At 34.8% G+C, this 72,089-nt stretch overlaps 1 pseudogene; it reads right to left on the bottom strand.

Moving 5' to 3' along the window:
• Positions 1-17,892: 17,892 nt before the first annotated feature.
• Positions 17,893-51,084, bottom strand: LOC116881038 (annotated as a pseudogene).
• Between the last annotated feature and the right edge of the window lie 21,005 nt (positions 51,085-72,089).

The raw sequence follows: 72,089 nt of genomic DNA, 5'->3' as shown, positions 1-72,089 counted from the left end.
CTCTCAGCTGGTTCCTGTATTTCTCAAAAAGACCGTTGGCCCCATGTATTATTGACCCTATGAGTCCCTGAGGGGAAAGTTTCTGGAGCTTCCTACTCCACCATTTTGTTGATGTCATATCTTTTGTCTTTTAATTAAAATATTTGGTCCACTTGCATTTTACTCGTTTATTTAAATTTAACGTTACTATTTTATATTTTTTTCCTATTGGTCTCAACTATTCTACATTCCATTCTCTCTTCTTTCTTGTCCCATTTTTGTTTATTCAAGTTTTCTTCAACATTCCTGATAATTCACAAAGTTTTGATGTTATAACTCAATCTTGTAAAGAAACATAGAATCATTTGTTCTGTTTACTTCCTTTCTACAAGTTTAAGTTTCACTGAAAGATAAGTGTTTCCATGGCAATTATTATTAAAACCTACCTTAAAACTGCAAGATCTCTGACTACATTTTTGCATGTATTTGTATAACTTAATAATTAAGTTTCTAAAATATTACTATTTATATTTGACATTTGTGCTTTTCTGTTTCTGCCCCTCTAATTCATTGTCCTGCTTTTGTTCATTTTGTTATTCATGTTGTATGCATTAAATAATAAACAATGGTATAAATAGTCTGTCAGTTTTAAAGTGTACCTCTTCCCTCAATGCTTCTTGCCTCTTTTCCTCCTTCGTGGGTACTTATCTTCCATATTTTTGTACTCTCAAGTTTTTCAAGAACATTTTCAATTAATCCCTTGGTTATCGAAAAAATATTTTTTAACTAATTGATTTTATTTTATAAAAATGTAGAGTAGCATGCAATTGCAAAAAATAATACAGAGAGATTCTTTGTAACCTTTCCCTAATTTCCCTCAATGGTAACATCTTGCAGACTTGTAGTACCATAGCACAACCAGAATATTGACATTGATATGATCTTCTGTTCTTATTTAGATTTTTCAGTTTTACTTTCAATTCTTTGTGTATGTGTATGTGTATTTAATTTTATGCAATTCTATCATGTGTTGGTTTCTGTATCCATTACTAAAGTCAAGATACAGAACAGGTCTACCACCTCAAGGATCCTTCATTGCCCCGTTAAAACCATACTCACCTCCTTTCTTTCCAACCACCCGTCTCTGGTAACCACTACTCTGCTCTTCATCTATAATTTTATCATTCCAAGTATCTTATATAAATGATTCAAACAGTATATAGTCCTTTGGGATTGTTGTTCTTCACTTAGCATAATTCCTGTGAGAGTCATCCAAGGTTTTGAGGCTATCAATAATTTGTTCCTTTTTATTGCTGAATAAAGCCCATGGTATGGCCATATCACTGTTTGTTTACCATTCACTTGTTGAAGGGTATCTAAATTGCCTCTAGTTTGGAAATACTATGAATAAATATGCAATGAACATTCATTTACAGGTTTCTATTTGAGTCCTAAGTTTTTGTTTCTCTGGGATAAATACCCAAGAATGCAATTGTTGGACTATGTTGTAATTGTGGTTTTTTTTCTTCTTATTATTATTACATTATGTTAGTCAGCATTCAGTACATTATTAGTTTTTGATGCAGGGTTCCAAGTAATTGCATGTTTTTTAAAAGAAATTGCTGTTTTCTTGAGAGGCTGTGCCATTTTTCATTCCCACCAACAATATATGAGTGATGAGTTTGATTTTGTTTTAAAACTTCTAACATTCACTATCATCCAGTATTTTAATAACTAATTTGGTGTTACTTTTTACATTTTATTACCAGGATACCCAATGAAGCTTTTTTTCATTTTTATCTTCAAATTTGTATTTTCATAAAATTTTTTATAAGAAACTGTTTAGGTATTTTTAAAATAGTTTTAAGTGATAAGAAAATAAATTTATCATGTCTAGTTTTGTAATTGGGTTTCAAATACACAAAGGAAAATAGCAACCATTTACTTAAGGAAAAAAATAATTAAGAATATGTCTTTATTCTATAATAAATAAGAGTGTAGTGCATTTGAAAACCTAAAGGAAGGAAAAAAAATATGTTACTGTACTTAAGTAAATCTTTCCCAAAGTGGAATTCTAAATTTCTAAGATGATGACTAATTTGAGTAAAATAAAAAAGATATTTAAACACTATTACTAAATAAAAATGACCTCAAACTTACCATTTTTTTAAAAAAATGGAGCAGCATTACTTTTATTTATAAATAAATGCTTAGTAAAAGAGCAAAAGATACAGAAAGGTATAAAAAAAGAAAATAAAATTATCCATAATACTATTTATAGAAAATTCATTTTCATATGCTCACTACTTAAAGATTTTTGTGACTAGAATGAGTTATTTTAGAATAAGAGAAAAGTGGTTAATTTTAGGATATGGGATTTAAGGGGAAGAAATATGTTTCATTTCAAAATTTTTATTGATGGAATATAAAGGTCTCAAATTCAAAACATGAAAAGTTATCATAGTGCTACCCTAGCAGTTAAATTATAACCCCAGATTCCTGGTTATAATCTCTTTTTTCAGAACTTCAAGCCAGCAAAGTTATTAACTCTTTTATTAAATGCCAATTATTTAGTTTCTTGAAGTGATCAATGTCGTGCCTGACTCAGCACCTCCTAAACTTGACTATCCTGAATTGAGTTTACAAGAATAGGGCTGGAATGTGAAGCTGAAAGAAATGTGTATACCTCTTAATTTAATACAGAAAGCGCAGGTATTCTCCACAACTAATCCTGGAAACATTGAAAAAGGAGCAATATAAGAATGAGTTCACTCCAGCAAGTGCCAGATTCAATCACCCAGCTATTGTGTAACGTCAGTTTGAGGATCATCTATTGCTTATTATTTTACATAGGAGCAAAAGAATATATATAAAAAAAAGCTTTTTGCCCAATTGTCTGCCAGAGATTATAGTTTAAAGTAAATCAACACTTTATTGTAAAATATTTCCCCACTTGTTCCTTCATTAAACAAAGTCCTTGAGGAATCAGTCATGTATTTCAAGTGTAAGCAAAACTTAGGAGACAAGCTGAGCTACATAACTCTTAGCATTTTATTTTTTCACAAGGAAATCTTGACTTAAATTAGCTACATTCTGCCTCAGCTTCACTTGATTATCTAGATTTACACGGAGGTTGGAGAAGCAATTTATGCAATTCAAAGAAGCCAACTTGTCAAAGAGTAAATCAAGGTGATTTTCATAAAGCCATTTTACATAAGGGGTCTTGTACTTTTACAAGAAATATTATGCTGTTTCCTCTTATTCCTTTGTAGAGGTATAGAAATATTGTGATAAATTATTACACATTCCTATTGTTATTTCTCTTTGAGTATAGGTACCTATATTGATTCAAATGATTCAAAAATTTCCAGTTAATCCTGTCAACTTTATCAAAGTTCCAGAGGCACTAATACACAAGAAGTTGAAAGTAGAGGGTAAATTTCCTTTTATTTTGCATATTTAAGAAAGGAAATGAAAGCTATCTTGCTCTGTATAATTTTTTCCTTGATTAGTTTTATTCTTAAAAGAAAATGTAATTTTTACCTAATCTTTGGGAATTTCAGCCATAGACACACATTGTCTGCTCTTACTACCTCACTCAGGTGATGATCCTACAATCACTGCATTTTGATGTTGTATGGGAACTCCAAAAATTCTTTAGTTCAAGGTTTGTATTTATCTTTATTTCTTAAGTGAGATACTTAATGTGCTAAGCAACCAGTCCAGTTTAAGCAGCTAAAAGTGGCAGAGATAAGGCTAAAAATCAAACTACCTTAGTACTTGTAGTACTTAGTGCTTAGCTCTTATTACCCTGCACCAATAGTGCTGCCTGTAAAGGGTTTGGGAAAACACATTTCATCCTTCCTGTAGTAGACAGAACCTAGGGTGACCCTGATGGCCATTTCCCATCTCTCTGCATCCCTTATGTTCATGCTTTGTATGATCAGTTCTCTACCCTTTGAGTGAAGATGTGTGACTTGTTTTTGAACAATACAATACAGCAAAGGTGAAGGGTATTGTAGATATGTAATGTCAGTTCTAACTCTATTGGTTTTGAGTTAATCAAAAGGCCTCCTGAGAGGCCTGACTTAATCTGACAAAAACCCTCAAAAGAGGAACTAGAACTCCAAACAGGGGAGATTTTCTTGGTTGGCTTGATAAAGTAAACAGCCAGCCTAAGGACGCGCAATTGGCAAGACACTGTAGGTGCCCCAGGAAACTAGGGATGGTCTCTAGCATCTGTGCTTGGTCTCCAGCCTACAACCAGCAGCAAATAGCAGGGGCCCTCAGTCACATACACATGCAAAGAATTCTGACCACAGTCACAATGAAATTGAAAGTAAATTCTCCCCGAGGCCACCTACAGTTGAACACAGAGCCCAAACAATGCTTTAATTGCAACCTTGTAAGATCTTGAAGAGAAAACCCAACTAAGACAAACCTCAACTTGTGACTCATGGAAACTGTGAGATAATACTGTGTGTTGTTTTGAGGCTGCTAAATGTGTGGCAATGTGTTACTCTGCCACTTACAGATAGACAAACAAAACACTATTGTGCTTGGAGTCTCGTTTCTATTGAAAGAAAAATGTTTTTAACTTGTTTTTGTATAACACATAGAAATGGTCCACTTCTTTGTAGTCTTGTTCCCTGTATCACATTTATTTCTCAACACTGCTGCACCTTTATCTCAGAGATGGCCAGGCTAAAATCATGATTATGTCCTCAGGCATTGGTTTCCGGACATCTGATTTCACAAACCAAAATAATTTTAAAACATATATGGTGAGTGCTGTGAATTGTGTAAGACAGATGAATCACAGACATGTACCCCTGAAACAAATAATATATTACATGTTAATAAAAAATATGTTTTGGGGATAGACATAGTGGTATCAATCCTTGATTTTATAACATAATGACATTTCAAAACCATCAACTAGTATCTAATGATTTTAACATTAAAAAATACAAAATATAACACCAAAAGGTATAGTGTAGGCATGATCTCAGAACAAAGAAGACTCTTTCCCAAGAAAGAGGAGTTTGAAACTTCCATGTGCACCCATGCACATACACACACACACACACACACACACACACACAACTCTTTAATTTTCCCATTTGCTTTCAACTAGAACAGACAAAACATTGTCCCAGACTCATACCAAACTATACACTGTCCTTTGAAAGCAACTCTTGTAGGGAGAAGTTTTAAAAATCATTGTATAGAACATTAGCATTCTTTGCTGTCTCTTTCAAGCTCCTTATTACCTTTCTGGATTAAGGTGGTTTTTTTCAAGGAGTGAACTGGAAACATGTTGTCTTTTTATTCCCTATTAATCAAAATCTTAGAAAAAATACCCAAAACCCTTCATTTACAAGATAACACCAATTACCTAGACACAGTTCTACATACTCAGTATGTATTATATCACTGAACCTTCATTATGGTCCTATGATTTGTGTTAATATGATTATCTCCATTTTACAAATGAAGGATCTTAGGCAATGAGGGCTTACATAACTTTCCAAAGTGATCTTAAGTTACTGAGCCCACACTTTTAAACACTATGTTATTAACTCAAAATGGATGATAGATCTGAAGGTAGAACACAAAACTATAAAACTCTTAGAAGATAACATAGGGGAAAATCTAGATGACCACTTTTTCAATATAACACCAAAGGTATGAACCAAGAAAAAAAAATAATCAATGAGCTGGACTTTATCAAAATTATAAGCTTATCCCCTGCTAAGGACAAGATCAAGAGAATTAGAAGGTAAACCACAAACTGGGAGAAAATATTTGCAAAAGACACACATGTGATAAAGGAATTTATCCCAAAATATAAAAATAAATCTTAAAATTATTTAAAAATGGTCAAAACCCTTAACAAATACCTTATCAAAGAAGATATACAGATGACAAATGAGCACAATGAAGAAATGTTCTATATGACATGTTAACAAGGAAATGTGAATTGAAACAACAGTGAGATAGCATTATACACCTATTAGAATGGTCCAAATCTGGAGCACTTGACAATACCAAATGCTGTGAGGATGTGGAACAATAGGAATTTTCCTTCATTGTTGGTGGGAATGCAAAATGATACAGCTACTTTCGAAAGGTTTGTCAGTTTCCTACAAAACTACACACTCTTACCATATGATGATCCAGCAATTGTGTTCCTTGGTATTTCTCCAAAGGAGTTTAAAATATATGTCCACACAAATATTATGTGGATGTTTATAGCATCTTTATTTGTAATTGCAACAACTTAGAAGCAACCAAGATATCCTTCAGTAGGTGAGTGAATACATAAACTATGGTACATCTAGATAATGAAGTATTATTTAACACCGAAAATAAATTATCATGAAGCTGTGAAAAGACTCAGACAAACTTCAGATACATGTTACTAGGTAAAAAAAAGTCAATCTGAGATAGTTGTTTAGTTCATGATTCCAACTATATGACTCCTGGAAAAGATAAAAGCATAGAGATAACACAAAAATCAGTGATTGCCAGAGTGGACATGCAGGAAATGAACAGGAGATCACGGAGGATTTTAGGGCAGTGAAATGCTCTATACGATACTGTCATGATGGATATGTCATTATACATTTGTCCAAACCTGTAGAGTGTATAACACCAAAAGTAAACCCAAAGGTAAACTATGGACTTACAGACTTTGGGTCATTATGATGTGTCAGTGTGTCAGTGTAAATCTATCTATATGAATATATATATATATATATATATATACACATACAAACACACACACATATGATTATAATGTGTCATTATGATGTGTCACTGTGGCTTTATTTATATGAATACACACACACACACATATTATTTTTGATTCAGATTCAAGAAAGATTTATTTACTTCCCATTTAGTGCCAAAGACTGTGCAAGACAACAGTCACAAACATAGATCCTTCAGTCAGATGTTTTGAATAATATCTCTGAGACTGTATGTATATGACAATATGTTTTTTTTTTTTAATGAAATGCACTGTGATTTTTAATTTTATGTGCCACCTTGACTTGACTACAATGTCTAGGTGTTTGGTCAAACACCAGTCTTGATGTTATTGGAAAAGTATTTCTTTTTAAAGATTTTATTTATTTAATATAGAGAGATACAGTGAGAGAAGGAACACAAGCAGGGGGAGTGGGAGAGGGAGAAGCAGGCTTCCTGCTGAGCAGGAAGCCAGAGGCCAGGCTTGATCCCAGGACCCTGGGATCATGACCTGAGCTGAAGGCAGATGCTTAATGACTGAACCACCCAGGTGTCCCTGGAAAAGTATTTTTTAAAGAAGATTAACATTTACCACTAGTTTACTTTAATTAAGTAAAGCAGTTTGTCCTCCATAATATGGATGGGCCTCATCCAATTAGTTGAAGGCCTTAAAAGCAAAAACAGGAATCTCCCAAAGAGGGAATTCTGCTTCCAGATTGTAACATAGAAATTCTGCCTGACTTTACAGTTTTCAGGCTCAAGATTCACAACAGCAACTTTTACCTGAATCTCCAGGCTGCTGATGTGCCAGCTCGCACAAATGTGTGTCAATTCCTTAAAATAAATCTTCCCCTCTCATGTTCCACTTCTTCAAAATCCATTAAGAAAAGCTCATTGGTCATTTTGGGCATGATAGCCCATATTTAACATATACTTTACTGAATATAATAGTAGGTACCCTGGCTGTGTAATCTTAGTATCATCAATTCCTCACTTGTGAAATGAGGACTGATTATGGTACTGCCTTCCAGAGAAGTTGTGAGAATTAAGTGAGATAATCTATGATGTCTAACACAGTGCCTGATACACCTAAGACCTCCCTACATATGAGCTATTTTATACTTTTAAAATCATCCTGGAAATACACATTGTTTACAAATAAGGAAACCCGAAGCTGAGAGAGGTTAAGTAACTCTTAACACATTAACATAATTCCTTTGATTGTGAAATGATGACTACATTTCCTAACACCGCTTCTTTTTCCTGGGTTTTATTGTTCTTTCAGTATTATAAACCTGCTGATAGCTGAAATACTAAATTTACATAAAGAATAACTGAAAAGAGAGGAAGATTAGGACAAAATATAAGAAGAGTAAAGAATAATTTGTAAACATGGTCATTAACACTGAAAACGCTTCAGGATTGATTCACATAAAAGGAAATTTTGGTGGAATGCTCACTTTCAACATGTAGCAATTCCTTAGATTGATAAAAGAGTTCTTGTAGAAGTCCACAAAGTGATCATAAATTGAGGTTTATTTGGTTCTTTCTATTTGTCCCTATGTTTTATGTACACCTGGTAGAATTAGTGTTGACTGAAATATAGATCGATATGAGTTGATGACATGGAGACATGAATGATTATAATTATTTAATCTGGCTAACATTTTATTTAATATTTATATTAAATTAAATATCATAGCAAAAATAATCAATTTCAGGTCAAATTTAGAGTGAATTTTGAGGAGTTAATAGTGAAATTTAGTTTAGGGCAATTTGGGGTTAAAATATTATATTGTACAATTACATACCCTCTCAGAGATATTGATGATATAGAACAAAGTTTGTCTTGTTAAGGAAAAAATATTATGGGTGCATATTTCTCCATGATTTCTAAAAATAGAGTGGGACTGAATCCAAATGACTGACATGTTATTATCTCGAATAAACTTGATGGTCTTAATTTGCTGATACAGTAATTCTTTACCATTTCTGACTTTAGTGATTTCATGATTGAGCAAACTGAGTATAAAAAGTGGTTGGATGCTCTTGATGAAAGCATATACACATGCATGTACACGAGTCTATTATCCTTTATGTGTAATATAGGGGTTTAAAAACTGGTTTAAAGAGCCAGTTTTCTGGGACTAGTAGAGGACAGTGTCACACCAAGATTTGTGAATATATGTGCATATCGATGCTCAACTTTTCAGAAGCACTGGTTGGAGAGCTATGTGAAACATCACTTTATTGGACTAACCACATGTGCATGGTCACAGTTACAGATATAGATATGACTACACATATATGATAAAGCTGAAGAAAATGGAAAAATCCTTAGAAAAGAGAGAGGAAATGACCCATGCTTAACCTGAGTTAATTTTTGTGTTCTCATTGTATACCCCCACCCTCCTTCCCTCAGCTCTGTCTCCTTTACTCTCTCTCAAGCTTGAGTGAACTATGGTGCAAACTGTGGAGGATGTGTCCATCTGGCTTTAATCTAGAGAGAATTTACTAAGAACAGAGAAAAATTTATGTTTTTCTTTCTATGAAAAATATACTGGATTTCTTCTCAGATATATTCACGGATTTGAAGTTTTCATTGACCTATGAGATTTTCAAGATTTCCATGTAAAATCTGAGTCTTTAAAATGAAACTCATTGGCTCTAGAACACAAAAAAAGAAACCACAATACCAAAATGAAAAAATGTTTAATTAAATGTCCGCATAACATCATGTCACTTCATTAATTATTAAATTTAGTATTAATAAAAGATTTATTATATTTGAAAACAGTTTAGTGGATACATTTTTCCACTTTTCAAGAATTTCTAAGTCCACAAAATGTCAAGAAATATTCCCAATCATAAATTATATTAATAACACATAGCCAAATAATTTCAAAGGCAAATTCATGACATTTCTTTCCCCAAATTTTCTAGTAAATACTTAGTGTTAAATGTGGGTGTGCTTTCATATGTTTTTGACTATGCATGCTGTGCCTTCCAAAAGGGCTGACCAAGTTCTTAAGGCAGCTCTGCTTTTAATTCATCCATTGTTGTTCTATGATACAAAAGAAACACATATTTTGTTCATGCTTCCCTGCTTTAAAACCTTTAAAACTAGTGAGGATCTTAGACTATATTCTCTAGGAGCAGTCTCTGGGCAGAGTCCTGTGCAAAAGGATTATTGTGCATTATTCTCAGGAGATACACCTAGGAGGAAGAGTGGAAGGCAAACTGGGCAGAGGGAGAAGCTGTCTGCTCTGTGATTGTAAGAGAGGGATCAGCTGATCCTACAGTGAGCTCTGGAGCGAAGATGGCTCTTCAGAGCTGCCCCAAATTGGGTCAGGGAGCAAGGCTTTCAAATCCCTCCAATTAGCCAGTTATTGGTCAAATCTTCCCTGGGGAGGAGACATAACCTTTGGCAAGCAGCTCTAGACATCTGAGGGAAACATATTAGTGACAAAATCTGGAGATGGAACATCACAGTATGTATACCCTCTAGGGAGTATCAAATTACCTCACACCAAAATTCAGTCTGTATGTTGCAGTTATAGACAAAGGTACACTGGGGGAAGGTGAGATTTCATCCAGTTCATTAGTTTATTAGATTAATACAATGGTAATAATGTATTCCTGGAGTAAGCGTGTCCTTAGTCTTGACTGAAGTTTAATATTAAAGTATAATCAGTATGCTAGATCAATCTAGCAATTCAATATTAAATGATCAAAGACTTCCTGAACACTCTGAATTCTGAACTAGTAGTATATTGTGTAAAATAAATATGCACAATTCTGGATTTAATTTAACTTGGTCAAATCATAATCCACAGTTATTATTTTTTGACACCTATTACTAGGTTAGACCCCTGAATGCCTTATATTATTTATTTTTAAATATATGAATCCTACTTTAAAGAATAGAAAATTGATGTCTAGAGAGCTGATAAACTTGTCTGAACTCACACAAAGTATAAGACATTCATTCCAAATATCTCTGACTCTGAAGTCCACATTTTCCTCTCCAATTTACCATGTTGCCACTCTAGTCCAGAATAAGTTGTTAAAAATCTTTTAAAATATATGCAAAGATAATGTAAAATTATGCCTAGTAAAGTGAAGAAAAGTTATACATGAATACTAATTTCACTGTAAATATAGCTTGCTACTATGTACCACATGCTGTTTGAATTACTTCCCTTGAATAGACTCTTCATAGCTCTAAAAGGGCTATACTATCATTTTATTATCCCCTTTTGAGAGATTAGTAAAATAAGGTATGGACAGGGCTAGGAGACTTCCCAAGGTTATATAGCTTTAAGTAGCAGACTTGGCATTAGACTCTTGTGGTATGACTCCAGATACAGGATCCTAGTAGGGGTATCACAAAACTCTGTGCCTCTTTGGGTTAAGTGTTGATGTCTTCTGATTTAAGTGCTGCTATACCACATTTCTTTCTTTACAAAAGAAAAGTGTTTCTATTGACACACATTTCTGGGAGCCAAAGTCAATGTGTATAATATCTAGAAATTTTCAAGGACTAAAAATGATCAGACTCTGAGAGTGTTATTTTTAAGCAGAGGTAGTGTTTTGGCTTTTGTCCCTCACAATGGTAGTAATAAAAGTATACTCCAAATGACACATGTATAGCAAAATATGAGAAAGATGTTGCAGCAGGCCACTCTACAAAAGAGGAAGGGTAGTTAGCAACATAGCTCAAGGACTGTTGTTTTGATCTCTCATCAAAAGAGCCATCCAAAAAGATCTCTACATCAAAATATCAACATATACTTTCTCTAAAGCATGTTTTTTTTTCTTAGACACTATCTTACGTGTGTGTGTTTTAAGAATAAAGGATAGAAGATACATTTAATGAGCCATCTCAAGCGCATACGGGGCAAGATGATTTTTTTCTCCAAAAATGTTGTTTTTTAAAGTTCCTCTGCTTTCTAATGCATAATAAACATTAAAAAGAAGGTATTGATTGAAGTGTATGACTCAGTAGTAATGTTATAGTTATTTAATTAGAAAACAAAATTAGTGTGACCATTTACAAGTCTGAGAAGTGCTTGTGAGTTTTTGATCAACACTTCGATAAAGGGACTTTCTCCTATTACAATGGCACTGAGCTGATGGTCAAAACTGAGAAGAAAGATGAAACATAAATATATTATCTTTTAAATTATTTTACAGCCACATAGGTAGGATTGCAAGCATAAATGCTCTACTCTTGCCGTTAAGAATAAATGTTTTATACTAATTATTTCCTATGTCTCAGAGAATATTTTAGTATAAGTTAAGGTTAAAAAAAAATAATGACCTAATTCTTGCTTTAAGATATGCACTATGCAAGTGTAAACTTTGATGGGTACTAATGGACACCTCTTCCTAGCTTTGACCCTTAGGTTGGAAATAACAGCCTGTTGTTATTTTCAGAGAGAATAAGATCCATTTCTAAACATTTTAGAAATCTCAGGGCTTTTTTCTCCTTATAAATAGACAAATAAATGACCACATTAGCAACTGCACTTCAATGTGAGCCAAGGACATTTTTAAAATGTCACAACTCAGGGTTAACACTCTCATTTTTGACATTTGGCCTTCAGATTTTTCTTCTTAATTGTCTGTTTGCTGCCTCATTGCTATATACAGGGATTTAAGGTCGAACACATCTCTTTCTTGCATTGCCACAAGATAGAGTGTCCAAAAGTTTTAAATATTTCATATATTGTGGGCTACCAGACTTACCCAAATTCTGTATTAATTTTAATCTTTTGAATATAGGAAGGTCATCTGTTTAGACCAAAATTGCCCCCAGAAAGGATTGTCAGTTACTTGATTCCAACTACAGGCTGCTTACTTTTTAGCAGATACTTGGGGTTTGCTTTTCTAGACCAGCAGAAACAATTTGGGCTAGATTCGTGAAAGCAAATATGAATGCAGCTTATACATAGTAGTGTATTGTTATATTAGAAATAGATTACATTGTTAAGGTGATGTTGTTAAAGATTAACTGGTATAACTGGGACTTAAATATTCTTTTTAAATCAGGATCACTTCCAGAGTGGCACCAAGTGAACTGAAATGTGTCTCCACACAATGTCCACTTAAGAAGTCTTTTTTTTTTTTTTAAGAAGTCTTAAATACAAAGATATTCTACATCTATTGGCAAAGAATATTGAACTTATATCTGGCTCCTACCATCCACTGAGAACAATAGAGAATGAAAACTTCATGTGATGGTGGTTTTAACATTGAAATGCTCAGCTCAATCAAGAACCCATGCCATTCATTACCCATTCAGCAATTATAAATCAATATTTTATGTTCCACATATAGGCAGGTTACTAGAGAAACAAAGAAAAATGTTGTTTTTCTCAAGAAGTTCTAAGAGCCCAGAGACTGATTTCTGTGCCACATGGCTCTCTGTATTTGATTTGTTTTTGTTTCTTCCATTAAATTATTATGACCTTCATAAATCATTATAAGCACCAGAAAGCGTACTAAGTTCTTAACTGCCTTTCCAAGGGTATGTTATATTTAAGCTCATAGTCCCTCTCTCCTCACTTCCTACCCCAATTATGGAATGTGGTCTTACACTGTTTAAAAAAAAATATATATATATATGTACATATATATGTACTACATATATATGTATATATGTACATATATATGGCTATATATATCTATATATATATATATAGCCAAATTCTGTATATCAATAGAAACCCTTTCCCTTGGCCACAGATGAAATGATTAAGGATGGGCAAACTATTCCATAATTGACAATTTATGAGTTAAACAATGGCACCCTGTGTGGCTTTGGGAAAAGGCTTTATCCGACTATGGACAAAGATGATTGGTTAAGTTAGTCATAAACTTTCTCTGGGTAATTTGACCCAGTGAAACAAACAAACATAAAGTTTGCTGTAGCAAGCTGAAGCAAGAAAAGATACAGAGGAAAGATAGTATGTGGGAACGAAGTGGCAAAGCTATGAATAAACATCATGACACAGAGAAGAGAAGAGAAATAATGAAATACAGTCATTGTGGCTGAAGAGATATACAGAGAGAATGGCAGGCTTACTTTTTCTAATTATATCAGAGCTGCAAATTCCTGGAAAAGCAAAAGCCCTGACTTTCATGATCTCTGAATTGGCCATGCATCTACCTCTTGGATTTCTCTCTATTACTTCTCCATTATAGTCTTCTAATATACGTTATTTAACATGAACTTAGTGAGTTTCTGTCTGTTTCTGAAATAGTCTAAAATATTTCATTATCACAAATATGAAAAATTTCTACAAAATGACCTAATGAGTTACCAAAACAGAATTTAGGTGTTTGGTCCTGAAGGGTTTGCAGTATATTGTCGGAAATAGAATGTGCATAAAGGAGAAGATAAATCAAAACAAATGAGCATATATATATATATATATGTGTGTGTATATATATATATATATACACACACATATATATATATACACACATACATGCGATCCATGATTAATAATTTCTCAATGATCTTTAGATATATTCAAGAATGAGGATTGTTGTGACGTATACCTGATTGCAGCAGCTGTACCCCTGTGTGTTCAGGGAGAATGCCTTCTCAAGAAGAAATGTGCATGGCATTTCAAAGAGGAAAAATTCAGAACAAAGACTGAAATATGAGAAATTATAGATAAATGTTTGTAAGAAAGATAAGAGAAACTTAAAAAAGGTTGAATGCCAGCTAACTTGTTGGCATTACTCTAGAATTCATCACATATATGATCTTACTTAATCCTTGTGAAAGACTCTGGGAAGTAAATATTCTAAACTACAAAAATTAATTAAAAAAAAAAAAGATGGGGTGCCTGGGTGGCTCAGTGGGTTAAAGCCTCTGCCTTCGGCTTAGGTCATGATCCCAGGATCCTGGGATCAAGCCCCACATTGGGCTCTTTGCTCTGCAGGGAGCCTGCTTCCTCTTCTCTCTGCCTGCCTCTCTGCCTACTTGTGATCTCTGTCAAATAAATAAATAATAAAATCTTTAAAAAAAAAAAAAAAAAGAAAGTGGGACTCAGGGAATTTGCAGTAACTTCTCCAAAGTCAAGTTACCAGGTGAAATTCATTCCTTTCTGGCTATAATCTTCTCATTTCTTTAATTTAACCAGAATGCCTGCTCTTTATTTACAATAATTGTCTACTGTCAGAAAGAGCATAAAAACCTCATGCTCACAAGAACCCTTGACTCTTGATTCTTGTTGCCTTTACTTTTATCCAGAATTTTCTAGAAAGGAAATCCCTGCCAAATTCTAAGTGCTTTCAAAGAAGGAACTATCTTCACCTAATAACATGGGTTCTGGGAATGCAGTAGGTGATCAAGATGTGTATGTTGAACAAATGCTTTAACAGACATTTATACTTTACACACATTATCACAGATTATCCTAAATCAACATTAGCTATCCACATGCAGATTTGCTTGGGTTACTGCAGTTGCGAAAAAGTAGATTTCCTTACTATTTCTGGAGATGCTAAGCCAATTAAAATTTAAGCCTGTAGGCTCTAGAGACAGTATTCTGTATTTAAAACTTGACGGCCACTTCATAGTTGTGTTGCTTTAAGCATGTTAACAACCTTTCTAGTCTCAGTTTCCTCAACTATAATGAGTTAATAGCAGATAATGGTATATGTTTTGTGTGAATATTACATGAGTTGATACTGTGAAATATTTAAAACAGTGTCAGGAAAATGATAAGCAGTCAATAAATTTGAGCTATTTCAAAAGAATTCCAATGGTTTTCATTCAATATTACTCCTATTTTTTTTAACCCCTTAGTGAAGGGCAGGCCTTTCCCAGATCAGATATGACTGACCAGAGGATTTAACAGAACCCTATAATGTGACTGTATTCACATGTCTGTTGGTGGGGGTTGGGGTGGGGGAAGAGTGTTATCTTTGTCTTGAAGGACCTGACACAAGGTAATAGATATCCTACTTTTGAAAAGGAGCCTTCTGTAAATGATCAAATAATAAATATTTTATACTTTGTGAGCCTTCATCTCTGTCACAACTTTTTAACTCTGTTATTATACCATAAAAAAACAGTCACAGAAAATAGGTAAACAAAAGAATGTGATGATGTTCCAGTAAACTTTACTGACATAAACAGACAGTGGGCCAAATCTGGCCCCAGGAGTTAGAGTTTCCTGACTTCTGCTAGAGATAATGACAGGCTGCACAGTGTTCACATAAGTACACAGTTGGGATAACTGCTTCCCAAATATACCTTGAATATACCTATATCATCAGGGGCAGATCACTGAAACTACATGATCAGAGTTTCTCATTTGTGAGCTGGAACAAATGTTTCATGGACATCTTTTCAGTAAGTCTCTACTAACTTTTAATATCCAAAGGCCTGGAAATCCCATGTAACAAAACCAAAATTACTCTTCTATTATGATTGCTAAGTTTTCCCGTCCTTTCCTTCTAAAGGAAATCCTACTTTGCTTACTGATGTTCTCCTCCCCAACCTTGCTTGACTGATGATTTTGAGATGTTTATAATATGGAGTAGGTAGAAAAAGGTGGAGATAGGAGAATAAGATGGGCATGTTTGCTAGGGCTGGATAAAATAGTTTTGTGAAAGGTTCCAAAGTAAGAAATGAGGAAATACCTATAACATAGAATAGAATAGAATAGAATAGAATAGAATAGAATAGAATAGAATAGAATAGAAGAATAGCAGAGCAGAAGGGGAACGGTGATGATGTAACACATTTATTCTTTTCACTGTGTCTGAAAATTGCAAAGAGAAAAGGTTATTTTGATTTATTGGTTTTTTGTTTGTTTGTTTTTTGTGATTTAAATAGTTTATGTTCTAAAAATGTAATGCAGCGGTTATAGGAGTGTATAGAGGTGACACATCTTTACCTTAACCATGTTTTTTACCTTCTGTACAAAGGTAAAAATGTTCGTTAACCTCATAGTTAATGATGTGAGACAGAGGTTGGCAAACTTTTTCTCCAAAGGGCCAGATGGTAAATATTTTAGGCTTTACAGGTCACAAAAGATCTCTGTCACATTTCTGTTCTCTTACAACCCTTTAAAAATGCAAAATCCATTGTTGACTTGCACCATACAAAAAGAGACTGGGCCAAATTTGCTTGCCTGCTGCCTGAAGTAGAGAAAGACCTTATTTACAATTGAATGTGGCCTGGGACTAAAGTAGAACTGGAGAGTTCCTGCTCATTTTTCTTGCTCATTTTCTATTCACTCATTAAATAAGTTTGTTGAGCACCCACAATATACATTCCTAAATATCTTTGTTTTCCAGTGTTTCTTTCTTAAACACATGGTTCCTGTAGTTTCTCTCAAGCTGTAATTATCAGTTCCTTATACTCATGTTTTTGGGCAGATCAGGAATAAAATCTCTACTAGCACTCAAAAGAACTCATGATTATAAAAAATGAATCTAGCTAACAATGATATCCTTTCACCTGATATACATCCTTCTTCAAAATCATAACCTAGATGAGGAAAAATATGTAACTATCTCTACTTAAAAAGATACTTCTTTTTCCTCCCATAGGCTGAAGCTTAACAACAACAACAAAAAATTCTCAAATCTAGAACATCTACCACATAGTTTCTTTCATTTTCATAGTTCCTTATCATGTTAACAGAATATCTGGATCCAGATAGGGCGTTTCATAAACTTTCAATTTCACCCATAAAACAATACATTAAGGGGTGAATACTACTTTCAAAGTACCTTATATTCCCGCATTTCATGAGAGGTCATGATTTTGCTTCTTCAGATTGAAAACTGTAACTGCCAGCTTTCTGAATATTTCTGCTATTTATCTTAAGTGAGAAAAATCTTTCAAAGTGGCCAAAAGGAGCCACGACTTCAGTATTAAAACATACAAGTTGCCCCCATTCCAGATCTTTGGTATAGACATCAGCTACAATAATCTACCCACACCAAAGAGACATGGCACATTTTGTAATTAGAAGTGTTTGTGATTTTCCTTTGGACCATGTAAATAGAGGGAAATGCCTTGGAAAACAACTTTATTCATTCTCTCATTTCTCTTAAATACACATGTGCACAATCAGTTCTTCCTTTGATCAACTCCATGAAGAGAAAAAAAAGAGTGGACCAAAGTTATTGCTTTCACTCCCCTCATTGTGCCCTTCTCTTTTTCCTTTCCTTGCATTCCTGCTTAGCTAGTTTGTCCCTCTCCATCTGCAGCTTGTCCTATCCTTTCTTCCTTTGGGACTCATCCCAAAGTGAGACTCACTCCAGTTTTCCAACATTGAGGACATCTTCCACATTGGCGTTTTGGAATAAAGATGTATCAGATCTAAGATTCATCGTGGTGGTATCTGAATCATCCTTCTCATCCTTCTAGTCTTCTGCATCTGTCACAGCAGTATACTGACTGGGCTAGGAGTGCAGCTTTATCTGCTTCTCCCCTTCTGACACCATCCTGGGCTTCACCACAGTCTGCCTGCTTCTAAATTTAGGTGGCAATAGCCTGTATCTCATCTTTTCTCACCTTGGTGAGAACATCCCAACTTTCCAACGACCATTGTTCCACAATTTCCTTGAAGATCGTAAGAAGAGAATCTTCTTCAAAGAAGGCAGAGAGGATACCCTGCAGAGCATCAAACTTCTCTTTCTCCTCCTCTTGCAGGATACCAAGATGTAGGAGCCCTAAATGTCTCAGTACACTCCCAGCACCTGGAACTGTCCATCCATCCATGATTCAACCCAAAGCCACTGCCCCCGCCATCATCACAAAATCTTTCTGGGACTGGACCACATGAATAATGGCTGCTGCTTCTTCTACTACTTCTACTAGTACTAGTACTACTTCTTCTTCTTCCTCTTCCTCCTCTTCTTGTTGTTCTTGTTGCTGTTGTTGTTGTTGTTGTTCTTCTTCTTCTTCTATCTTCTTCTTCTTCTTCTTCTTCTTCTGGAAAACGACTTGTTAAATATCACACATTTCTAATCATGCTAGTGCATCCCCAGGTTGATTAGTGAGGATGCCAATATTTCATAGGTCTGGAGTGGATGTAATTGTGATTTTTTTTTAAGCCTGATTTTTGGTTGACAGACAACAGTTTCAGAGAAAACAATAATATTGGGCAGCCTGGCACATTTATACAAACTTGAATAACATTTCAATATTCCAAAGAGGAGTAATACTAATGATGGCTCTTGAACAAAGGTTATCCTCTTTCTCAAAACAACATTTTTTTTCAAGTTGCATCCTTACAGTTGAGTTACTGCATATTTGAAATCACTATGAGTTTTTGATGCTATCTTATTTCATTGACTATACTGAGAAGTTAAAGATTTTTTTTCTTACTAATATTGGCACATTTTTGGGGTGTTTTGCTGCATTTCTGGTAGATCTCTAATATGTTTCTGGTTCTGATAAAGTTTTATTAATAAAATAGACATTTTTTAGTATTGCAAATTATTTCCTAGACTTCAAAAGGCTTGGAAGCATTCTTGGTAACTTTAATAAGAGTATTTGTCCCAGTATAATTAAAGATGGTTCTCATCTCCAGAATCAATTCTTAAAAACTTTGTTTGCACAGCAATAGTCCTATGCACCTAAGACATTCCACAATTCCAACTGTGGAATGAATAAATAAATGAGTAGTTGTGGAGAATGACTTACATATAAAGCAAACAGTAACAACACTAAATTTGCACAAATTCTCACTAAACAAATCTTAATAGGACAAGCCGATGGTGAAGTGTATGATACCCTGGAACACTGAGTTTCCTGAGGTTTGGGGCAAATCACATATTGCTTGCTTTCAGGATTAGTCTATATATTATTTACCATCATGCTTAACAATCAACTGGTTGTTGTGTGGAGTGTGGGAATAAGACACACCAAGAACTCTAAATTAAAATATCTCCCCCCCTTTATCTCTCTAATGTCACATTCTATCTGCCAGGATTATACACTGGTTACTGAGTATCTCTGCAACCTTCTTTTCTCTCTGCTCACCTTTGGGATTCTCCTCCTGTGAGAAAGTAATGTCTCTTTAGAACAATTGCTCCTAAATTAAACTTTTATTTTCCAGGGGGAAAGGTTAATAGTGTTTTGAATGAAAACAAAACACTAGGCTCACTATTGTTATAAACATGCTAATGTTAAGCCACTATCATGTTGGTCTACTTCTCAGAAATAAATGCTTTTTCAAATGCCGAGAGTATTCTCTGTTGTAGAGCAAAGGTCTTCTCTACAGATAATACTACTGGGAACTAAAGCAGACACAGATATTGAAATGGTGATACTTTATTCATGACCATATGCTGCTACTGCTTTCTGCAGCAAGGCATGTATAAATTTATTACTTTTTTCTTCCTCTGTTTCAATGGATTCATAGTTATCAAAAGTACATGTAATAAGTAGATGAATGATAAGTAATCTAATATTCACTGATTGATATTTAACATTTTCTATATTACTTTCATCCTGCATGGGTATATGAAATGTACTCATGAGAAAATGTGATTTAGAAACTAAGTATAATAAGTATTTTTTCACTTATAACTTACATGAAAAAGTTATGATTTCAAAATATTAGAGATACTATATTTAGAACAAATCCATAGTACAAGGAGAAAGACAATGGATCTGAAAGAAATATAAACTTAATCAAAATCTACTGAGTTCACATTATGTGTAATGTACTTTAAATATAAAGATGGTTAATACTTAAGAATTTAGAGACAAATTAAAAATTATTATGATTGGGGCACCTGGGTGGCTCAGTGGGTTAAAGCCTCTGCCTTCAGCTCAGGTCATGATCCTAGGGTCTTAGGATCAAGCCCCGCATCAGGCTCTCTGCTCAGCAGGGAGCCTGCTTCCTCCTCTCTCTCTGCCTGCTTCTCTGTGATCTCTGTCTGTCAAATAAATAAATAAAATCTTAAAAAAAATTATTATGATCTCCAGCCATATCAATTATTTCAAAAAATATAAATGTTCTAAGCACACCAATTAAAATATAAAAACTTTCAGATTGGTTTAAAATGCTATTGAAAAAAACCTTACATTAAATAAAAAGACATAGCTTGGTTAAAGGTAAAAGTGCAAGAAAATGCATCAACTGTAAGTACCAACCAAAAGAAAGCTGAAGTGGATATTTTAGAATCAGACACAGTAGGCTTTAGAAGAGGGATGAAGAGAGACATTCCACAGTGAAATGTGGGTCAAATCACCAGGAAGACATAACAATCTTAGATGTGTAAGCACCTAACACTAGAGCTTGAAAATACATGCACCAAAAACTAATACAACTGAAAGGAGATCAAATAAGTAAATCTGCAATCCTAATTGCAAACTTCGATGTTCTTTAACAATTGATAGGAAAATCAGGGAGAAAATCAGTAAGTATATAGGAGGGCTGAGTAACAATATTAACTAACTAATTGGCATAAATAAAACACTCCTTCCAACAAGAGCAGAACGCCTATTATTTTCAATTGCTTTAAGGAATAGTCACCATAATAGACTAAATGCTTGGTCATAAAATAAGCCTGCAAATGTAAAGTTAAAAAAATACATAAATAATGTTTTATTTCCATAACTTATTAAAGTAGAAATAAAAACTTTATTTATTTATTTATTTATTTATTTATTTAAAGATTTTATTTATTTATTTGACAGACAGAGATTACAACTAGGCAGAGAGAGAGAGGAGGAAGCAGGCTCCCTGCTGAGTAGAGAGCCCGATGTGGGGCTCCATCCCAGGACCCTGAGACCACGACCTGAGCCGAAAGCAGAGGCTTAACCCACTGAGCCACCCAGGTGCCCCTAGTAGAAATCAAAAATTTAAAAAAAAATCTAAAAATTCTCCAGTATTTATAATTAAATAATACATTTACAAATAATGCATTGATAAAATAAGAAGTCAAAAGGAAAATTAGCAGCACTTTGAATTGGATAAAATTGAAAACCCAACATATCAAAATTTGTGGGATGTAGTTAAAAAAGTATATAGAGGGAAACTTATAGTGTCTAATGATTATATTAAGAAAAGAAGAAAGTCTCAAATAAATTATCTAAACTTAGCTTACATCTTAAGAAACCAGAAAGAGAAGAACAAGCAAAAGGAACGAAATAAAGATAAGAGCAGAAATAAATAATTTGGAGAGTAGAAAAAAATAGAGAATTTAATGAAACCAAAAGACACTTATAAAACAGATCAAAAAAGTTGATAAACCTTTATTGAGACTGATCAAAGGAGTGGGTGGAAAGAAGGCACAAAAATCAAGAATTAAAAGGGGGACATGATCTCAGATCCTATGTAAATTAGAAAGATAATAAGGGTAATATTAAATTCAACTTAATGGCCATAAATTCCACAACTTAGATAAAATGGACTAATTCTTTTTAAGATACAAAGTATCAAGGTTCACTCAGGAGAAACAAATGGCCTGAATAATCCTTTGTCAATTAAAGAAGTTAAATGAGAATTTAAAGCCTTCAAACAAAGAAAATTGCAAGTCTAGATGTCTTACTTAGTACATTCAATCACTTAACAACAAGAAAACAATTCCATACAAATGCTTTCAAAACACAGAAGAAGAGGGAATACTTGCCAGATCACTTTATGAAGTTAGCCTTATGCTAATACCAAAATCATAATATCTCTCATGATCACAGATGCAAAAATCCTCAACAAAATAATAGCAAATCAAATCAAACAATGTACTGATGTCATAACACATCATAATCAAATGGGGATTTTCTGAAGAAAGCAAGAATGGTTCAAGATTTGAAAATCAGCTAGAAATTGATATCAACATTCACTCATAGTTTAAAAAAAAGCTTGGGGGCACCTGGATGGCTCAGAAGGTTAAGCCTCTCCTTTTGGCTTAGGTCATGGTCTCAGGGTCCTGGGATCTAGCCCTGCATCATGCTCTCTGCTCAGCAATGAACCTGCTTCCTTCTCTCTCTCTGCCTGCTTCTCTGCCTACTTGTGATCTCTCTCTCTGTGTTAAATAAATAAATAAAATCTTCAAAAAAAAAAAAAAAAGCCTGCAATAAACTAGTAATAGAAAGCAATATCTTTACTAATAGATGGAATTTACAAAAAGCTTATAGATAACTTTATACTTAATGTCCAAAGACTGAAGGCCCTCTTCCTCTAATTAGAAACAAGGCAAGGATGTCTGTTCTTATTACTTCTATTTAAGTCTTATTTTATGTAATAATAAAATTGGAAAAAGAGACCCCCAGATAGAAAGGAAGAAATAAACTGCCCCTTATTCATAGACAACATAACTGTCTACATATAAAATCTGAAGAAATCTGTATTTTTGAAAAAAGCTAGTTAAATAAGAGTTGAAAGAGTTTATGGCTGTAAAATACAGGGTTGGCATAAAAAACTGAGAGGTATTTCTATTTTTAAGATGTTGATTCTCGTCAAATTTATCTGTAAAATCAAGGCACTTTGTAGTATAATAAAAATATATAACTGGTCATAGGCAAGGCCCAAGGAGGTCTCCTGAGTTTCTTTGTGCTAAGAACATTGCTAGCACAGACAACCAGATTCTGAAATCTTCTTCCATGTGACCTCCTGCAGAGGAAAGTCATTAGGATTCCCAAGAGACAACTATGGACCTTTCTGAACTATGGAATATGACATCATTGTTAAAATAATAGGGTTTTTTTTGTCGTTGTTGTTGTTGTTGTTTTGTTTTGTTTTTCCCATTCATTTGGCAGAGAGAGAGCACAAGCAGAGGGAGCAGCAGGCAGAGGGAGAAGGAGAAGCAGGCTCCAGCTGAGCAGGGACCCCAATGATGGACTTGATCCCAGTACCCTGGGATCATGACCCTAGCCAAAGGCAGACACAACAGACTGAGCCATCCAGGTGCCCTAAAATAATAGTTTTGACAATTATTCCCAAACACTAGTTTCTGCACTGATGAGAAATTCTTGTGTACCACGAGTCTTCTGCAAGTTTGTCACATTGGATGTCAACTTTTTTTTTTTAATGTGGGTATTAGTATATTTATATTAATATGATTATTAGTATAAAGAATTATGCCACCACCATCACAATTTTATTTTAAATCATTTCCATGACCCTAAAAAGATACCTTATGTCTATTTGTATTTGCTCCCCAGTCCCATCATACCTGCCTTCTGCCCTAGGCAAGCACCACATTACTTCCATTACTTCCATTATCTATTCTGGACACTGGATAAAATGTAACTATACACTGTAATGTCCTTGGTATTTGTCTTTTTTCACTTACCCTGATATTTTTGAGGAAGTTAAAAACTACATAACATATAAATTATACTTGTCAGATAAGGATATAATTTCTACTTTTTTTATTTTTTTAATATTGTATTTATTTATTTGAAAGAAAGAGAAAGAGGTTGAGAGAGAGAACACAAGGAGAGAGGAGGGGCAGAGGGAGAGGGAGCAGACCCCTGCTCCTCAACAGGGGGCCTGATGTGGGGCTGAATCCCAGGACCCTATGACCATGACCTGAGCTGAAGGCAGATGTTTAACAAATTGAGCCACCCAGGCTCAGTTTGTTTTGTACAAAAGATTACTCCCAAAGGTTTCAGTTCAATTTTCTCCAAGACAGTAAATAAATTTTATCTAAATTGGAAAAAAAAAATCATGAATCAATGTGATATGCTATCTAGTAGAGGAGGTATATAAAATACCATGAAAGCTTTGTGAATGGGGCCATAATTGGGGGTAGAAAGGCATGTCACGAATGAGCTCCTAAATATCAAATATATAGTTATCTCCTTCAGTTTGTCTGTTCCATCACATATTGCTTAAAATATTATTAATCAATTTCAACTAATTCACCAACACTTGAAAATTGGGTGTTTTTACATCAAAATATAGATTCATCTCTTCTCTTAAAATACCAGAATGTAAGGCAGCACTTGGTTTCTCCATATACAGAGCAAAAATTAGCTGGATATGAGCAGTAGCTCATATCCAGCTAATATCATAACATAAAATATATGTTTTTATATATATGTATATATATATAATATCATAACAAAATATATGTTCTTTGATATTTGCAGAAAACAGGTGTTACATATTCTTGATTCCTCCCTGGTGGTTAAGCGCTTGGGGGAAAAAATCATTTGTTCTAAAAGAAAATGCATTATCAGCACTGTAATTAAGAGATTCAGATTGGATCCTGCAGTGAAAGTTAAGGGGGACTGAACTTGATACTTCTGAATTAACCTGGAAAGGATTTAAAGTACCCACAAGTTAGTAACCACCATGGTTCCTAAAGGAAACAAGTGGAAATCCTCTCTGAAGGGAATTGTTGGAAAGTAATTCTTTGTGGGTCTCCTATTTCTGTGTATCTTATGAGTAGCAGCCCTGTGTTATAAACTGTCTTTTCAAGGGAGTTTATATAGTGAAAAGCTTTAGATCTGTCTTTTAAAGATAGATATGGCACCTCCTTAATGAGTGAAGATGATGTTTGTATAGCATTCAACCCAATAAAGGCAAGCTTTTCCTCTGGATCACAGTGCAGGCATGCTTACTGACCATCATAAAGTGTCAGGTCCCCTAAGGTCAAGGTTTCTCTCACATAACACACTACATGTGCAGATATCACCTGACACGCTTCACATGTCCTTGTAGGAATGTGGACTTGGGAAATCTGCATAAGAAAATGGCTACTGCTACTACTGTGAGTAATAAAGTCTTGTCTCTGACCCAAGAATGTTTTATCTTCTGCCAGCATCTATGAAATCGTGGCAAGCTCAATTAATAGCGTGAATGTAGAGTAAAATGTCAGACCCTTCACAGTTTTAGCTTTTTAAAGAAACATTTGGCTGTAACTATTAACATTTAAAATGTCTATGCAATTGGGTCAAGACATTTTATTTCTAGGTATCTAATTTAGAACCATATTCTCTCAAAGGCATAAAGGCACACTAGGATATTTATTGTAACTCTGTTTAAACCTAAATACACACACAAGCTAACTATTTTGCCTGAATTATAGGACATCTATCAGTTATATGTCATTCCATATAATGTCCTATAATTTAACCATATAACTATAATGGCTAAATTGTAAGACATCCATTGTTTATATGAAATAAGATCAAGCTATATATACTTAGATGGAAAGATTTTCTGGACATTTATTTGAGAAAGGAAAGCAAACACAAGAAATGCAAACTTCTAGTATAAAACCATATTTATAAAAATATTCACAATATTCCCTCTGTGTGTATATATTTATAATTGTATGCAATATACATACAATATAATTGTATATATGTATACATATATGTATAATATCCAAGAAGTTTGCCTACTAAACTCTTATTATAACTAGAGAGAGAACTGCAATTGGGAAGTGACTCTCCAGTGGTCAAGGGATTTAATATATCAGAAATGATTAAACTTTTAACAGATATCAATATATTTACATAAATCAACATAAATGTGTTTATGTAGATGTTATGCAATTATTAAAAAAATAACAAATACTCATTACCCATTTATCCCCCAAGGAAACTCATTGGGGTGATATTTTGTCTGCACATTGCATTTTTTCTCTTCTTCCAAATAGTGATGTATTCTCTTTCATACTGTTCCTGATTTCTGTTATTTTGTCCCATAAATATATTTATTATTATCTATGTCATCATAATTTATTTTAGTTATTATTATTTACATTTATTATTATAATTCTGTATACTTGCAATAGCATCAGAAAAGTTATTAATGATAAAAACCATTATCATAACAACTATGTCTAGGATAGCCCAATGATTTAAAACCTCTTTGCAAGTATGTGGATCTTACATATTATGAGAGAAAATACAAAATTCAGATTTTGTAGAGTGGATCATTTGAACATCTTAACCAATTCCACTCCTACTGAGACTTTTAAACATGTTCACCAACAGAAATATACAAATATATTTATGGTGGTATTGTCCATGTTATTAAAAAGTTGGAAACAGCTGAGATTTGCATAGACAAAATAATGGGTACAAATCTTCATAGTACAGAGGATTTATGTAATAGTGAAAAAGAACAAACTGTGGTTTCATAAAAAGGTGTGGATAATTCTTACAACCATAATATTGAGAGGAAAAAGCAAGTAAGAGATAATACTGGGTATGATGATATTTTAATGAAAAAAGTTGTGTATGTGTTTATGTGCATAAATATGTGATGAGACTTCATAATAGCCAAAACAATGATAAACACAAAGCAGGTCATACACATATTTATTGGGGACAGGTGATAGGGGAGGTAAGGAGCCACATCCAAATAAATGCAATCATATTGGTGATATTTTAGCTCTTCACTTTGGTGCTAGTTCATGATTAATAATTTTCTTATTTGCTTCATAATTTGCAAATGTATCCAGCAGGAACATTTATAGTCTGTCATATGTCTCAAAATGTTACACACCCACGTAAAAATACCTTGCATATCACCAATCATCCTTATGTTGAACAAATGTCTGTGAATAGTACTTGTTTTTGTTTTTGTAAGAAGATACCTTAACTTCTGCCCTGTTGGGCCTTGTGTTTTTGGAGGTAAATAACATAATCTTCTGTGTTAAAGCCCATGTGACCACATGCAAAGCAACATGACAATGTCTTCTTGAGTAACTCTTAACCAGGCAGTAGGTATTTGCTTAAAAGATGAATTTCCACAATTGGGAATTATGGTTTAAGAATAAAAATATTTCATACCAGGAAACAGCATAGGTGCTACTGGGAGCTTCATGCTGTGTAATAGAAGTGAGGATTATTTTTTTATGGCCCATGGTTTCTATGAATAGAATTAACCAGACACCAATTATCACCTCATTGAAAGGATAAGTCACTGTGACTTCTACAGCTGGGATCAAACTCATTTCTTTTGCAATGCGAATTAATTAGAGTTAGAGAGAGCTATACTGAAGGGTTAGGACGCACTGCAAATTTAAAAAAAGTCTATATTTTAAGGAACTAAGGCGAAAATGTGTTCTAATTAGCGTACAATGTTAATAAGCAATGATCTTATTTATACACAAGTACTTTAAAGAAATACTTTAAAAAAAACATTAAACAAGCCATAAAAAGTATTCTTTTTGTGATGACTGTCATTGAAGAAACACAAAAATTCAGCAGGTGTATTATTTATTTTTAACTGGCAAGCAGACTCTACAGAAAGGGTTATCTTTACTTGAAAGTGTATTCCTCAGTGGTGAATAAAGAGAGATGGTTGGCTTCTTATCATAGCTCAAAAACATATCAGATAAATATGCCCACCAGCCTATTTGGACACAGCAGTAGATATTACCATCTGCTCCCAAATATGCCTGCAACCCTGTAGCTCTTCCATTTTGGCACCCGAATTTATGGGAAAGAGAATGACGTCCTAAGATATACTTATTTCTGAAAAGAGCCTTGAAAATGTATCCCTAGTGACACAGAGTTGTGTAAATAGCTGGGTTTACTTCAGTCACCACTGTTTTTGTGCCGGCAATGCCATTCCCACAACTACTTTTTCATGTTGGGATAGAATGACATGAGCCAGAAAATTTAATATCCTATTAGAATAAGCAGGTAAACAGAACATTGCTCAGGAAGATGATCCCCGCATTTATTTGTTTGTACCAAATAAATGAAAAGAGCAAAACAAAGGAAAAATCTGACTGCAAGAATGGACACTGTTAGTGTCTTTACAGATAAGGTAAAGAGTCCAGTGAAAATGACAGCCACATTCTGAAGGGAATGTTTCTGTCCTGCATTCAGAGACCTGAATCCAGGTTCATTCCTTCTTTCATATTATGTTTTGTCAGTCTTAGATATAAGAATCCATAGCAAACTCACAGTGACATAATGTATAGTTCCTAATCTCATATTATATTTCCAACTTGGGTTTCCAAATTCTTATTTGCACTGTGTGTATAAACACCACAGTAATTTCATTAAGAATTTATAATGCATTAATTTGATTTCACATACACATAAGTTCCTTGATGTGAATACAGGTTTACTTTGTTAATTTTTATTATACTTCATTATCTAAAATAATAAAGAAGGCAATGTTTATCTTTTTAAGTTTCTTAATAGGAGAAAATAAAATTTAATAGCATACATGTGGGAATCTGCACAGACATGGAAAATCCAAAGACACTCAGGCAAAATGAAGTATATAAGTTTTTTTTTTCTTAATTATACAGAAAGAGGTGCTGGTCCAGTATTCAATGTGAAGAAATGTAATTGACAAGGAGGGACCCAGCAAGGCCTGTTTGGTCAAAGAAGGTAATGTTGAAAAATCATAGCACATACAAGAAGTTAATATGAAATTGGAACCAATTGGCCAATATAAAGGAGAAAGAAAGAAAGAGGGAGGGAAAGAGAGAGAGAGCAAGATAGTAAGAGCTTCAAAAAAACAAAAAATCACCAATTATGTTCAGCAAAAACAAACAAACAAACAAATAAAAATAAAACCAAAAAAACCCTAGTATTGTCATCATAATGAAGTATCTTTCAGAGCTTAAATTGATGCTTGTGAATCCAACTGCTGGGTGAAATTTGGGATGGGTAGGTTCTTATTTCTTTATTTCAAGAAGACAGATAGAACATTAATTACAGACAGATGATGTTCTTGAATGAGCAGAAGGATTTTCTGGCAGCTCTATAAAAATACACCTGTGCAGATATGATTAGTATCGCCCACTCCCATAACATCAACAATAGAGATGGAAGAGGATTCTTAAGATATATTTTTTAAAGATTTTGTTTATTTATTTGACAGAGAAAGAGAGACAGTGAGAGAGGGAATACAAGGAGGGGAGTAGGAGAGGGAGAGGGAGAAGTAGGCTTCCTGCAGAGCAGGAAGCCAGATGTGGGGCTTGATCCCAGGGTCCTGGGATCATGACCTGAGCTGAAGGCAGATGCTTAACAACTGAGCCACACAGGTGTCCCAAGATATTCTTGATGCATTGAAGAGGCAGCAGAGCAGGGTGTGATGATATAACCAGAGTGTCTGCACAAGATTGTCATGACTGACTCTTATAAATTAGGGAAACTAATATGCGAATTATTATAATTTGTAGCAGCTGATTAAAAAGAATTCTGAAGCATTAAAACCATTCTCTTATCCACAAACAACTTGAGAAGCTAAAGACATGATATGCATCTGTCACTTATGCATGTTACTCTACTCAGTTATTCCTAAATAACCATATTATTAATCCACATGTGCAGTCAGTGAGAATATTTTTACTCTAAATCTTTACTGTGGGAGGAAATTATTCCTTGACTGTACATATAGAAACTCCAGTATCAATTATTCCAGAATTCCGGGCTTACAAATTTTTTAAATATTTTATTCCTAAGGCTTCTATCCTAAGTAATTGATAGGAGCTAAATACTGATACTTCCTGACATGAAAAGGCTATGATGTGCATTGACTTGTATGGTCTTTGAAAGATAAACAAACAAGCAAACAAAAACAACAACAACAAAGCCCACAACGCTTTGGGGGTTGATTTGATTTAATACTTATGAACAATGGTAAAAAAAAAAAAGAAGCATCTGCCAAGACAATATACTTATTAATGTCTCAAAGGCAAGGATATAGAACTTCCCTTTAAATTTAAATATCTTCCTAGTCTTATACAAGATTATTGAGGATCACAGCTGGGATTTTATTACATATGTTTTACAAATATCTAGGGTAGAGTCACCACTCTATTTTTAATGTTTATTTATTTTTAAGAGAGTCTTCTGAGAGAGTATTTCCTTTTACCCAGATAAAAAAGTAAGAAAGAGGAAGTCATGATGTGCCTCTATTTTTTATTTTTGAAGTAAAATTGATATATAACAATATATATTATGACCACCGATAGGTAGTGCCTGGTAGGGACAATGATCTAAGCAGAAGAAAATGGCCAATTTGAGCCACTGAACAAAAATCATGCTGCTGGAACTGTGGCTTCTTCCAACTTATTGGAAGATAACTGCCAGCAAAGGAGTATAGAGAGAGGTGGCCTTCAGCCATTTGGCATTCACCAGCACGTAGGCCAGATTTGCTCCAAGAGCCTAATCACCATCAATCAGCCAGATAACAACTCACCCTCTCATTGATTTGGAACTGAAAGATTTACTTTCCCACCATGGTTACTTATTACATAAATAATTTAGCCTATGTGGAAAACATTTTCTTAAATATACAAACTACAATAGTTTTACAACGTGATCATATGTAGAAGTTACTTTGAAATGATTTGCTCCCATGGAACAAATTAGCATATTTAGTAAATTAACCTGGTGGAGACTTTTTCTCAACTTGAGGAACAGCATTTTGAGAAAAAGTAAAAATGTCACAAATGAAATAGCTACAAAACCAAAATGTGTGATTTTCTAGACTTTTTATTTTGTGGGTTAGATAATTTTCTAAACACAGCTAGTAATTATTTTCTAATAGTTAACCCTCAGAATTTGAGAGAAAGGGCTTAAGGGAATTTTTTTTTTATCACTTAATTTCATTGAAGAAGAGTTTTTTTTTTTTTGCTGTGTTTCACCATATTAACTTTATGGACAGCTCAGTGATACTTTATAAATCATTTTAAGCAAATGTCTTTTAAAAAGGATCTATCAGACCCCTGCTTGAATTCGAATGAAAAATATTGATAAGTCATTTTGGATTAAGAGGAAATGTGGAATAAATAAATAAATATGTGATGAATTTATTTAAGTTAAACGAAAATGTATCATTTTAAAGACTTTAATTGCTCACCATAGTTCTTGGCTTAAATTTCATAAAAATAATGTGAAAAAATTGATTAGAGTAAATCTTTTCTTTAAGATATCCTATTTCCATAAAAAAGAAACAAAGAAACAAAGAAATTATAATATAAACCTTCTCCAAGTTTTGCAGGTACTGAAATTTTCCATTTGAAGATGAAGTAGCTCTCTTACACACAAAGCCATCACTGTAAATTGGTTTTGATAGGACAAAAGGAACTTTGAACATCAGTTAGAACAAATCTTAGCAAATTTTTTATAAAGGGCTAAACAGTAAATATTTCAGGCTTACAGGCCATACAGTGTCTGTCATAAGTTCTCAACTGTGCTGTTGTGACATTAAACCAGCCAGACAATAACAAATGAGTGAGCATGGCTGTGTTCCAATAAAACTTAATTTATGGGCAATGAAGTTCAAAATTCCTATAGTTTTTATGTTTTAATATTTTTATGAATATTATTCTTTAAGAAATTTCCCCCAAACATTAAAAAAATGTAAAAACCATTCTTAACTCACAGGGTCTACAAAAACAGGTGATGAGGTATATTTGGCCAATGGACCAGAGTGTACCAATCCCCAAGGTTGATGATGAAGTCTTGGTTTATATATATACTTCATTCCTACTCAAGTAGGTGTTTTGTGATGGCTGTTTGATGGTGATTAGGTTTGCAAAAACAGTTATTTCTTTTTTATTAATTATTTTTATTAACATATAATGTATTATTTGCCCCAGGGATACAGGTCTGTGAGTCATCAGGCTTACACACTTCACAGCACTCACCATAGCACATACCCTCCCCAATGTCCATAACCCAACCGTCCTCTCCATTCCCTCCCTCCCCCCAGCAACTCTCTGTTTTGTGAGATTAAGAATCTGTTATGGTTTTTCTCCCCCCCGATCCCATCTTGTTTCATTTTTTCCTTCCCTACCCCTCAATTCCCCCCACTCTGGCTCTCAAATTCCTCATATCAGGGAGATCATATGATAATTGTCTTTCTCCGATTGACTTATTTTGCTCAGCATAATACCCTCTATTTCATCCACGTTGTTACAAATGGCAAGATTTCATTTCTTTTGATGACTGCATAGTATTCTATTGTGTGTGTGTGTGTGTGTGTGTATACCACATCTTTATCCATTCATAAAAACAGTTATTTCTAAAGTTATTTATTTCTAAAGTTATTTCTTGAGAATATTTCTGTACTCAAGCTCACTGTCATTTTCACCGAATGTGAATGCTGTCAGCCAAAACAAATGCTGTAAGAACCATTTTGGGTAGTATCTTGTGAGGACCTCATGAAATAGGAGCTTGAAGATACATTTTAACACTGAATTGTATTGAATGATTCAGTACTCAGTGTCTACTTACTTTCTGCCTCATTGATATCAAACCATTCATTCAGTCATTTATTCACTTAGTCATTCCCTTGTTTATTCTGTCATTCCACATTAAATGCCAGGCACTTTCCTACGCACTGGGGAAATAGGTAAATTAGACATGATTCCTGAGCTGCAAGAACTTATAATAGCTGTGGGACAAGACAAAAAACAACAAAAAACCCAACAAAATAAAAAACAAAAACTAATACGTGATACGTGAGATACCAGAACACCATGGAAGAGGAAAGATGCCTTGGCAAGACAGAAAGTACAATGAAGACTTCAGACAAACAATTCTGTTTAAGACATTTAAAGAAAAGAATGCTCACTGCCCACAGCCTCAGATAATACATGTAATGTTTATTCATAATAAAGTGCAGTAATAGCTTACATTTTCTATACTCACAAAATTTGACGAACGATAGACATCTTAGTGGTAACCTATTTGGATTCTCAAATTTAATCAATGAGGAAAAAGTGGTTCTGAGAGGAGAAATGAAAAGTTCAAGGTCACCCAGCTCTTTAGAGGTGACCCTATTCAATTTCAAAGTTCTTCAGTAGCAACTGAATATTGTTTCCAACAGCCTAAACCTTCTTTGCTTCTTCCATAGCTTCTTACAGATTGCACATTGTTTATTCCCTCTTTCCTATGCAGATACTCTAAGTCAACTTGCAGAGCTCTTATCTTTTCTTCAGCAATTCCTTAATGATTGTAGTTAATAAAATTGAGGGGAAAAATTGGAAATAGTGCTCAAAGGGTGTTGCATTTTTTTCTTAAATTTCTGCTAATCTGAAGTAAAAATATAATTACCTCAGCTCAAACTCAGCATATTGTGTTTTTTGTTCTAGTTACTTCATAAATTGTAATTATCGTCATTTGTGGCTCTCACAAGATTATAGGTGACTGAGTACTTCATCAGCTAAGATCAGAATTTCCCATGGCACAAAACAGAACATTTGTGTAATGATCTAGGAGAGTGGATTAAACATACTAAATGAGAGAGCTACACACTGAAAATGTTGACCGGATTATCAGTTTAGCTTTTCAAATCCGTTCAACTAAAGTGAAATTGATGTGCCTTTGCTTAAGTGTCAGTACCATTTTAGAGTTTAACTTTTCCCTTTCTGACTTTCAGTTTTTAAGGTTGTCACCATTTTCAATGCTGAGGAGCAGGATCTGCACTCTTGGCTCACCCGCCTGTGTTGGATGCATATTCCCTCCCTCCACCCAGGGTTCTTTCTGGTACAAGAAGGGTGGGGGAAACAGAAGGAGGCATACAGGTTCCTAAGGCAGAGTCTCTGTAGATCTTCAGAGTCTAGAGTTTTTGTGTTTTTCTTTAGGACATTGCCCTTTAGAAAAGTATATTTCATGGCTGGGATGCCCATAAAAATTTCCAGGGATTCAGCATATCAACTACAAAAACACAGTTCTGTGTGAAACGTCATTCAACATCATAACTATTATTGCTTAGTTGGTCACTGCTGTATTCCAGGGCTTCGAGCACATTATGTCACTTAGTCTACACAAAATCTTATGATACTATTATTATTGTCTTGATATTTCTCAAATCACATCTCTAGTGCAGCAAATTATACAGAATTAGAGTATTGAAGTTATAATAAAATATCAGTTATGATAAAAATAATAACAGGTATGCACTACTTACTATGTTTTAGAGATTCTTCTAAGAACTTTAAGCATGTTATTTATTTAATCTTATTTATTTATCTTTAATCTTATCTACTTAATCTTCCCAGCATCCATAAGAGTTATCATCCCCATTTTAAGACTATAAATTATAGTTACATAATATGCTTAGTATCACAATTAATAGACAGCAGAACAAAGATTTGAACCACACAGCCTGACTCTGTAGGTCACATACCTAACCACTACACCACAGAAAACTCTCATATAAGATGGCCGATGGAGGATATTTTTCTTCACTCTTTCAACCTATCTTCCATTGACAATGAAAAGGGAAAAAAATCTTATTTTCAGGGTCCTATCTAACTTTAATAGGGTTATCATTTACCCAAATAATTCAAGTAATTGAGCAAACTCTGTAGTTGGTGGCTTAATACTTATTGTGTGTATATAAGTATGCATATATGTGCATATATGTATCAGTATGAGATATATATATGTATATACATATACATATATATATATATGTATATATAATTATGTGATAATTGTTCTCTCTCTTCATGTGTCCTGAAAACTATGGCTTGTCCATCCCCATGGACTGAAATTCTTATTTAGTGCTTCTTATGATCCTTGACAATGTTTTTTCATAAGCAGTGTGGTATACATGTGTATCTTGTGTTAATTTAACTTACAACCCATGGGAGGTCAGTTGGCCTAATTCAGAGAACACACTCCAGGGATAGGAACATTTTAAATCTTCTAATCAGAAGCCCACCTTCCAAAGATGTGCACTTCAACTATCCTTATTACTAAGGTTCTTATGTCTGATTAGTATCCGATTAGCATAATGTGTGTTATAAATTCTTTTTTGTTACTGATAAGGATGCAAGAAATATTGTACAGACTTTCTTGTCCTTGCAGGAATGTAGTGTAAGAGTCCAGAGACCAATTACCTATATACCTTTTGGAAATGGCCAGAATCTGAAATGGTCTGGTGTATATCCACTGATTCTGAGAATACTTGTCACCATGGTTAATCCTACCGATAACATATTTTTGCATTTGCCTCAAGCAAATCTTTCACACAGGTAGGGCCAAACTACTAAAAGGAGCTTACTGAATAAGCTACATGCTTGTTTGCCAATAAATGTTTGTACGTGTGAACAAATTCCTCCTGTGAAAGCCTCATTTTCATGTAACCTGGTTGTAGGAGGAGACCTAAAACTCTTACCTGCCTCTACACTTAGAATTTTTATTTACCATAAAACACCTACTAATTTTAAATGACGGATTGCTTTAGACCAGAAGGCAGCAGGAGTGTGTGTGAGTACTACATGAGTGCATGTTTGCATGTACACGCCTACAGATGCACCTACAGGAGAATGGTAAAATAGGAGGAGTGGACTAGGAGACAGAATGGGGCTGCCAGCTGTTTATATATGAGCTTATTTGTCCTTGTCCCTTAGGCTGGAAAGTTTTCATCCACAAATTCTCCTAAATTTCTTGCGGATGAGCAAGCTATTTGTCTTTGGCTGTAGAGACGGTAACACGTTATTTATGATCCACACTTACCTACAGTTGTTCAGATCTCTGTCACCCCTAAGATGGATGGCTAAAATGCACTCTACTTTAGTCTACCCTCTTCCACTTACATGCCTTTATTTGTTCTTTGAAAGCCTATGCTGTGTATATTTCAGGGAAAAATCTAGTAGAAATGCTCTTCCTTTTACATTTTATGTGTGACAAATGTTTAAGCCACTTTTCTCCCTCAAAATTTCCAACATTATTGCCTTTTTCCTTTCTTCTAATGTTGTCATGCTTCTTACTCATGTCTGTAAAATATGAAAACCATTTAGTAAGCAATGTAATAAATACTTCTCTAAGCCCTTAGGACTTATATCATCCAATGTTGTTTATAAGCAGTTAGAATCGTGGTTTTCTTGAATTACAGGTTTTCACTTAAAATCTAAGTTCTTTGCATTTGTCTATATGAATTAAGTTAAGTATTCTCTATTCTGAATGGTATTTCTTGAATTTTTTTTCCTTCTTACCTTTTGTTTTTATTTTATGCTCTGAACTTAGCTATGGTCTTTTTCAACTAAGAGTGAGGATATATTATGGAATCAACAGAAACCTTCATTTGACCCAGTCCAGAGTAAATAAATTAGTACAAATAAAATCACTGGCAATAGTTTAGATCATAATGCTGTGGTGCAGTAACAAATAATCCACAGTAAAACAAAAACAATGTTATTTCTCACTCATATGAAGTCCACCCAAGGCTGAGGGACAGTCCAAGAAAGCTCTCTTCCATGTGGTGGACTCAGGAATCCAGGCTGCTTTGTCTTGTGGTTATGCCATTTGCAATACTTGGCCTATGTGGTTTCCAAGTCAATGTAAGAGGCAATTAGAAAGTTGTCTACTGAATCTTATGTGTTTTGCTCATAAGTGACACACATTATTTCTCCTCCCAGCACATGTCTAGACCTAATCATTGCCTGCTTAACTCTAACGGGACTGTGAATTTCAGGTGAGCTCTGACTGCCTCTGCCTACTGTTCTTATAGAAGAAGAGCTATATGATTACAGAGGCCCTATGGTATGAATATTGCTCAGACCACTGGAATGCTAATAAATATTCAGGGTGAGCATGAATCTAAGTTATCCTTGTAACTGGCCTCTCCACTTAGAGATATATATATGACTGGCATCTCTTCAAACCAAAGTCAGTCTCTCCTTCATCACCTGCTAGTCCTTGCAAAGTGCTAAAAAAGGGACTCTTCTTTTGTGTAGTAGCCAGCCTGTTCCTCTCTTGCAGGCAAGAACAATAATGATGAGGGAATAGGATGGGGAAGGTTTGGTGACTCCTTTCTTGACAATAAATGATGAGGGAAGTCTTTCAACTGGATGTTTGTATCTTTAAGATTGTATCCTGTTGTGGATCAGTATCTTGAAAATGTTAAAATGGCCTTTGACTCTGAAACCTTGCTAAGCTTGTTATACTTATCTACATCCATGTACAGATTAACAGTGAAGCCCTTAAAGATGCAACATTTGTGCATTTTTCTTTGGTGATGCAGGATGGAGAAAGGAAATCGGGAAAGCTGAAGATTGGTAAAGAGAATAGGCTCCCGTGTCATTCAGGTACTGGCTTAAATTCTCTCACAGTTGCTCATTAACCATTTCATTATAAGTGAGTTAACTAGCTTCTCCAAATCTCTCTGAGTGGAGATACAAAGACCTATCTCAGTGGTGGTTGTGAAAATAAGAGAATGTACATTAACAGTACATGCACTTAGAAGTAAGCATTCAATAGATACTGGCTGTCCTTTTAATTGTTAATTTGATAACCAAAATAGTTATAATGCAGAGAAAGAGCAACAAAAAAATAAAATAGAGAAGATAGGCTATACCTCAGAGATCTCTCTAATTTTAGTAGTTGAAAGGTTTACAAGAGGTTTCTCAGCAATATTATCTTATTAATATTAATTAGTATTAACACAAATATTAACCATAGAGATTAAAGTTCCAGAGATTTGAGGCCTCCTCTGATATTCCTCCTGCTTGACATTTTCCAATATTTTCTTCACCTTTTCGCTAATGAGTGGGCACATGATTGTTGAATAGCAATGTCTCTTTTCTTTTTGATTCTGGCTAGAGATGGTGGCCTTCCCAATTTAGTAGGAAAGTCTAGGAGTGTGCCAGGAACATTAGGCCAGATGGAAAGAAGGCACAGATGTTGAAAATTGATATGTAGATTGAAGATGAGAAGACCATTTGTCTGAAGGCCATAGAAACAGAGGAAAAGCAATGTGACCTGGGTCTGATAAGACTGGACCAAATGAGCTTTGTACCATATCAGAAGATCCAAGGAGACACTACAGGATTGAAGGTTGGGATGAGGGAAGGGATGACATCATGACTCTTCCTCACAGAAAGATGTCTGGTAAGGGAAGATGAAAAAAATTTTTCTCTAGTCTCAAAGAGCTCTAAATCTTTGCTTGGAAGATAATAGTATGCACGTTTTCATATCTATGGCATCCTCAAATCCTGTCCTTGATCCTTGTCTGTTTCCTTCACTCTCGGTAGTGATGACATGCAACACATAACCTGGCACTTCGATTTAGGACAGTTGTTCTCAAAGAGTGACCTCTACGGCATCCAGAACATCATTTGGAAACATGATAGAAATGCAAATTATTCCACTCCTCCCCCCCCAAATCAGAAACTCTGGAGATAAATCCAGGAACCTGTTTTCTACAAGCATTCTGGCTGATTCTGATACACACTAAAGTCTAAGAGCCACTGTTATAAACTGTATTATTATATTTTTCCTATTTAGTATCACCAAATATAACTCATCCCTCCCTCCCATTTCTGATAATATGCCCAATTCCACTATTTATAACTTAAATGTCTTCTCTTTAAGGCCAACTCTATAAGCCGGAAACTTAAATTTATCCCCTTTTCCTTCCCCAGCTTTCATATCAAATCACCACTTGTTCAACCACCAAGTAGCTCCAATCCATCTTCTTCTCTCCATCCTCATAGATGACCATCAACTCAGTCTGCACTATTGAAAGACCTTCTTGCTGAGCCACTATTTTGTGCCAGATTTTGTATTAGGCCAGTCAGCAAACCATAGCATGAAGAGTATACCCAGGTTGTGGCTTGTTTTTGTAAGGAAGGTTTTATTAAAATAAAACCACACTCATTTTAAAAAATATTGTCTGTGACTTCTTTTGTGCTAAGACCAAGTTGAGTAGTTGTAACAGAGACTGTATGGTTCACAAAGTCTAAAATACTTACTAAGCGACCTTATATTCAAAATCTCTGCCCAATCTCATGCTAGGCACTGGGCACACATGGAGAGAAAGAGAGATGTCATATCCTCTTGGAACTTGACAGTCCAGCAGGGAAAATCAAAAGATAGAGTGAGCTACCCAGTTACCCATGTCAGGAATTTCAAAGGAAATGTGGAAATTCATCAAAGAGAAAAAGAGAAAAGTATTACACTCAGAGGAAATAACATTTCTTTTATTTAATATAATTTCTCTTAGTACTTGGTAGAGTCCTCAGTATGTTCTGATTTTCAATGTAGCTGGCTGTCTAATAATCACTTCATAAAATCCTTTGAGACAGTGTTTAAAGCAGGGACCTTCAGGTCACTCCTTTCCAGGTGGGAGTCCAGGTTATACAGTAAGTCCTAATTCTACAAGTGAACATACACGTGACCCAGGGCAGTGGTGGGAACATGTCATTTGAGCATGTGAGGCACTCCATATTGATATGCTAAACAAATTTCTTCCTGAGATCTCAACATATGCTTTAGGTATTGCCAAAAGTAGTGACTATCAGATCACACTTTACATCTGTTAACAAGTGGCCTTGTAGAATAGTATTGCTCTAACAATTTTGCCCCAGGATGTGTGAAAAAAATGTGTATGCAACACAATTTTTTCAAGGCAAATTACATGTAAAAGGTGAAATGATTTTGGTTATGTGCTCCTCTTCCCCACTGAAAATTCTTTTCTTCTTTGTAGAAACACTTGAGGAAAACATTTGAAAAGTCTGTCAAGAAAATACAACTGAAATAATTTTAGAGGCATTTATTTCCTCTACTCTTTCCCCTTCTTCATTTACATGTTACTAAAAACAAAAAACAGACCAAAAGACCTAACTCCTTCCCCTCACTGAAGACAAGTGCTTCAGATGCACTTTCCTCTCTCTTCCAGGACTAAATAAATAAATAAATAAAATTTAAAAATAAAAAAATAAAAAAGAAAAGAGAAAAGAAAAAGAAAAGAAAGAAAAAACAAAAACAAAAACAAAAAACAAAAAACAAAAAACAAAACAAAAAAAACCCAAAAACGAAACTATAAGGACAGGGGCCAGGCCATGAGCGCTGAAACTCTAGCATTTTGTGGCCAGAGCCATTTCTCTTCTCATATCGCTGTAACCTTAAATGCTTTGACTGCTATCCTACCATCTCAGGTAAAACACATGTGCCATTCTCCTTTCTGCCTTCAAATCCATGCTAGAATAATTCCACCTGTTTTGTGTCTGGCACTGATCCTTTTTGGCATGAAAAATAGAAACATTGGGACCGTTAAAGCTCTGTCTACATTTCCAACATCTTGCTGGCGCGCCCTCCTCCAGCTAATAACTCGTTCCCGGCCAAATGGTACATTTTCACTTCAGGTGGGGATGTCTTCAGATGGCTGTTTCAGAGGTAGAAGTAGTTAGGGGATCTGGGAGACTTCTTAATTTCCCCCTTCTCTCCAATTTATAACATTCCTCATGAATCAGATCATTGACTGCTTGCTGCTTTTTCTCCTGTAGAGGCTGCTCCCGTTATCACCAACCAGCATTACTTTCAATCTTGTTGCAGATCTGGCTGATTAAAAACACTAGTCTTGAGAAAATTCTTTCTTGAAAGTCAATGCTTGCGGGAGATTAGGACTATTTATATTGTAAGGCACTCCCTTCAAAGCCTCTGGTGGCTTTACTTTCTTGACTGATGCAAACCTCAACTAATTCTCTTTATCCAGATAATCCACTCACTTCCAATATTCATCAAATGGCAACATGAAAAGCTTTTAAGAAAGAGAATAAATGTGCAGGCTTAAAATCACATAGAATTTTAGTCTTAATAAAATTGTGAAAGAAATTACAAGGAAATCAGGGTTTTGAATCTTCTTCCCAATGAGATAACTTAAAAGCCGATAAAAATCCATGAGACCATAGCAAATATGTTTTGTACTTCTTGAATTGCTTCAGCCGTGTTAGGATCACAAACCTTCGATGAGGAAAAAAGAAATGGGTTTTTTCTCTCTGATTAGTACCGTAAAACAAACTCCCCCTCTCTGTTCTCCTGTTTCTTCCCTTTATGTGTGTGGAATTCTCTATCGCGCTGTCTCTTCATTTGATGCCTAAATCTTTTCATTGGATATTTAATGTGCAGTGACCACACACAAAGTACTAACAAATATACAATACCTACAGTAAAAGAGGGAAACCTTGTCCTGAGGAAGTTTCCTCAGACTTGATGGAGTTGTTTTGAGTTAAGGCCAGAAAACCAGGGGAAGCTGAGAAGTTTCCTATAGCACTAGAAGAAAGAAAATGTAGTGAGGAAAGGGATGTTTTTGATACAATGACATCTAGAACTCCAGTCCCAAATTTAAGGAATTAATAGTTGAGCAGATTTCTGAGGTTACCTATAAGATATGTGATTTTAAAGTGTTGTAATTTGTGACTCATGATCATTGACAGTGTTAGGGATGACATGTAGGATGATACTACAAAATTCTTACTATCGCTGCCAGGATTCCACCAGGAAATATTCAGTATTTTCCAAACATATTAAAAAGCAATGTAGCAAATCTTTCACACTTTGAAGAATGCTATCCAAAAGAGGAAAATTTTTAAAAGCCTCAGTTTTCTTTATAGATAGCAATATGCTATGGTTAGGTATCAACTGACTTAGTATTCACCAAAAGAGGGTCTGATATTTAAAGCAAGACAATGTGAGAAGAAAGGACCATTCAGGGTAAGAGCTAGCAGATTTCTTTCCCAGGTTCACACTGTATTTCATAAATGGGCTTTTTCAGGCAAGTAGAATAAAATGGTGAGGACTGTTGTAAGAAAGCAAACAGGAGAGCTGTAAACCACACTCTATTGTCAAACACAAACACTATCATTCAAAGCTTAGTGAATGCAAACCAAACAAGCAGACCTCAGCCCAATGATGCTGCCTGTAAGGTTTCATGCAGATCACTCAGTGTCCACAGAGTGGTTTGGGTGCCCACAGGGATGGGTACTGATGGTCCAGCAGTTGAGATGAGTGCATTTGCTTGTGGGCCCTGTTACTTGATAGCTCCATAATGAAACAATAAATGTGCTGAGTTGTAAAATGATAAGGATCGTCTATAACACTCAGCCTGGGAAAGGCTTTTACACAGGGAAAATCCTACTCAGGACTTGTTGGAGATAGGAAACCTCAGTGGAAAAACATTTTTTTCCTATAAGTGGGCACCATCCCAAAATATTTGACTACAGGGAGAAGAATAAGTTAATTTCTTCTTGGCTAAATGTTTTTCTTAACCACATCATCAGTGGGAATACTGACATTTCTCAAACCCCAATCCACCATATAAGTGTAGGATGTTAGAGCAACTACTCATCATTCATTACTGAGAGTAAAAGACACGTGGCCTGCCTTTCCTCCCCCTACAAAGATTATAAGGCCTCTCCTGATTCAGAATTTTACCTGGTCCAAACTACAAGGGAAAATCAATGTAAAGTTTTTGCTTCATTTTTCTATGGCCAGGTAGATGGTTCGCATTGGTGTGTGAGGGGTGGCTTTGACATGAGTCCCGGTTTTTATGCCTTGGTTACAATCTAAAAGGTGAATGGCTACACAAAGCACTGCCTCTACTCCGAGTGGAGACCCCTATGCAGATTACCGGGCTTTTAGGGAAACATCTTTTCCCTGAATTTGAATTGAAACTCTACTGAGTTCAAGGATCAGCGTTATTCTTAGAAGACTATGTATTTATGAAATGGAAAATTCTGTCTCATGCTGGTGGATAAATTTTATAGACAGCTAGATTTTTTAGAGGGACCAAACCAAGCTTGAATTGTTGCCTTAGGCCGGGGTATAGAAACGTCATCTCCCTTACTTGTAGTCTGTATACTGTTTTAGGCTAAATAACTTTTGGGCTTTGGTAAACTAATTGCTGATGGTTTACCAGTTTTGCTGACTCCCCGAAAGGAGAAAAAGTATGCTGGTAGCGAGATCGAAGAAGAATATCCTCAGGGAGGGAAACAAGTATAGAAATTGGGATATGTGTAGAGGGTTTCATTTGGGAGAGTTTCCTCTTTATCTAGGAAACAACCCTATATTTTGAGAATAATTATTTACACATTTCAACACATCTTAGCAAAGTCTGATGCACCTAAAACCTTTTTTACTTATTTATTTTAGTGGGTGATTATATTCAAGTCACCATTCCGATTTCACTTTAAATGTTACTTGCACAGAAAAGACTCCCTTACACCCAGAAGATGAGACTCCTCAATCATCTTAATACCTTCCACTTGCTACAGTTTTTAATCTGTGTTGATGATTATATAATTAACCCATAAGCATAGTTTGCTGACTACTGGTTCTCCAGCACTTGATGAAATGCCTGATCCATAGCAAGAATTCATTACAAGTATGCAAGATAAAGTAGGGCCCCCGAGGGGGGATCAGAGTGGTGGAAAGGAGCCTGACATGGGAAGAAGAGGAGGAGATGGGTCTAACCTTCTTCCTAGATACATTAAAGGAAGGCGACTCTTGGAGAAGGACAATGCCTGGGCACCTAACACACTTTTTGTTCTTCATGAAGTTTTAGTATGTTGTAAGTAAGTATAATCTGACCTAAATTTTGTATCTTTTTCCAAACGAGAGCTCAGGAAATAAATTTTTTTTCAGGGTCCATACAACTTATAGTCAAGCAATTGATTCTTAAGTCTAAAAGGACTGTTAGATTTGTAAAACATAGCTCTATTGTGCCTTACTCCTTTCATTAACATCTTGTTTTACTTAATAATTTACCACTTTAATAACTTAAAATATGTATTGTACTTAACCTAAATAAAGTGATCCAAATAAGATATGAACATAAAATGGCAATACCCCACAAAATACCATGCACATAAGCTATTTTTAAATTACTTTATACTTGAGAATTTCACTAATTACCTTCCTTGCTCATCCCCAGTGCAGAGCTAGCAAACAAATTGAGGGACAAAATCTCTTCTTATTAATTACACTTTATCTCTGTACCTGCCCAAAATTGTGTTGCAACACAGTTACTGAATAAAAGTGTCCTGGATAAATAAATAAATTAAAGAGTGGATCCCTCCACTTTCTTAGAATAAAGTGAACTTGAGAAGCTTTATTTTAATATTAATGTGTCAAGAAGAAACTTCTTACTGTAACTGTAATGTCATGGGTCATAGTATTTTCAGAATTCATAAGGCTGTCACTTGTCCCATTGCCTGAACAACTAGATTGATGGATTACCTTGAATATATACAATGGTAGAGATAAAGAAATGAAAAGAATGACAAAGGTTGATCCCAGTTTTGTAACATCTGATCTTTATACAACATAGGGGATCCCTTTTGCCAGAAAAATAATTTTTAAAATCACAAGTTTAAGTGCAAGCCCTTATATAAGGCCACAAGACAGGGGTTGAAACATAAAGCTCATGAACCTCAGGCCAAAATCTGCTTCCATTGCTTACACTATAGAAATATCCACTCTTGGGTCTTCTGATCATTGCAGAACCCAAACAATAGTTGTTACTAATAGACTTCAACAGTGACTCTGAAGGATTTGAAAGCTGAATGGCATCATGAAAGTATTTAAATATGTTTAGCAGAAATTATGTGATAATAAAAATACTTCCTCAATTATTAGCATGACCAGATGACTTCCTGAGAATATATGGCAAGTTTGATCCCCAAACTACAAGGATTCACAGGTTAACAGCTACAATCCATTTAGCCCCACTTAACTGACCATTTTCTGCAGAAGTTAAAGTGGGAATAGAAAAATCCTGCCCAATTTCACACTGTACACACAGTGATTTTGTACCTGGCAACTTTTTAGTCACACCTGGCTTCCTATCTACCTTCTAGGAATGTCTGTTTTTATTCTCTATGTCAAGAACATAGACATACTATCTCTACTAGCCTGTGCAATGGAAAGAGACTAGAATCTTCCAGCTTTGCTCATGCTGTCCCACCTTTTGGGAAAAAAAAAATGAGAATAAAAGTTGGTAAAGGCATATAGATGCAGCCCCCCTCTGTTGAAACGACAGGGTCGTGATCCTGGCCTAGAAGTTATCTGCAAGCATGAGCAGCTGATAATTAAACAAGAAAGGTGATTAGAAGGAGTGAGCTCAATAAACTATGCCCTTTTTACTTTTTCATTTTCATTATTCCATATGATCAAAATGATGGGTTCATTCTACCTTAAAGTAAATTATAAAAGCACACTTCTTTAATAAAATACAAACCCAACACTCCCATTACTTCTGACAAAAGTTATATACTTGAAATAACACTTTTTTTTTTAATCCCATGGTTACAAAAGAAAGTTAGTGAGCCTAAAACTGTAGTCATGAATATGGACATAATTCATCTAAAAAGATATTAAGGTTCACATATTTCTATGTCACATGGAAAGACCAAGACACTCAAGTTAATGGATATATCTGTAATCTTTTCTTCATTAACACACAAAAAAATATCTTGCCAAACTAGTATGCTCTTTAGTATAGCATCCTGGATTCTCTGTAGAAGTGAAATGGATTGGTTTCATATTTTTTATTTTATCTTATTATGACTGTTTATTAATTCATGTGTTTACCGAGCTTGTCACTGGACTATAAATTACTGTGTAAACCAATTAATTATCTTCCTAAAACTAGCTGGTATAGTCTCCCTGTGCTGCCTTTTGATAATAACAAAAGACTAGTTTCTCCACCAATGTCTTGGAAATTTGAGTGAAAATGGTGAACTGATAACTCTTTGGGTTTTAATTTATTTATAAGAAGCTTTATTTTCAGAACAAAATTGAAGATCTTCATACTAAAATCCAATATAGATTCAGATTCTCAAAAATATCACCTATAATTTATTTCCTTTGTAAGATTAAATGACTACTGAATTGGTCTCTGTCATGCTTTATATCTCAAACTATTTAACATTTTAAATTTATGTTTGGGACATAATGGTTGAAGTTGTAACATTTTCCAAATTGTTTTATAAAACCTTTTTTAAAGAATACCAGTAGGTAGGCACCCCATAAAGAACCCATGATCTAAATAGCTTTTGATGTGCCTGATTATACACCTTTCCTAGAGATTCACAAACAACAATAACATATCAAAGGCTGTAAGAAGTCAAGGGATAGAGAAATACTAGACTGAAGAAAACTGTTCTCAAAATTTACTTGAAGAAAAATATCATTTATGTGGCTTCTTAATAACATTTTGCAGAACAGTGTTCCAGGACCATCAGCTTAGGAAGTTTTGAATTAATAATTGCAAAGAGACCAGAATGATATATGCCATCAGGTACCTTCAGAAAGCTCTAAAAACCATCCTTCGATGAACTCAGCAGCACTCAGGAAATGTATCTCATTAGCATAAATTCTTATTCATTTATATATACATGTCTGAGATTTGGGGCAGTGTAAAAGGCTGTCAAATATGAAAGCTGTGCAGGCTCCATTTATTATAAAAACTACCTCTTTAGATTTAGACATTGATTTGCAGAATATCTAAGTATTTTAGAAGTTATCTAGACAAGTAGTTCTCCATCACAAAAGCAAACCATCTGGAGAGGGTGGTAAAAATCCAGATTCTCAGGCCTCAGTCCTGGAGAGTCTGATAGAGTAAGCTTAGAATAGCACTCTTATTTGTAGCTTAAAATTTCCTTCAGAAATTCTCTTCTGAATCAAATTTGGGAAGTACTGATCTAGGCCAAACTTTCCAAGGATCCCATCTACAATGTTTCGATAGTGACTTCTAAACCTAAACGCTTCCAAAACAGTTTGTGTCATTGTTAAAAATTTTCTCTCACTTGAATCTAAAATATAATTAAAAGCTAGTACTTACTGTTTAAGTGCCATATACTATATTAAGCACCTCTAAGAATTATCCTATTTAGTTGTCATAATAATGCTGTGAGGTATATGCTATTATTATCTGCTTCTATTGATGAGGAAAGCAAACTTTATAGAAGTTAGATAATACCTTTAGGAATAAAATTTTCAGTTCAAACATTTATTAAGAAATCACTATTATTTTTCTTGTAGTAAATCAAACACAAACAAAATGACACAGACCCTGTACACCAACCTTGTATGAAAATGTGATTGATATTTTTACCTATTTGAAAATTTCTATCCATGTGAAGAACTTGACCAGATATTTTTTGATTCACATACAGAACAATGTTTATTATTCAACCCATGAATTATGTTAAAGATTCTTGAAGTTTTTAAACTCTAGAAATGTTTGATGAATATCAAAATAGTCACTATTGCCACATATTTAATGTTCCCAGAAGTTTGTTAAGGGATACAGCTATTTCTAGTCTACCACAGAAGTTATATTAATCATGTATTTTAGAAAAAAATGGATGCTTGAAAAGTGCTTTCATTGTTAACACTTGCAGACTTCATACGTCACTCAGTGACATTTGGTTTTCTGAGAACTTAGAAAGAAATTATGTGTTACAGAGGAGTATCATTACCTGTCAGATCTTATTTCTAGCTTTGTTGATAAAGAGAGGCAACACTATACAGTCCACTTTTTAGAAAGATAAGTTTATGTAAGGCTAATTTAGCCTTTTAATAAGATTTTTTTAATCTTTTCACTTCTATCTACATAATTACAATAAATCAAAGTTAAGTTTTTCAAAGAAGACTCTTTATACTTAATAAAAATGATTGAGTAAGTAAATATACTAAATTTATGAATTGAGTTAGCTGAAAGCTTAAAACCATCAAGAGGTACTACACCATTTTTTCCCTTTTAGTCAAATCTCCTTGCTGGGTTTTATTTGGAACTCTTCTCAACAAACCTAGTTTTAACTAAAAGTTTAAAAGGATTTTAAGCTTGATGGTTTCTAAGCTTTCTCCCATCTTGAAATACTATGATACTTGCTACAGTGCACATCAAGAACATATGGTTAGTTGGCTCAGCTGTCCAGAGAACTGGGGATTGAAATTCTGTTTCTTGTTTAGCTACTTTCTGTTTCACAGAGGCTGCTTCCATACTACCAACTTACGTTTCTGCCAATGCATGGGATAATGTGCAAGATTATAAACAACTCTGGAAAAACTCATCTCCCCTACCTGGATAAGCAACACAAACTCAGCCCCATTCCTAATGATGATAAAAATAATCTTTGTATAAAAAGTTAGCATAACACCATTAATATAGTTACTGCCATTTATTTTAAAAGAAACAGACCTCAGAGAAGGCAACATGTGGACAGTGTCATTCTATAGTGTCTGCTCTCTAAGACACATCAATTCATTGTTTTTTTGCTTATTTGTTTGTTTTATTGTTGTTGTTCGTTTAGCAAGGCTGAGATCCATGAAGAGAAAGAGAAATGAGAGTCAAAGCAGGACTGCTCTGTTCATGCAGGAGAATCCTTCATTTTTAGTGGAAAAGATTCTGACATATAACAGATACTGAGACACTAATATTTTCATTTGTAGTAAGATTTGGGGCAATTATGCAGACATGGTTTCATGCTATCTGTACTAGGTAGCATGGCATAAACAGCATCATTCATTTAACTACTCAGTAAAGTCAGTCATATGTTGATTACCAACTTGGAGGAGACTCCCAGCTACATGCAGTATAAAGTCATGAGCCTTAATGTAGTCCAGATTAGAAAGTCAACGTGGAACTCTTCTGCCTGAGCTACACAGAATCAAAGAAGTCCTGAAGGACAAAAATATTTCCAATGACACCAGAAAAGACACATGTTGTAAGCTAAGTGACCACTCCATAGACTGGTAAAAATGGAACACATGGTTTCTTACCAAAATGAAGGGTTCAAAAGCAATTATGATTTCTAGAGTAAAACCTAGGTTTCTTCACAACAAAAGAATATAGCTTGCTTTACCTCAAATTATACTATGGAATATTTCCAGAATAAAAGGAATATAATATTTCAAGAGTATGTTTTAAAATGTATCAAATGCAAATTTAGGACAAAATAAACATTAATTTTGGTAAAGGTTCAACAATGATCAATGAATCATGACAATGAATCATGAATTATAGTCAACTAAATTGAATGGGTGTTGATGATGTGGGACATAGTGATGTAAAATGAGAAAAGTAAAAAAAAAAATAGAATATATCTAAGCTAAAACACACCTCAGAAAAAGAAAATGGACCAATGGACAGCTATTGGCTTACGTAGGCATTTTGTCTAAAAGGTGGAGTTGGGGAGGGAACTACCAAAACTGCCTAGGGAATTACTATGGCTAGTAAACAAAGCATGCAGCAAACAGGAGGAAAATAAGATCCTACTTGCATATCTATACTTAGGAAGCAAAGACATTGGGCCATATCAACTTAAGCGTGCATCATACATGATACAGCATTATGGCATAGATGCCTTTGTTCTAACAGTAGACATTTTCTTGGGAGAGACAGTAGATAGCAACAGATATTTTGAGAATTTCTGGAAAAAAGTGGTAGGCTTTTTAGTTGATCCTCATTACATGTTATTTACATATGCTAATAAGATTGTATGTTGAGGAGCCTCCATGGCTCAGTCAGTTAAGTGTCTGCCTTTGGCTCAGGTCATGCTCCCAGGGTCCTTGGATTGAGCCCAGTATGAGGTTCCTTGTTCATTGGGGAGTCTGCTTCTCCCTCTTTCTCTGCCCCTCTCCCCACTTGTGTTCCCTCTCATTCTCTCTCACTATCTCTCTCAAATAAAAAAAAATAAAATCTTAAAAAAAGATTGTATGTATATACACATGTGCACACATACATAGGTACATATATGTGCGTGTGTGTTTTCTTATGCTAAAGTAAGAATCTCTGGCTTTCTCTAAATGATACTCCTGAGACAGAAGCAGGAAATAGCACATATAATCAATATATTTATTGATGCATTTCTAATATGGTTGGTCAAATGCATACTGAAATTTAGCCCAGAGCAGAATGACAAAATGGCCACAGCTATTTTCAAGACAATTATAAGACTGAAAAAAAAAAAAAAGCAATTATAGAATCTCTGCTCTAAAACTGTTTTGTTTTTTTTGTTTTTAGTAAAAAGAACTAACAAAACCAAACAATTCAGCTCATACCAAATCTGATTCATTTGATTCCTGGTGAGTTCAGACCTGCTGGCTGCTATTTCAAGCCTCATTTCTTTTTGACCTCAAATAATAAACTTGAAGCCAGCCAGTTTCTATTCAGCCTTGTTGCATTGTCTGCCAGTTTATAAGGCTTTATGTTTGCATCAAAAATGTTACAGGAGAAAAACCAAAGGAAGTCACAAATCTGGGCAATTTTCCCTGTTTTACACAGATTTTAAAAATGTTGCAGAAGTTGCCAGGCACTGGACATACTTGATAGCAGAAAATAACCCAAACACTGACAAATCTCTGTCACTATTTTGTTAACTCCTTACAACAAGAAATTATTGTACTGGTTTTTCTTCTTTCCTTATTTCCCAGCTTCCTTGCTTCATCCCTATTCTCCTCCCTTTCTTCTCCCTTCACTCCTGTCTATCCATTCAGCACTTCCTCTACTTCCTTCTTTGTGCCAAGCTCTCTTAACCTTCTTACAGTCTAACAGGAAAAGAGACCCCTAAATCAATACTGGCCAATAACATACCCAAATCTGGGTCGTTCCACAGTGTAGCAGCTATCATTGGCACAACTGACTCCTTACTTTGACAAAGTGGGCGGCTTCTTAGCAGCATGATCGTGGGGTCAGAGAGGGCATCCCAAAGCCCTGCATGACTTTAGATTCCTCAATCCAACTGCTAGTTGTGAGAGCACCTTGCTGTCTGCAGAAGAATGATACCATTAGAGCCATTCCTATTTGTCCATCAAGGCTCACAGCAGGAATTATCTCATGCATTCCTTTCTACAACCTGCTATCCTACTGTAGTATTCAAGTGTAGCTGAACTTTCTCCCCACACCTGCTCTTATGTCTAAGTAGCATTTCTATCCCAGCTCTCTCATTGTCTGGTGAGCAAGCTATCTCCCCTTTAGTCTGTGAGAACCTTCAGGCAGGGACTTTGTTTCCATTTCAGTTTCCCAACACCTAACAAAATACTGTGTACAAAGTGAGTGCTCAGGAAATACTTGGTAAATGAATTCTTTAGAAAACATACTCCCTCACCCCCCAAAAAAAACCCCAAAAGCAAAACAAACAACAACAACAAAACAAACAAACAAAAAGAAAACATACTCCCCTGTTAACAATCCCTCACAAAATAATCAACAAATATTTACTGAGCCTGTAGTATATTCTAAGAAGTAGGCACAGGTATACTGCAGAAACAAAGTTGCCTGTTCTAAAGGACAGGTTATCAAGAGAGGATACAAATAGTGAAAAGCAAATAAATTATTATAATGGCAATCAAAATAAAAAATAATCAAATAAAGGTTGACTGGTGAGGGCTGTTGTAGAACATGAAAGCTTCTCTGAGGTGGTGACATTTAAGCTGAGACCTGAAGGGTGAGAGGGAGCTAGTCAAGTGAGCAGAAAGGAGAGAATGATTATGACAGAAGGGAAAGTTTGTGTAAGGTAAGTAAGACTTTGAAGTGTTCCAGGCATAGAAAGAAGGCTATTGTGCCTGAAGCACTGCAAATTATGGAATAGTAAGAGATGAGATTTACAATATAGGCAGTACCAAATTACACAGGGTTCTTAAATCAAAGCTCGGAGCTGGGGTTTTATCCTACAAGCAAGGGGAAGCCTTTGTAGGGTTTTAAGCAGAAGAGTGATGTAAGCCATTATTTGATTTAAATAGATGATGCCTTCATCAGCAATGCAGAAAAATAGTTTGCAGTAATGAGAGGAATCAGGGAAAACAATTAGACAAGAATGAAATTAAACACATTTATTTTAGCTTCTATAGCCTCTTACACCTGTCAATCAGAAAGTCACCAACCAATCAGGATGGACACTAGTCATGGGGCCATAATATCTGAATAGATGCTGAGTAGTTGGTTAACCTTGTAGCATGCAGTGAGAGATAATGGTAGCATAAACTAGGTGGGTAGTAAAAGGATGAAGAGAAGTGAATTGTTGAAAAATATATTTGGCCAGTATAACTGAAAGGGTTTACAGATAGATTGAATATAATGGGTCTTTGGATAAGAGAGGTTATCTTTAGTAAACCTCACTGAAAGTTTTGGTATGGGTGTCTATTCCATTTTAATGAAGAACAATTAATATTTGTGTTTCAGGCCTGATAAATGTAGATCTCTTTATGACATTTGATTGAATAAGTTAGATAAATGACTGAGTTTCCACATTTGACCTGAGGTGAGTGGTTAAGGCTGGAGTTGTACATTTAACAATTACAGTATGTGCTCAATCTTTTGGATAGGAGCAACTCAGGAGAGAGTAAAGAATATAAGCTTGGAGGAAATAAACCAATGAGGACAACTAGAGGAAATGCCTTGGGATTAGTAAGTTAGCAAGAGAGACCATGTTGGTTAAGTTTCATCTGTCTCCTAAACTTGCCAGAATTTGGTCCTGCCAGAACATCTGGTCTACAATGTAACTCAAGCTCTCCATTCACCTTGGCACCTTCTAAATTGGCTGCAAATTTTATTACAAATATAAAATAAATATGGTACTCATTGAAATATGTGGCCATGAAAAATATTTTTATGTGTTTATTTAACCCTAGATGCTTTTACTTCATGACATAATAGATGTTGCATCATCAGCTTAAAACATGTACTTGACCAGGATGCTTTGACTATTTCAATGTTACATGAAACTCACAAATGAAGACCATCACTAATAGGTTTTTCTGAATATGAAATATATCTATAATCCAACATATTTCAGCTCGTTAGCCTCCTGTTGACCTTCCCTATCCATACATACACAAACATGCACATACCATCTAATTATTAGTAAATGGATGATTTGGGGGATCTAATTCAGAACTGCTTGTTAAGTAACCATATACATGCATTTGGTTACATATGCATGTGCAACGGCCTCCTGGTTCATTATCATACTTATTTTGATGTCAAATGGTGCAATTATTTGGAAACTCAAACATATTCCGGCAACTAGTTAGCTAGAACAGATCTCAGATTTCTGAGTACAACCTCTACAGGCACTTGCTTTTAAAAAGATATATAAAATTTCTGAATACTGTATGATTTTTTTGGCTGTTAATATATATAATGCATGAGATGAGATTATGCCTATCAAAGGATTTGAAGAACTTGGTACAAGTAGATGAAAAGGAGCTTAAGGTTCACTTAAAGAAAAGACTAATTAAATTATAACAGCAGTTATGTTGCTGTGGGTTACTCATTGCATTTATAAGACCAGAGAAGTTAGCAAGATTCACATCTTAAGGAGAACAGCATTATTTCATTGTTGTCTGAGCATAATTTAAAATTTATTAATCTTTAGTTTTAGAAAATGTTAAACACAATAGCATTTCCCTAATGCCAGAAGGTATTAAGAAAGTCACACTAAATGAGTATTTAGCAAGTAGACAGTAAGAGTCTACTTGAGAAATTTCTACAACAGTTTTATGCTTCAACACATGTCCACATCATCCGTATTTAGTGAGGCTATTGCTCTTACAAATAGTTCTAACACAAAGCCTTATTTAACCTAACTTAAATATTCAATCTTGGAACTTAATTAACTGATTTCTCTTATTTACATATTTAATTAATTCCTTGGTTATCATTCCTCACCCTCATTCCTCCAATAGAACCATGGGAAGTTATATTGATTTCAGCTCCTGAGAGATGCTATGTTTCTCAATTGCTGATAGGATTTTAAAATTTTATACATCACTACAGGTAATATTCCACTCCCCAAAAGGTGGTTGTAACACCTCAAAAAAGGTAAGAGATATTATATACATAACAAACACCCATCTCAAGATCAGTTTTTTGGATTGGTTATTAGCGATATTCTTTTCCTTCTACTATGTAACTGAGATCTACTGTGTGACAAACTTTTGCATTTAATTGTGCAATCAGCAAATATTTATTTTGGATTTACTTATTCTCAAAGCACTATAACATAGTGTTTAGAAGACGCCCTAGTTCAGAGTATCAGCTTTCTGGTTGTTTAACTCTGGACAAGTTACATAATTTCTCTCTGTTTTAGTTTATTCATTTCTGATATTGGTATAATAATAACATCTGAGAATAAGTATGATTTAAGGTACATAAAATACTTAAAAGAATGTGTGGCATGTAGTAGGCTCTTAATGTTATATACTGCCATCATTTAATATCATTTAATTATTATTATTATTTTTTAAAGATTTTATTTATTTGTTTGACAGAGATAACAAGTAGGCAGAGAGGCAGGCAGAGAGAGAGAGAGAGGAAACAGGCTCCCCACTGAGCAGAGAGCCCGATGCAGGACTCGATCCCAGGACCCTGGGATCATGACCTGAGCCGAAGGCAGAGGCTTAACCCACTGAGCCACCCAGACGCCCCAATATCATTTAATTATTATTATGTGCTTGTGCATCTTATGTTAAGCGCTACAGATAGACTGCTAAAAAACAATAATCTGGCACTGAAAATATTTGCAGGCTGGCTGGGGAAATGCATGAATGATATAGAGAATTTTAAAATAATGTGTACTTTGGTAGGAGTAAGTCCAGATCTTGGAATATTTAATCTAAATATAAAAAAAAATGGGTTTATGACAAATCCTAAAGGGAAAACAGAAACAAAACCCCTGCACACTTACTTCTTACTTTATAACGAAACATCAAAGTTTTCAATAAAAACTATTGATCAATAAAACTATTTTTTTAATCAATAAAACTATATGATCAAAAAAACTATTTCAATAAAAACTATTGATCAATAAAAACAAAAAAAAAGACTTTCTTCAGATGATTTTCACCGGAATTTTAAGATATCATGTGAACTGAGTCATTTCAATTCTTCAAAAGTTCCATTTTTCTGTTTTAGTGTTTTGCTAACTTGGTGGGTTACAAGCAATACATTGGTCATTGGTATTCTTTGTGGGGACAAAGCCTTCTAGTAAATTCCAGAAAAATCAGTATCTAGGAATCAAAGTACGAATACTGCATATTAAATCTTCATGACTTGTTCATATATTTATTGTTCTCTTATTCAGACTTACCATAAAGTGAAGGAGACCATACACACACACACACACACACACACACACACACGAGGAAAGTATTAGCTTCCACAAGTCTTTCTCACTGACATCACTGTATTGTGATTACCTGAGAGCCTTTTATTGAAAACAAGTAAGAACAAATAATTAGTTGAGTGTATTTTGGGGATGCCAAGATATTTCTGGTTAGTTATTTTACTAAACTGGCCTCAGGAGGTGCCAGTTTGATGAAGATAGAGTTATATTCCATTTTATGCATCAAGAGTAGGCTCTGAAATTGCATATAAATCAAATCTCCATTTAAAGTAGTTTATTTTTAATGGACCTCATGATGAATACTTCATTCTATCTTCATTTATCTTTGCAAATTTGAATTCTGTAACTTTTTTTTAAATACAAGATAAACATTTTATTTTAAAAATGAGTCCATTGGCTTTTCCTAGAATGTTAGAGAAATTTGGAGAAAAGTGGGAAGAGAGAAGGGAAATAGATAGCTTAAGGTAAGGAATAAAATAAACTGAGGGAATAAAAACATACTTGGGGACAAACACTACATATACCAGTCTTTTCAATGCTTTCTTCTTTATCTTTGCATTTGCCTATGTTGTTTATATTTGGATACAATTTAATTTTTGTTTCAATTAGTCTTTTTTTCTTTCAGATTATTATTTTTCTGAAAAAAACAAAAAATATTTCTGAAATAAAGCATGACCAGCCGCCACAGATGTCCTCTAACTAGAAACAGTTACCATTTTACAGCTCCAACAAATGTCTACCGATGAAAAAGTTAACGTCTATAATTTTGTCTGTAAACACGTGAGTTCAAACAGTACAATCACATGGAACACATTGTAGGGGTAGATCATTACCACTGTGAAAATGACCCACCATGCTATCTATCTATCTATCTATCTATCTATCTATCTATCTATCTATCATACTTTATTTGTAATAGGCTTGGGGGGGGCGGCAGATTGCCGTTTTACAGAGAAATGCATTTGCTAATAGTTACTTAAACTTTTCTTGAGTATGAAGAAAAATGTAGTATATGTGACTCTAATTGAAGTATTTTTTTTATGCCCAGAAAGTTTCTTAGTAAAAAGATTCTTTATAATGTAAATATTACATATGGAGAGCCATTTCAAATATATAAGGGACAGATGAATTCTTTCGCGATGAGAATTAGGATTGGGAATATATGTAACTAGTGATTCAAAGTGAAATGTATTTCTTACTATGACTTATCAAAATTTTTTAAAACACAGTGAAGTTATCACTGAGGTAAGGCTTTGCGATTTTAGCTTTAATTAATTTGAGAAGCAGCTGCACAGTTTCTCTCATATAAGCAAAACTTGCTTAGTCTATTGAGCTTAAGTATGGGCCAATCATTTTGAAGGTTGTGAATTTTCCTAAATCCTTCATGATTTGGGTAAAGTCCATGTGTACCATCTGCGAGTGTGAAAATTACTACATAATATAACAGTAACAGTAACAATTTGTATAACATTTCATGCTTTAAAAGCCATTATTTAGGAATTTTAAAAAATTTTTATTTCTTTATTTGTTTGAGAGAGAGAGAGACAAAGAATGAGAGCACAAGCAGGGGGAAGCAGCAGTGTGAGAGGGAGAAGCAGGCTCCCCACTGAGCAGGGAGCCCCACTCGAGGCTCGATCCCAGGACCCTGATATCATGACCTGAGTTGAACACAGACGCTTAACGGACTGAGCCATCCAGGCACCCCATTGTTCAGGAAATAGTAAACCGAATGAGACATGGGTCAAACTCAAGCTTACAGAAAATACAGCTGGATAGAAGTATCTTTAGTTCACAGAAATTATACCTTCTTTGGAGACAGTATTCTCATCCTATTAATAAAAATAAACAATATCTAAGACAAACTCAGTCTCTTTTCCAGTTTAATTAAAGGGATGTTTGATTTTAATGCTTCATTGAATTTACTTTGTCCCTAACCAAATATGCAATCATAATTAAATGAACTGTAGGCAATGTTGCAGATTCCAAATCCTTTCCTTCCCACGCTTCAGGAAATGGATGCACGATGGAACATTAACATTTGTGTGCAAATATATAAGGCTAAATAATCACTTTTCTCCAACAAAAGATGATATGTGGTTTAAAAAATAGCCTACAAAATAATAAAACAAAAACATTCATTGTGAGACCTGATTACATATGAAGTATAAATTGAGTTATATTGATTTTTAATACCAAATAAAGTCTGATACATGGAGCAAAAGGTACCAGCTTTTTAAAAAATCTCTCTAAGAATAGTGATTTCAACAGGAGATATTTTATTTAATTTTCTTACTGGTCCATTTCATATCATGCAACCATGGTTATTTTAAGGGGCATTAAATGCCTAGGATTTCCTGTATTCGGAAATACATGGGAAAGTGTATGTGAAGAACAGATCCTAGGAGCCATCCTAGAATCGCTGTGACAGAATTTCCTAGAGGTATGGCTGGGACTGGCTGGCAGGTAGGTGGGTATCCTAGGGTTATTCTAATGATGTTCCAAACTTGGCAAGTTTCTTCAAATTTATTTTGCTAACAATTTGCTCCTCAGGGACATTTATTTTGCAAAATATGAAGTTCCCTAAGTATTAACCAACATTATCTCCAAATGAATAACATTGATTTAGTATCCATTTAATATAGAATGACAAATTCACTCTAAGGAATTAACAGAGTGTACACACTAAAAAAAAAAAAAAAAAAACACAAAAGAATTTTCACAAAAGATTTCATAAAGAACAAAAAAATGAGCAGTTATATGTGTGAGGGAAGCTTTTTAAGTCAAGAGAGTTATAAGAAAAGTAATTTTGAATATTTGGATTCACAGGAATTTCAGATGTAAGTACTATGTCAAAATCACTGTTGGACATATTAGGTATGTCAGTGACTCATTGTTGAACAATGGTGTCCTATATGATCACTGAGCCTGTAACAAAGAGCACACAGACATTCTAGTTGTTTATCATCATTAAAATACAGTGCAAGGTGTTAAGGGACAAGGTCTGAGCTTCCCATGCACATGCAGAATGAAGAATGGTCTTGCTCCGTCTTGAGGGCATTGGCACATTCCCAGTTCATCCAAACCAACACTGCTGAAAAGAGAACTGGATTAGGCTATGTCTAGCTTGAGCAGGAAGATTTTTTTGTTCTAACAGGATACCAAAGCAAAATTTCCAAAGACTTATTTCTGATCTCAACGCTCAAATTCTGCTACTCTGTAGTCATAATGGCAACTGACTCCCAATAGACCGTAGAGTTCTTTTTGACTCCTCACTCTCCCTATTCCCCTCATATAATCTATCAGTGATTCTGGTGACTTTATTTTCAAAATATCCCCACTCCCTCTCATACTTCTACTGTTACAACCTTAGAATATTGCAACAGCCATCAAACAGGTCTCTCTGATGCTGACCAAGCAAAAATCATGCTTTTGAATTGTATCATGTACCCTTTCCATATAAATATAGTGATCTCCTAATTATTGAAAGTAACAGTGTTGGTATTTGAGTGCTCACAACAAAGCTACCTGTGCTTTCCCACAGTGCTCCCCATCTCTCTCTGCAAACTTTATTTTTATCCATACCACTTTTCATCATCTAACTTACTATCTGTTTTACTTAGTTATTTTTGTATTATTTGATTGCTTTATTGATTATTGACTCTTCCCAACAGACTACATGCTCCATGAAATCAGGGATTTTTGTGTACAGATACGTGTGTGTGTGTGTGTGTGTGTGTGTGTGTGTGTGTGTGTTCTTTATCCTCTATCTCCAAGAAACATGTTTAGCACCCTGCTAGTGTCCAGTAAATAATTTTAGAATGTTAAATAAAAATCTGTAGATACACCACAGAATGTTATTGTGTCAGAAAGTAGAGGTAAGGAATGTGCCCACAGCATAACTATTTTAGGCCCTCTCTGTGCAATGACATAGTAATGACACTTATATTAGCCTTATTATGCTTTACCTTGAATTATATTAATTTGAAATCATATCTGTGTTAACCAGATTGTAAATTCCTTGAGGGTAGAGGGAGTCAGGTCTGGAATTTTAATTTTACCTAAGCTTGAAGAAATGTAGTGTTTTGTCTAAATTCTCAGGAGAGCAGTGGAGGGGAATTGTGTCTGTCCACTATGCTTTTATACTTCTGACTCAGAAGATTTTACACTTCATATCACACACATATCACATGGCCATGATCCTTTGCATATGGTAGAAAATGCATTAAATATTTCTTGATTTATTGCTTCCTACGTAATCCTTTGGTTCAGAGAAACATATGGCTTCCTTAGTTCTGGATTGGATTGTTTGAGTAAAACAGCCAAAATCAGTGTGAGTGTACAATGTGTCTAAAGACATTCAAGATGACTGGATCACTTTCCCCTCCATGGTTGATACCATGAGATCTTCACATGGCTGTCAACTAATTCTTACTAAGAGGCAGTGTTAGATAGAAAAAAAAAAAGTCTTCCAATGCATTATTTCTCCACTACATGCCCAGAAAGATGCTAAGCATAGTAAAGGACACTAAAGAGGGAAACAATTTGATTTGAATCCAATTACTGAGAAATGTTGACATTAATCTAACAAGAAACTCATTTTATGCAGAATTATTTGGGTCAAAATATTGTGAGTTTATCTTATACATTAGAAATCTGGTTGTTGATGGCAAGTTATATTATAAGGAATTATTTTATTAAATACTTTTTAAACAGTTTAAATAAAGAACATCAGCTGTACCTGGTCACAACTAGAAATATTCATATTGAAAAGAAAATTTCCCCATCTTCCCCCTTATTCTCCTGTGACTGAGTAGATATTTTGGAGTAAGTAAGTTCATTAGTCTATGACAGATTTTTAAGCATAAAGGAGAAAATTATGGAATGCAATTTTTAATATGAAACTATCTTGTATATTGCCTTTATGCATGTGCACATGTGTGTGCACACATGAACAGAGATACACACAAATAGTAATTTGAGAGGACAGGTTATTTCTTCTCTTAACAAAATATTTTTATTCTTTTTGTAAAGTAGAGTTATGATATCTGAATGTGAATTTTCAACTTTCATAACCTCATCAAATGTTGGAAAAGAATAATTCACTGTGGCAAGAACTTTATGTTCATTTCAAGGGGGAACAAATGGCAAGCACTAGGATCTCAAGTATTTTAGTTCTATCTTCATTTTTAAGTCTCTAACATTTACCTTTAGTCATGGTAGTTTTTAGGTTAAAGTGGTTTGACTACTTTACTACACCACGGTAACATTCTATTACATTTTCCTCTTGATTACTTGCTTACAAAAGTTAATAAAATAAAGTTACAGATTCTTGCAGAATGAAATGCAAACACTTTAAAATCATCATCTGAACTCTTGCATTCATGTTGATAAGGTGACAAAAACTCAATTAATAAACCACCCCAAAATGACCACCATTTGTGTTCTTAGAAGGGAGGATTAGAAGGAGAAACACTAGCATGTCTAATAATAACATAGAGAATCAAGAATGATTAACTGTCCATAAAATAATCCTCCTTTGGTAAAATAAATAGTGTAAGTGCTAAAATTTTGTAGTTCCACTAAACCATTTAGCAAGGGGAACTGTATATTTCCAACTTATGATATGCCCATCTGGGGTTGCTTTTAAGGCTTGTCACTTGATAGGGGACTTAGTCGCTCTCTGATTCACTCAGGGATAAACTAGATCTGCAATGGCAGTGCATGGAGAGGAAGGTGTTATTTTCTTCTTGTTTATTGTTTGGTCCTTAAGTATAAAACATCATCTTTTCAAGAATCTCAAAAGTCCAATTACATGATTTTGCCTGATCAAAATGTAATTTATTGCTAATGGAATCACAGAAAAATGTTTCCATGGTTTATAGAATGTAGAGTCAAGTAAGTAAGGCAAATTGCTATTCAAGAGGAATTATTGATTCTCCTGTTACAATAGGTGCATTTCAGTTTTGATACATGGAATTTTATTTCTATTGCAACAATAACTTATATTTAAGCTTCAATTCTTGAGTTACGTTCCTTAGCCTATGTTGTTTTAAACCAGATGAGACAATTGTGCCTGAACTTCTCATCTCTTGCTCTCTTTTGAAAACCTCATTTGACTCAATGCTATCTAATCTGGGCTTGAGAAAGCTACCAATGACTCACTTGGCAAACTTTTGCAAAAACCTTTATTTACCCTGTCTTCATATATGCTGCTTGAACATTAGGGATACTGGACAAATTGAAATGTAATTCCTTCTAAGCCCTAATGTCTCTGAAGATATGAAATTATTTTTAACTCTCCATCAAATAACCATGAGTACATATTGAAATCTGTAGATTACTTTCTTCATGAAATGTTATGACCAAGTACTTGGATGATTTACCAATTAGTATAGTTGATTTACTCTAAAAAAATTATTAAACAAAAGCCTTAAGCAAGTCAAAATTAATCTTCCTTGTATTGTGTTCTCACTGTATACTCTGCCTCTGTAAAAGTGTTTTTTTCTCAGTTGTGGATTATAGCTGGATTCTTGGTAGATCAGTCTATCTCACAAGAGTGGAAAAATTTTGAAGAGCTGGGAATTAAGGAATTCTTTATCTCCATTATACCTGGCCTCAACTCTGATGTAAATAATACCATCCTCCATATCTTGAGTTTTACTCTTTGTATGTAATATCTTGATTTCCCCAGAGAATAATTCATGAAGTAGAGCTTATTACCTTATTCTGCAGTTGAGAAAACAGGTTCAGATATATTTTTTCACTTGTTGAAATGACACAGCTGAAAGGGGTGGAACTGGGATATTTCTTAGATCTGTCTGATGCTAAAGATCAAGAACCTTCTGATATGATAGGTTTTGATTTTTTAACACAATAAAGTAACACTTTCGAATAGAATACATTTTTTCTTGGAAACATTGTATACTTAAAAATCTCCCAAAATGTGGCTATTTTATCTGAGAGCTGTAAAGACAAATAAGCAAGAACAATGAATTACCCACGTTAACCTCAACTTCATTATCTCCCAAATGGGGACCTCACATCAAGATGTGGTGAGAGTTGATTGAGTGCAATTATTTGATGTCAAATCATTTATGTGTCCTGCACACAGAGAAGTTCTCAATGGTTGTTAAATAAATTATTATTTGTCATCATCATCATTATCGTCACCACCACCATCATCATCCTTTAGTACTATTTGTACATAAAGCTCAAACATATCCTGATGCAGAGGCCGTCCTTACTTTTAGGATGGCCCTACCAGAAATTCATAAATATCACAAAGTGTTTCTTTGTGGTTGTTTTAAAAGTAACTCATCAAGATAAAAAGCTTCTACACAGCAAAGGAAACTCAACAAAACAAGGAGGCAACCCACAGAATGGGAGAAGATATTGGCAAATGACACTATAGACAAAGGGCTGATATCCAAGATTTATAATAAACTTCTCAAACTCAACGCCCCCAAAACAGATAATCATGTCAAAAAATGGGAGGAAGACATGAACAGACACTTCTCCAAAGAAGACATACGAATGGCTAACAGACACATGACAAAATGTTTATCATCATTAGCCATCAGGGAAATTCAATTCAAAACCACATTGAGATACCACCAGTTAGAATGGCCAAAATTAACAAGACAGTAAACAATATGTGTTGGAGAGCACATGGAGAAAGGGGAACCCTCATACACTGTTGGTGGGAATGCAAGTTTGTGCAGCCACTTTGGAAGGCAGTGTGGCGATTCCTCAGAAAATTAAAAATAGAGCTACCCTATGACCCTGCAATTGCATTACTGGGTATTTATCCCAAAGATAATGAAAAGAAGGGCCATATGTACCCCAATGTTCATAGCAGCACTGTCCACAATTGCCACACTGTGGAAACAGCCAAGATGCTCTTCAGCAGACAAATTGAGAAAGAAGATATGGTCCATATCTACCATGGAATATTACATAACCATCAGAAAGGATGAATACCCAACTTTTGTATCAACATGAATGGGACTGGAAGAAATTATGCTGACTGAAATAAGTCAAGCAGAGAAAGCCAATTATCATATGGTTTCACTTACTTGTGGAGCATAAGGAATAACATGAGTGAATTGGAGTAAATTGGAGGGGGAGATGAACCATGTGAGACGGTGGACTCTGAGAATCAAACTAAGGGTTTTGGAGGGGAGAGGGTTGGGGGGATGAGTGAGCCTGCTGTTGGGTATTAAGGAGGCGTGGTTCATAAACAATGTGGTGCATAAACAATGCGGTGCATAAACAATGTGGTGCATAAACAATGCATCTTGGAAAACTGAAAAAAAATTGAATTAAAAAAATAAAAACAACTCATGACAGTTTTCATATCTTTCACTTTTAATAAATGTCTTAACTTTTAAAAATTATAGCACATTCATTGTGTTTATGTGGGAGAAAAAGATTAGGATCCAAAGTTTTAAAGGCATATTTCTTAGCTTGATTTTTTTCCAGCTAAGCATAATGAGGGATAATTGAGTTTATGTTATACATTTTAATATCAAGCTAGTATTTTAATATCAAAATTGTCTATAAAACTGTTTTATATTTTAATAAGGATTAATAAATAATTGTTGAAAAAATCAGAAATCAGACCGTATTGTGTTTAATATAATGTTACCATTCTGGGCTGAAGTTATTTATAGTTCATATATTTTCAACATCTTTTCTGATTTTTAAAACTAAACTAGGCATTAAGTATAGCAGAACAGTAATAATGATTATACTTAGTTTCATTAAGTTGCTGTCATCTTTATCAAGTTATTTCCGCAACATAGAGCCAGTAAATGGGAGAGCCAGAACAGGCACCTATGGATTTCAAATCAAATTTGGTTCTCCCACATTTTTACACATACTGTACTGGCAGACTAGGTTTTGGCAAACTATTCTAAACTCCGGGAAATGCATATTTGATAATTCAGACTAACTCATGTAAAATGGATTAAAAGTGATATAAAAGGAAAACAAAGATAAGTTTATAGGTTTCTAATACCCTCATTGCCTTATGATTTTTATTTGATAAAGACAGGGTGGGGACATCTGGACATCTAGTATATTATATGCATATCTCCTTGATTTCTGATGAAGAGAGTAGATTATTTTGTTAAAAACAAAGATTTATTACAGTTGTAAATCCAAAGTTAATGAGCAGTTTGTAATACTGAAGAACAGTCTAATGTTTCTATGATATAGTTACTATTAGGACACTTAAAACATCTTGACAACAGTTGAGTCATTGTGTAATAATAGATTTGGAGGGGGGAGAGGGCTCTTTAGCAGTTTTTGGGCATGTCACTAAATGCAATGTTGATTCTCCATATATAATGCCCCACCTAATTTTTGTGCATTTTTGAGTACTCAGTATAATGTGTACTCAACATACAATCATATCCCCACCAAGGACCTGAAGAGTATGTCACCCTGCTTATTAGCTAAACGTTGCTGTTGTTTGGACTACTGAACTTTTAAATCTAGAAGACCCTCAGATATTTTTCAAAGGTTGTTTCTGTCATTCTTCAATATTTTTCTTCTCTGTTACACAGAAGATATGCCCACCAACTAAAGCTCTGAAAGCCACTGTGACAGAGAAAACACTCAGCATTCAAGAGCCCAGACTTCCATTTCCATCTGGTCATGCAGCTGGACTTCATTTCTTGGACTCTGCAGTTGGATGGGGCCATGTGACTGAATGTCGATGAAATCTAAGCATGGTGCTTAGATATACTGAAGACTTAATTTCTACCTTCCTTCATTTACATTATTTATCTCTTTCTCTCCTTCTTCTTTTAAAATTATTTTTTTATAAGTGAGAGAGAGAGAGAGAGAGTGGTGGGGGAGGGTTGGACAGGGAGGGTGAGAGAGAATCTTAAGCAGGCTCCATGTCCAGTGCAGAGCCAACACAGGGCCTGAGATCATGACCCAGGCCAAAATCAAGAGACAGATGCTTAGGCAGTTGAGTCACCCAGGTACTGCTCTTTCCTATTCTTTTTTAGGGGCAATCTCTGAGAATCTGAGGCATGGCAGAACCTATGTCCCTGAACAACTTCATGAAACAAAGCACCTTTGAAACTTGCTCTGAACTATAACATGAGTAAGAAATGTTTGTTATGTTAATCCAGTACAATTTGGGGTTCTTTGTGACAACAGTTATCCTAGTCCGACTTACTTTAGAAAAGTGGTTTCTTTTTTATAGATAACCTCTCAAGAAGTGGGACTATGAGCCAAAATTTAGCTTATTATTTTTGAACTATATTGAACATCATTCTATATGTAAGATAAAATTCAGTAACAGTGTACCATTTTCTTTAGTCAACTATGTTTGGTCTTTACATAATTTGGGGGGAAAAAATCTATTTTGACCAATGTGGAACAATGTACATAATCAAGAATGAAGTGTGTGTGTGTGTGTGTGTGTGTGTGTGTATTTATTTCTAGGAAAGTGTTATTATTTAGGCTGAAATACCTGCTTCATGGTTTAAGGTGGGTATGGGCACCATGAGAGTTTTTTTTATAAATAGCTGCTCTTCTCATGTCTCCTTTCTCCCAGGGAGCAATAATAGTTTCTCTTTGTAATGCCTACAAAGTATGTGGCTTAACTGCTACATATACACATCCATCCTTGTAGTGATCATCTCAGTGGGAGCTCCATTAAGAAATTAAAATGGGATGCTGATGAAACTGAGTGATTCAATGCTCCAGCCTTATCCTTGTGCTTATAGGGACCTCCTGCAGTTCTACAAAACAAGTATGGGTTTCGGACAGGTGTTATTTGAATGCAGGCTCATTACAGTTTAAGCTCCATGGAAACAAAGCTCAAGAAGCCCTACAGGAGCAGGAGAGCAGTATAGCAGGTGTTCTGGTGCTATCTCCAGAAGAACTCAGCATCAGCATCAGTAGAATGATCGGCATAAGGGACTGGATAGGTGGGTCAATGGGCAGTGATTTACAGTTTCTCTGGTTAAAATGTTAACGATGAATTTGAGAATTTCATTTTCAAACAACATGCTTTCTTTATAATTCCTTAAACTGGGTAATCTTACTAAAGTCATAATGGTAAGTGGTTGCCATCAGCAACTTCAAAATGTATTTACTTCTTCGGCTATAAAATCAGTGCTCTGAAATTTTGCTTAATTTAACAGGGACTTTTTTGCACCTGGGAGTCTCAGAAGTGACCATTGAAATTTAACACTTTCTAATAATGTTCATTGTGTATTATAAGCTTAATAAAAATGCTCATAGCTTTTATAGATCACTTGATACAAAAAAAATGAACTGCGATATTTATTTAAAGTTACATAGTAAGAAAGGAAAAGAGATAATTCAGAATTTCTACATTCTGTCATTGAATTTTAGCTGGTGGTTAATATTTTCTGGTGGTTAATACTTTCAAGGTATTTTTGCACACCTCATCTGCCCTAGATGTCTTCCATTTCCTCCCCTAACTTCACTCTTTCCCTGTGCATCCTGCTCCTTTCCTCGGAGACTGACTTAGGGGGGCCATATTGCTGGGTTTCTTAGCCTCTGGCTGCTTGTTAAATTCAACCACTGTGGAGTACTGGCACCAGCGGAGGAGAAGAGTGCTCACCAAGGACTAGCTGCATCCCTCCAGGGAAAGTCAAAGCTTCTGACAAGTCACTCTTTCCAGACAGCTCCTTCTGTCTTTGGGTTCTAGGGCTCATTCCCTCCCCTTACACCTCTAGGTGGTAACAGTTCAAGATCCCTGGTCCTCTTCTTGTCTTTGCAAATAGTCTCTTTATTAAGTCCTTATCAAATCTTAATTGGATCATGTCATTCGTTTGCCTCTGAGATGCTGCCAGATCTACCATTCATTTGATGTTTACACCAACTTTTTGCAAAAAACAATCAAACAAACAAACTGCCCCATTTCACAATAGAAGGATTTGATACACAGAAAGAGAAAACGATTTGCCCAAGGTCACAAAGCTAGTCCATGGCTGGAGTTCAGCAATTTGCCTCATTAAATGTTAGCTCTGCACTTCTGCACTGCTTCCATTTACTACAATTATTTAATCATGTTAACCACATTATACTGAATTAACGCTGAACTAGTTATCATCTTCTATTATATTTTCGAAGTAAAGATCAGGCATTTAAAGAGAGTCCTTTTAAATGAAAATCACTGATGCAAATCATTCATGGAAATGTGGATGTTAATCACAGTAATTTTTAAGAGTGAATGTTTTATAATGGCATAATTAACAATCACAGAAGATCATCACAACATGGATCTCTTCAAATATCTTTAGCCTCAAAAGTTTAGTATACCAGGCATTCACAAACCTTGCATGTGATGGAAAAATAATTTGCCTAGTAATTTGGTTGTGGATTTTGAATGAACAATTGACCCATCTTCAGAGGAGGGTAGGTATGACACTGCCAGTCTGTCTGTGAAAAATCATTAGGGTTTCAACAGTAACACATTTATTTATAAAATATATTTGGCTAGTTGTACTAAGTGATCTGACATGAAACAAACAAAAAAATCATTCCATGTACTGTCTTAGTACGGGTTTTGTGACGTTTCCTCACGTGATCATTCGCAAAGAGGCACTAAGATTTTTTGTTGTTGTTTCTTTAGGAGCAGATGTGTATGTGTGGAGCTAGATGTCACCTTTTCCCTAAGGTCAGTTCTTTCATTAGGACAGTGTTAGCTTGGCAACCCCACCAAATGTCTGATAAATGAGTGTAGAGAGTGTTTTCTTCCATTTATTACAGATCCATATAATGTGTCGACATTAAAAATGCTAAATAAAGTGAAATATTAGGAAAGGGAACATCCCACCCTGACAGCTTTTTATTTGCTATTTCTGTTGTGTGACAAAACTGGGTTGATATGCAATCTTCAGTGATTTACAAAGGCCTGCATTCTACCTTGTAGTGGCTGCTGCGATGCTGAGCTGCCTTGAGATGATTTACTGCAATTTGTCACTTTTTGAAACTGTTCCAAAATAGTCTGCTGACATGTACTAAAGAGCTTTCAGTGAAATCTGAAATGGTTCATTTGTTATGTCAACTGGAAACATTAAGTGATACCTAAAAATCACTTTAAGATTTATTGTAGTGATTTAAAATATCCTTTAATGACGATTTGGTATATCACAAAAGCAAATATTGTGATTAAAAGCACAAGAAAATCTTTTCATCATATCTTAAAAGTATTCGTAACATGTTCTGATTATAACTGCACCACTTGGGAAATTGAACACTATAGAGATATTCTGAAAGTTTAACAGGCAACTTTTAAACAAATATTTGTAAGCGGAAGAAGATTACTGAGATCTGAATCATTTAATATCATTAAAAATCATGGACCTGAAAGCTTAAATTCCAGAACAAATTACTAATGTTGTTTAAAGATACTCTATTCTATTCATGTTCTATTTCTTCTTAAGAATCTAAGTGTGTGTTGCTATGCAACATATCTATGTTGGCCACTGTGAGTCACCTCCCAGTTCAGTGAACACACAATTTAAGTAAGTCAGATACTCTAAGTGTCCTGTTAAATACGAGTAGATTTTTTTTTAAGTTTTATTTATTTATTTGATATATATATAGAGAGATCACAAATAGGCAGAGAGGTGGGCAGAGATAGAGGGAAGCAGGCTCCCTGCTAAGCAGAGAGCCCGGCACGGGACTCGATCCCGGGACCCTGAGATCATGACCTGAGCTGAAGACAGAGGCTTTAACCCACTGAGTCACCCAGGTGCCCAGTAGATGTTTCTTAATGTTCATTTTGGACCACAGTCTCTGGAAAAATGAGTATAGGATAATATTGACAATCTGTGTGCAGAGAATTTTCTATGATTATTGCTTATGATAATTTTTCTTGGAAAAAAGGAAAAGTATACTGAATTTGTTTAGGTTTAGGTATTAAGTATGCTTTCAATTCAGAATACATAACAATCAAGGATACCTCTGAATTAGTCAACAATACTTGATCATCAAAATCCTTTAATTTCTAAGCTAAACGTAAGTGTAATAAAATATGATTAAACTCTTCCCCCAACTCCCAAACTAAAAACAGCTGCTGGGCCAATAGTAATAGGAATCTGACTTCTTAGAGAGGATCTTAGGTGGAAATAAGGTAAAGAGAGACAAGTCTTCATGTCTAAGTGAGGCTATGGGGAGTAACATGCTTTGGTCTGATGCTGAAGCAAGGAGTGAGTGGAATATAATAGAACCAAATTCTAATGGAAGGCTGGGACTTTGGCCAGGTACTTTTTTTGTTCAAGTTCATAGGATGCTCGGGTACCTGTGATTTCTCTCAGGGAACAGGTATCTGACCATAGCACTCAAGAGCAATCCAATCACATCTAAGGAAATGTAGTGAACATAGGCATGCATTACCAACACGTGCAACTCAGGGGAAAACACCCTGACCATGAATATTCTGCTTTGGAATCAGCATGGAGGTCAGCATGAGAGGGCCTTGATGTCACTTTCACTTAACTTTTTTGCTGACTACACCTGCTTAACAGATTGTCCTTAAGAAAAAAGAAAAAAAAAAAAAAAGCACACTCTAATAGTGCTTAATTCTGTTAGGCCATAATTGTGGCTTAAAGAGGAGTTTTGATAAGCAATTTCCACCAGTCATAATTCCTAATGCTAAGTAATGTGATCCAGAATACCGAGCCTGTTAAATTCTGTGCTTGAGATTATTTATTTTGTACTAGCTATATTAGACCACCACTGTGCATGACCAAAAGCAAATTTGTTAATTTTCCTTTTATTTAATTCTACTGTCAAGCACAAATATATATTTGGTTGTGGTAAGTCAGTGTTTCTCAAGGTAGGATATATGGACCAGCTATGGGAGGATTACCTAGGGTATTGTTTAAATGCAGTATTTGTAGCCCTAGACCTCTTGAATTCGAATCTCTGGGATGAGGCTCAGGAGTCTGCATGTTTAATAAGAACCCCAGGTGATTCTTATGCACACTGATCATTGAGCACTACTGTAATAAGACATTTTCCTTTGATTAGGGCTTATAGTTGCCACGAATAGATCCTCACAACTAATTTATTTTAGAGCTCAAAGGGACCTTAGAGATCACTTCGTGCAGCATCCACATGATTAAATGAAGATGTGTTTGAAATTTTAAAAATATTTGATTATTTCAGTGAGAAGCCAGGCTTGAAGGCTATTTCTGACATAGTAAAAATAATAGTCAACATTTGTAAGGGACAGAAAATATGTTAGGTAAGTAATATGGCATTTCTACTAATAAAAATGATCCTTAGATATAAAACAGTGATTTGGGAAGCATAATATAAACTGGTAGACTATATAAACTATTACTGTGTTCAATAGCTCCAATGCAGTTTTTAGAGCAATAACAATGAAACATATATGTGGAGTGGCCATTGTGATGATATGATCATTCAAAGTAGATTGACTTAGTTTTTTTAAAAATGTATTTTGATTAATTCGTAAAAATCAACAGATTGAAATTCTTGAAAAAAGCAATAAACAAAAATTACTTGGAAATGTAAGCTTATATATATATATGTATACATATATACACACACACACATACATAAGGGGAGCTTTTATATTGAATTTGGAAGGAAAACACAAATATATAGGACAAAATGATGAACAGTGATGAACACTCTTTGTTGTCAGAGAAACAGCTATTGATAGAGGGAAAAAAAATTGCATGTCTTACTTCAAGGGGTTACTTTAATTTTAGTAGGCTTTACAAAATTACCTCAGAGTAGCTTTGATAAGTCAGAAAACTGAGATGGCAACCTTTCTGGAAGCTGAATTTCAGTGGCACTTAAAAGGGCTTATCATTTGGTTTATAAAAAAAAATAATAGGCTTCATTTATTTACATATGAAGACAAAGAACCCAAACTGAAATTATATGTGGAAATCAATTTGACTTCAACAAAAAGGAGGGGGAATATAACTCCTTTTTGTAGAGGAACCTGATCCTGATGTCATGTCATTTGATGCATACGTGTCATGAACACCAAGTGCTCACCCCCATATGGTTGACATTTTTGCATCCACTATTGAAGAAAATACTGCTTGGTCCCAGTCTGAACTGAAACTGTGGGGACAGCTGAGGAAGAAAGGATGCATAAAGACCAATCATTTAAAAGTAAAATATAATAAAATAATCCAGTCTATGTGAGACTATTGCTTTGAAAAGCACACTAAAGAAAACCCCATTTAAATGGCTCCTAACATTCCCCTCTTAGGAAACGAATGTCTCAATGTACCATTCAATCCTCATTCAGTGATATTTATTTCAGGATATTAATGAATATTTAATTTCAGTTCTATTTACTAGTACAATAAAGCCTGAGGTGATAAAATAAGAAAATGATCTGGTTACTAAAGCTAAAGGAAAATTTTGCAGTTAGAAATAGGGATTGTGGGGCACCTGGGTGGCTCAGTGGGTTAAGTCTCTGCCTTCAGCTCAGGTCATGATCTCAGGGTCCTGGGATTGAGCGCTGCGTTGGGCTCTCTGCTCAGCGGGGAGCCTGCTTCCCTTCCTCTCTCTGC

The sequence above is a fragment of the Lontra canadensis genome, unplaced genomic scaffold (genome assembly GCF_010015895.1).
Source record: "Lontra canadensis isolate GAN:19392208 unplaced genomic scaffold, GSC_riverotter_1.0 scaffold70, whole genome shotgun sequence".
Lineage (NCBI taxonomy): Eukaryota > Metazoa > Chordata > Mammalia > Carnivora > Mustelidae > Lontra > Lontra canadensis.
This window is presented reverse-complemented; position numbering and strand designations above follow the sequence as displayed.